General features: G+C 41.3%; 4 protein-coding genes and 3 long non-coding RNA genes across 9 annotated transcripts in view; 4 read left to right on the top strand and 3 right to left on the bottom strand.

The window, feature by feature from the left end:
• ttc14 (tetratricopeptide repeat domain 14) overlaps window positions 1-7,382 on the bottom strand; it is a 15,166-nt gene extending 7,784 nt beyond the window's left edge. The window contains exons 1-5 of one of the 2 annotated variants that reach the window (XM_047587322.1): window positions 6,774-7,382; window positions 5,865-5,992; window positions 3,596-3,795; window positions 3,353-3,437; window positions 2,584-2,713 (exon numbers count right to left, since the gene is read on the bottom strand). In XM_047587322.1, the coding sequence (XP_047443278.1) occupies window positions 2,584-2,713; window positions 3,353-3,437; window positions 3,596-3,795; window positions 5,865-5,992; window positions 6,774-6,907 (677 nt within the window). In that variant the 5' untranslated portion in view covers window positions 6,908-7,382. The remainder of the gene's footprint in view (window positions 1-2,583; window positions 2,714-3,352; window positions 3,438-3,595; window positions 3,796-5,864; window positions 5,993-6,773) is intronic. The other variant, XM_047587323.1, reaches the window with a different exon arrangement.
• Window positions 7,383-11,294: 3,912 nt separating this feature from the next.
• Window positions 11,295-12,188, top strand: LOC125009466. Its single transcript, XR_007112954.1, has 3 exons — window positions 11,295-11,528; window positions 11,916-12,001; window positions 12,097-12,188. It is a non-coding gene; the product is annotated as an uncharacterized LOC125009466 (long non-coding RNA).
• Window positions 12,189-25,139: 12,951 nt separating this feature from the next.
• On the top strand, window positions 25,140-26,989 carry LOC125008952. Its single transcript, XR_007112931.1, has 3 exons — window positions 25,140-25,592; window positions 25,737-25,822; window positions 25,963-26,989. It is a non-coding gene; the product is annotated as an uncharacterized LOC125008952 (long non-coding RNA).
• Window positions 26,990-34,249: 7,260 nt separating this feature from the next.
• On the top strand, window positions 34,250-35,945 carry LOC125009905 (integumentary mucin C.1-like). Its single transcript, XM_047588149.1, has 3 exons — window positions 34,250-34,478; window positions 34,926-35,011; window positions 35,151-35,945. The coding sequence occupies exons 1-3, from the start codon at window positions 34,265-34,267 to the stop codon at window positions 35,229-35,231; spliced, it is 381 nt and encodes a 126-aa protein (XP_047444105.1). The 5' UTR covers window positions 34,250-34,264; the 3' UTR covers window positions 35,232-35,945.
• A 117-nt stretch (window positions 35,946-36,062) lies between these two features.
• Window positions 36,063-44,523, bottom strand: LOC125009904. Its single transcript, XM_047588148.1, has 15 exons — window positions 44,056-44,523; window positions 43,011-43,145; window positions 42,800-42,886; window positions 41,908-42,026; window positions 40,742-40,916; window positions 40,043-40,168; window positions 39,807-39,850; window positions 39,605-39,704; window positions 39,306-39,520; window positions 38,957-39,137; window positions 38,403-38,486; window positions 37,991-38,136; window positions 37,608-37,849; window positions 37,405-37,514; window positions 36,063-36,838 (listed from the first exon to the last, which is right to left on the bottom strand). The coding sequence occupies exons 1-15, from the start codon at window positions 44,185-44,187 to the stop codon at window positions 36,647-36,649; spliced, it is 2,088 nt and encodes a 695-aa protein (XP_047444104.1). The 5' UTR covers window positions 44,188-44,523; the 3' UTR covers window positions 36,063-36,646.
• A 205-nt stretch (window positions 44,524-44,728) lies between these two features.
• On the bottom strand, window positions 44,729-58,297 carry hps3 (HPS3 biogenesis of lysosomal organelles complex 2 subunit 1). Of its 2 annotated transcripts, XM_047588146.1 has the most exons (25): window positions 57,993-58,297; window positions 57,419-57,561; window positions 57,267-57,338; window positions 56,597-56,690; window positions 56,216-56,289; window positions 55,654-55,866; window positions 55,356-55,425; window positions 55,163-55,251; window positions 54,916-55,033; window positions 54,601-54,754; window positions 54,428-54,510; window positions 54,002-54,176; window positions 53,653-53,734; window positions 53,220-53,377; window positions 52,950-53,051; window positions 51,213-51,321; window positions 50,882-51,102; window positions 50,143-50,320; window positions 48,489-48,722; window positions 47,907-48,137; window positions 47,553-47,744; window positions 47,248-47,352; window positions 46,631-46,837; window positions 46,463-46,550; window positions 44,729-45,479 (listed from the first exon to the last, which is right to left on the bottom strand). In XM_047588146.1, exons 2-25 carry the CDS (start codon window positions 57,503-57,505, stop codon window positions 45,352-45,354), a joined length of 3,264 nt encoding a protein of 1,087 aa, XP_047444102.1. In that variant the 5' UTR covers window positions 57,506-57,561; window positions 57,993-58,297; the 3' UTR covers window positions 44,729-45,351. The 2 variants fall into 2 exon arrangements, with proteins under 2 accessions (XP_047444102.1, XP_047444103.1); XM_047588147.1 differs by lacking the exon at window positions 52,950-53,051.
• A 1,539-nt stretch (window positions 58,298-59,836) lies between these two features.
• Window positions 59,837-71,887, top strand: LOC125009441. Its single transcript, XR_007112952.1, has 3 exons — window positions 59,837-59,967; window positions 67,544-67,711; window positions 71,779-71,887. It is a non-coding gene; the product is annotated as an uncharacterized LOC125009441 (long non-coding RNA).
• The last annotated feature ends 202 nt before the right edge of the window (window positions 71,888-72,089 follow it).

Raw genomic sequence — 72,089 nt, 5'->3', positions numbered from 1 at the left:
ATTTATGTAAAAAAATAAACAACAATGTTCGTTAGCAGTCAGGTTGTAGTTACGAGTAGGGAAAGGCTGGTCCAAGGCTTTTCAATTCAGCTCCATGAGAAATTATTAATTTCACGTCTTTGATAGACAAACTTGAGGAAAATTAAATACACAATGAGAGGTTGCACTGATAAGTTCCTTTCCAAGTGGCAATTCTTTATTTCATACTTTAACGAGTTGCAGGTCCTGATAGATTAGATGCTGGTTTGTTACATATTCATGCTTCTGATTTCTGCCTTGATTTGATTAATTTCATTCTTGTGGATGCTGTTTTTAATATTTCCATTATCTTTAGTTGTCTGTTCTTTAAAAAAAAGTATTTGTTAAGTCTTTACTGTAGTTTCATTGTTATTCTTATTTTTGCCAATAAAATATTTCGCAAATTATTAATTTTCTTGAATAAATAAATACACAGTACAAGAGTAGGGACGGGTACTGCAACTGAAACAATTTGATTTCAACTAAGATAAAATTCAATTCAATATCAATTCATTTTGTATTGCAGTTTCTAAACAATGTAGCGACGGCCTATCTCTGTGTTTGCTCCCTGGCCGTGTGGCTTCCCTGTGTAGAAGTGGGGACAGGTCATCAGGCTCATTTGCCTCATCTGTGGGTGTTGGGGAATAAACACTGAAGGGCTGTTTAATCTGCATTCGCTCTCTGACTGCTTCCAGACTGAGACTTGGTTTCAGGCTTCCAGCTGCCACGTGCAACTAAGTATTATTTCCTCCTGCATTCAATACCTCACACATACCGCATACATTACTGATCTTAACGTTACATTTCATACATATTTTTGCTTTATCTCCGTATATTTTCTATTAGTTAATTGTGACTTAATTTCTAGTTACGTTCATGTTAAAATGATTTAATAATAAACTAGTTTTGATTTGTTATTTCATGTTTTGCCACTAACTGACCCGGTTTGTGACAAAATGGGGGCTCGTCCAGGATCATTTAAGGTTATTTTGTAGACAAGTCAAAGTCTATTTAGTTTTTAATGGGTCATTTTGATAAAAATTTACCCTGGTTTATTTTTGTTTGTTTGATGCTGGCATTACAGTTTGTGTAAGGTAGTTATATTGTAGTTTCCTTTCGTGAGTCGTTTAGATTCAAAAGATTGACTTATTGTTAGTATCTGTTGAAGCCAATAAGGTTCACAGGTGATTTGTGTTTTCTTGATTTCGGTTTTGAGGGAGTATTTGGTTGGTGGAGTTTGGAAGTAGTAGAGCTTATGTCCTTAGGTTTTATTTAAAATGTTTGTAATGTTTTGGTTTTCATACGTAACGGGTGGAACTTTGAGTTTGGTTTGGTTGGAACAGTCCTAACATTGTGGTTTCCAAACAAACTCAACACGAGGCTGTTTATCTCCTCTTCTCCAACCGTGGAAACGCTGCCGGTACGCCTCGGGTACCAATTCATACGCTTCAAGCACTGCAGACTTAACACACTCGTACACTTTACAATCCCCAGTGCTCAAAGTGGAGTAGGCTTTCTGGGCTCTCCCAGTCAGGACGTGTTGTAACATTAACGCCTGATCACCCTCTGGCCATTTCCTGGCCTCTGCTATTCGCCCGAATAATGAAAAGAAAGAATCAGGGTCTTTTCCATTAAATTTCGGAAGCAGGCGCAAATTACTGAATATATCAAAAGATGCCACTGCTACAATAACAATTTACCCTCTTGAATTAAGTTTAGTTTTTTTATTCTGCATTTTATTTTGCTTCAGCTGTTCCATACCCAATTCTTTTTGCTTCATTTTTATCGAGTTGTACTTGTAGCTGTAATTCATGATTTCGCTTTAGGAGCACAAGTTCTTTATGCTGCTCAAAACTCAAAACCGCAGACATCAAAGTCGGAGTCCCAATAGGTAGAACAATTCCCTGTTTTAATCAACCTGCTTTTTAAACAGCCCTTAAATGCTTATTCCCCAAACACCCACAAATGAGGCAAATTGGCCTGACGACCTGTCTCAACTTCTACATAGGGTTGTGAGCTTTGGAGTGCAAAACCAGTCTTGCGAGATCCCCAGCAACATTTCTAAGGACGCACTCACACTAGGCAATCACTCTGTACCCAAAACCCAGATTCTATGGCTAGTGTGAGTGCAACCGTACTGTGCTTGAGTGCGACACACGAAAAATAACCAAATGATAACCATGATGTATAAAGCAAGCAACCATCTCTCCATCACATATCAACAATGGCAGCGGCAGAAGTTTCACATTGGTCAGAGGAAGAGGGCTATTTAGAAGATAGCACAGTACGGAACAACTGGCCCTAGTGTGAGGGCACCCTAAGGACAGGATGCAGGAAACCGCGTGTTTAATAGTCCAAATCGATCCCAGAATTTTAGGAATCAGCATCAAATTTAAATGGGAAAATCTATTTTTTAAAAACCTGCCCTAGTTCAGGGGTCACCTTCATAAAGCTCAAAAAGAAAATGTTTACATCAGAATTTGTATCCCACATAGGTCAGTGCTGAGAAAGTCATCTTGATCTGGTTGTCTGTGTTCAGCAAAGTAATCCCTGTGGTGTTGCTACCTGTAGTGTGTGGGCAGCTCCTCCCTGGTGATGACACCCAGTTTGATGTGCTCCAAGCTGGGAGGAAGACAGGCCGGTTGGAGGGACACTGTGATTTTCTCTTGGTATCGGTCAATGTCTTTCACTCCAGCTACGGAGCAAAAAAATTAAAATTAAAAACACAGTTGAATGACATGAGGCCTGACCAAAAAACACAGGAAAAGAAAATGACTGAATTAATTTACTGTACGTGTTTATTGATAAAAGTGATCAAATGGAATTTATTTTATAAGTGTTGGCATTTGTGTTATGAAACTATTTTGCACAGTCGTTCACATATTGGAATCTACACTTAAACTTGTTCAACCCACAAACACTTTGCAGATAAACATAAACAAAGGTGCTGCGTTGCCAGGTGAAGGCTGACCATGCAGCATTTCAAACCGTGTCAGACGCACAGCCTGTTTTAACTAAAGTATGAGGAAGGAACAGGCAGAAACTATTCGTTCCATATCTTGATCTCTCACGAAACCTGCTAACTCAAGTGGAATTTATGATAAGACGAAAACAGTAGCGAGTATAACCCTCAGCCTTATACTGAATTCAGCCAATAACTGAATCTGCATCACGTTTCAAGGCATTCTAAGCATGAGTAAGTGTATATAGTGTGCGCAGTGTTTTTAGAGGATGGTTTCACACCCTTTATCTTCACAGTGGCCCCAGATAAAATCTTTGTCACGGAGGAAATTTGTCTTCACGTGTCCAGCTGCCGGTTGTTTCAGACACTAACCTCTGATGATGTCCCCAGTCTGGTAGTAGGACAGGGGATCGTCGTGGCTTCCAGTGGAGGGAATTTCCCTGACGTGGCAGAGAGCCTGAAGGCAGAGAGGAAAGAACAATCAGTTAACTGAGGTAGAAGATTTACAGAGGAAAAGTGTAGATTACAGCTCTGCATAGTTAACAAAACAGCTGACAATCCACGTATTTTTGTATCTAAGGTGTAGACTCGTGTACATTCAACCTTTTCACCTACCGACAACTCGAGGTCCTCTATGTCTCTCTTCAGACCTCCAGATGTGCAAAGCAGAGTGAGAAAGAAGCCGTACTCTCTGATGTTGTTGATCCTGCCCACCACGATGTCTCCCTTTTCCAAGTCCCTGTACATCATGGCTCTTCTCTCCTCAAACGACACCTCCATGAATAACTCCAGCGGCGGCATGATGGCGTAAGGCTCTGGAGGAACACAGGCACAAAGCTGAATCAGACTCATGCAAATCAGACGAGCCCAAAATGTACATAAGATTTTATACTTGCACATATGAACAGATAATGCACAGCACACAGGAAATATAAGGATTATACAGTATAAAAGAGATACAGATGACTGTGTGATTGAATAAAAAGTAGTAAAGTTGATGACAGAAGAAAAACAAACTGGTTTCATCTCAACGTCATGGTGATCAGAGATCTCTATCAGCTGCACGATGAGTTCAAAAGGTTCAAAGATACGAGGCATGAGATATAATTCTCTGTTTCCTGGTTTACAACAAGTTCAAGTCCTGCAGAGTGGGAAGGGTGGTGACGCCAGTGATTTACTTCTGTTTTTCTTTCGTTTTTTTTGTTGTCAGTTCTAATCCTGATATGCAAATGATGGATGACACTGATAAACAGTCCTGCTCACCATTATTGTTACCCCTTAATTTTTTGCATAACCTCTACATTATCTTCAGAAATAGATGGAAAGGTACCAAATTCATATCATCGGGATCTTTTAATTGGAGGTCCAAAGTAATTTAACAACTTATTTCAAAGAAGAAACAGACAAAAACAGCACATGTAGCAATAATGGCACCTCTCTTTAATATTTGGTCGCACACCCTTTGGCAGTGATGACAGCCTCCAAACGTTTCTTGTAGCCATTGATAAGCTTCTTGCACTTCTCAGCTTTTTTTCTCCCACTCTTTTTCAAGCTCTTGAACATTTGCAGGTTTTTTTTCCCAATAGCAGATTTCAGCTCATACAAAGATTTTCAATCAGACTGAGATCAGGACTCATTGCTGGCCATTTTTAAACAGTCCATGTTTTCCTCTTCAACCAGTCCTGTGTGCTTTTGGTTGTGTGCTTTGGGTCTTTGTCTTGCTGGAGGACCGATAATCTTCGACTCAAACCAAGTTTTCTTACAATGGGTAGGACGATTCGCTCTAAAATCTCTTGATTATTCTCTGATTTCATTGGTCCTGTGATTCGCTCAAGGCCTCCAGTAACAGATGCAGCATTATGGATCCTCCACCATGCTTAACTGTTGGTAGGGTGTTCTTTTCCTCGTAGGCTTCATTGTGCCATCTGTAAACAAACTGAGCTTTTTTGCGTTGTCAAAAATCTCTATTTTTGTTTCATCTGTCCACAGAACATTTTCCCAGAAGGACTGTGGTTTTTCCAGGTTCTCTTTGGCAAAGATTAGTCGTTCCTTTTTATGTCTCTTCCTCAGCAATGGTGTCTTCCTCGGCCTTCGCCCATGAAGTCCTGTTTGGTTTAGTGTGTGGCGTGGTTGGCCTTCAGGTCTGTGGATGTTTGACGTGGTGTTTTTTCCACCATTCGCACCAACCTTTGAAGACTTCCCTCATCAATTTTTCTCTTCCGCTCACATCCAGGGAGGTTCTTGACAGTTCCATGCTTGGTAAACTTCTTACTAACATTACGCACTGTTGAAACAGGGATACCAAGGTCTTTGGAGATGGCCTTATACCCGTTGGAGGTCTTGTGTTTTCTAATTATCGCACTTCTAATGTCCTCAGACAGCTCCTTTGTCTTTACCATTGTGACAAAAGAACAGGGGATAACAGATGGCTTTTTAAAACACGGAAGTCATCATTCATTGGCTAATTCATGTCACATGGGCACAGACAATTAATCAGAGGTTAGTCACAATGTGTTTCCATACTGATTTAAATGTTTCACATGATACATTGTTTTCAGAAGATATTCCACATTATGTACTTAAACATGGGTGCCAATAATGGTGAGCAGGACTGTAAATGTCTTATTGACCATATTTCTTTATTTACAGCAGAAAGGATTGGATCTGTTGGGCCTTATTCGGGATGGAGTTCATCTCAGACTTCTACTCCACATCTTGGGACTAAAGCTGCCCCCATTTTAACATGTCAGAACATGGTTCTGACATGTTAAAAACATTTGGTTCAACAGCACAAAAAAGATCAGCGTTTTTTCTATTGCAACTCAATTTGATGGATGGAGGAAAGAGGATGGAGTCAGAAATACGTGGTATAACCAGCACAAACCTGCAGCGTCCTCCTCCTCGTGCTCCTCTTCTTGAAGAGTGGCAGTCTTCCATGATGGACAGAAAAGGATGTCGGCCTTTCTTGCAATGAACTGCTCCACGAGCGGGTTGCTCTGCTTCTCGCCTCTGCTACAAACAGCACACAGAAATATTCAGCTACCCATGTGCGAAGGACTGTGCAGAACAGTTTCATTACACGACCAAATGCCAACACTTAATAAATACATTCCTATCAATTAATTTATCACTCATCAATAAATTTGTGTGGAGATTGTATTCCTGTGGTATGCATGTTTTCCTGTTTTATATGTTTTTATTGTTTCTCTGACAGTAACTTTGTGTTTTGGAATGCAAACCTGCCTGTGAAAGAGATTTTTAATCTCAATGGGACTTTTCCTGGGTAAATAAAGTCTAAATAAAATAAAGCTGTACAGTAAATTCACTCAAACATTTTCTTTACTTTAAGCAACATGACAGCATGGTGCACAAATGTAAAGACAAAAATGAAATCATCTAACATAAATAGTTGTGTTACGATTTAATGGAGACTCAACATTTTGGCCACAGCCCTTTATCAGCTTTCAAATAAACAAAGAATTATTATTATTATAGCAGCAGGTGCAAAGAGAGGCAAACATATCAGGCAACTGAAAAAACTAATGAGAAGATGTTCAGCTTTATATATTACCTTTAAATCGTTATATCACTGAACACCTTGAAAAGTGAAATCCTGGATTAAATGACACCAACTACTCCATAATGAAAAAACCTCATAGTTTTTACTTTCAAGATGGAAGTTAGGGATCAAATTAGTGCTTTCTAGACACTAATAACACAAGACAGCCTTCTAGTTGCTAATTAAGTGACGGTCTCTTCTCGGTGACACGTGAGTCCTGACCTGCTGACATACCTTTCATACGTGGCCTTGCACAGGTCAGACACCACAGCCTGGAAGTCTGGGTTTTCCGTTTGTTCAAATTTCAGTTTGCTGAACAGTGGCTCTCCGTGATAAGTTAGACACTGTCTCAACAAGTCTCTGTCCATTCTGTTTACAGGACCGCAGTCACATTATTATATAGCCAAAAGGAAATAAGAAAAAATAATAATAATAATAAAAAAAAAAAAGAAACTCCAGCCGCTGGCTACTAGTTCCTTAAATTAGAGAAACCTATCTTCCCACTGTGACACATTAGCTTGCATCATAACCACTTAAAGTGTTTAATTATCTGGAGAACACGTTAAAATAAAAATAGCCTGACGTGTGAAAGTTACGATAACAAAACGGCCTTACATTGAACTAGCTAGCAAAAGAAAAATGCTAAAGCTTCGCCACATGTGAATTTTGCAGTTTCTTGCCTTTGTAAAGACTCACAAAATTCCGTCTCTTTACATATTGGACGACGCAACTGTCTTATAGCTAAAAACACAAGTAGTGTCTGAATTGCACAAAGTTTAGCTGCATAAGTTTAACTCAACAAGTCTGAGTTTCCGTGCACGTTAGCCGACAGCCACGGAGAGACCGAATGCGCATGCGCATAGTTATGTGTTGCAGCGGTAAAAGTCCGAAGAGGCAAGTTCCACCTAGGAACCATTCTGATACTTCCCCGCAGTGCCACGGCACAACTTAAGTTTCTCTTTTTAATAATTTGAACCCGTTTTTATGACTTTAATCGTTCACTGTTGCCTGATTATTTAATAGTTTAATACACGACTGGTTGATATAAAAAATAAACAATTGTCCCCTTCAATTTATCCTCTTTATCAACAGGCTATTTACCTCTGTGGCCTGTAAAGATATTGCCCTTTTATTCTTTTTCAGATGTCCCGCATCAAACCCAATTTATTTATAATTTCTTTTTATTTGAACTCAAATTTTATATTTTTCTTCTGTGTGATAATCTCTAGTATTTTTTTTATGACAGAATGTCATAAAATGACATTCTTATAGTTTGTTGTGCTCAACACAAGTCATTACGTTATCTAATTGTTCAGTTTGGAAAAAAAAAATGCAAGTATAAAAGACCCTTAAAAAATAATGAAAAACAGTGATGTGTTATAATTTAAGCTGTACATTATTTGCACTGAAATCATTATTTTTAAGACAAGAAGTCACCAAAGGTTGTAAACAAATCTGGTTCCAAACACACTTAAAACGTCAGATTTTTTATTGTTTTTTGTTTGTTTGTTTGTTTTTTTGTTTTTTTGGAAACATTGTTTCATTCTTAAACATTGACTGGAGTTGTTGCCATGGAGGTGAAGGTTTAATATAATGTTTGACAGAAAAACAAATTTAGTTTGGATATAACTTAACCTTCCAAATGTAACAAATGGTCCCTTTTTCATAAGACTGTTAATGAAGAGACATGGAAGAGCATTGTACTAAGTGAAAATGAAGCAAGTCGGTCTTGATTTTGGAGTTTCTTTAATCTGAAAGTTGATTTATTTTCATATGTTTGTTCTGTTTTAATATTATTATTTTTTTGTGTTAATCGAACAAAATAAAAGTTTAAGATTCAAAACCCCTCATCCTACAGAGAATAATAAGTTGCCTAATAAGCACTAAATAAGTTAACAGTGTTGGTTCTATAAACAGCCTTTGCCAGCCAACTACTCTTTCCACGAGGATAAGGACAATGGGCGTCCTTAAAGCTGTGACCTTCAAGCCTTTTGAGTACCAATAAGTAGAAAGAAAATTTACTTTGTCAGCTAATTTAGAAATACAGTGACACGCACACAGAACAGCACTCCTATCGACATCAATTAAATCCCTCAAAAATAAACTTATCTGAGCAACATTTGAATTAAGGTTTAAATATATAAACACAGAGGAACCATTTTGGGGTTTGTCATATTTAAAAACATAGGTATAATTCACAGTTCTGTGCGAACAGACCAAGCACTGAGAAAGCGGAGGATGAGACATTTGCCACTTGAGTTTAAACCTGTCTGACAACTTTGAATCGAGGTTTCCTGGAACGCTTTGTGTGACTGAGTGCAATGGAATGAATTTTAACTTGGCAAAGTTGACATTGTGGATGGCACTGCCTTCGCCCATGGCATAAGTGTGCTTGTGAAGTTGGACTATTAGCTTTACATACTTGCATCTCATCAACACCTACAACACCCAAAGAACAGTTAAGAAACCACTTTAGTAAACAAAGATAGTAAATGCAACGCACACATCTGCGTGTCTTCTTCATCTTATGCAGTGTTCTTTATTTTAAACCCAGGTATAATCCATTGGAAACTTTCTTTTATTTTATAAAATAAAATGTTTCCCAATGTGGTTTTTGAATGTATCAACCAGGCAGTAAGAAAAGAGATAAAGAGAAAAGGCAAATGTCATTCAGGATGTTCGCATAGGTTAAATATTTCAGATCAAGTACCTTCACAGAGGAGTTAAAGTTACATTTGTGTTATAAACTGTTGCTATAGTCCTCACAGCAGTTGTGCAGGTTTTATTCCAGTCTGAGCTCTTTATTGCATGTGAATTTTTCTCTCTTTATGTCTCTCTCCTCTATGTTGATATAGTTTCACTTTATGTGTTGTTAAACTTTTATCTGAGTTGCAATCAAACACCATCAGTCCTAAAGGCTCACTAATGAACTCTAAATTATTGTCTGTTGCAGTGGTTGGCACTGTCACCCTAAAGGAAGAGGGTTGCTCGGTGGTCTACGTGGTCCATACAGCATTTAAACTCCCTCTTATGGGACTTGACTTTCAACGTAACGCTGCATAGTGGAAGGTCAGAGCAGATTACCTATAGCTGGTTTTTCAGGTTATCTGAAAGTAGGCTTCTGTCAATAGGCTGAATTTCTGAAGGAGGAGCAAATCACAAACCTAGTGAGGATTTAATCCCAAACAAGAAACCAGTGTGTACTGAGAGTGGTGAGAAGAAACAGCACGTTTCATCATGGACGGAAAAACCCTTTGTTGGATATTTTTGCTCGGATATTTTCATGCATGCTATGGGCAAGGTAATAATATATCTTTATGGATTTCAGTATATGTACTACTATGTATTCTATTTCAATAATAGTAGACAAGATAGAGTGTTTGTTGTTTCATGTTCACATTTAGTATTTATTTTTCAGTATGATTACTTGTTTTCTTAAAATTAGTTATTTAAGACTTGTAGTTAGTTGCAGTTATTAAAAGAGTGTAGCTTGAATTAACTTACAATTGAGCATTTAACACTTGAACATTTCTCTATGAATTACATTTAGGAATCATAAATAAGAGATTATTGAAAGCTATGATCTGAAAATATTAATGTCTTATATAAAGTGTCATGAGACAATTTGGATGATATTAATAACATTTGATTCTTTGATTCTATGAAATATATTAAGGAGCTCCTATTTAAATATTTTGTTATGTTAAATTTGTCTGGCTATAAGTAAGACAAAAATCCACAAAACCTTAATTTAAATAGAAGTTGCATAAAATATAAATAAATAAAAAAACACTTATCGGAACAAAAAACATGACACATCTGTCCAAAAATAATTTTAAAGAAAAATAATGAACACAGAATTAAAATTATCCAAGGAGCAAATGAAAAATATTAATATTTTGGATATATTATTAGAACATGCATTACACTCAAAAACAGCAAAAACATGTAGCAGCATATTGCAGCTTAAACATAGTCAAGGGTGGAAGGATGTGAGTTAGACTTTTGGTTTACAGTACGCACTGAGCTTTGAAGATAAAAGAATTCTACAAGGGGCAGTAAAATAATGTCCTTAATCTGCAAATTATCTGTTGACAGTTACAACAACTGCACCAACAACTGCAGCACCAACAACTGCAGCACCAATAACTGCAGCACCAATAACTGCAGCACCAACAACCTCAACAACTACTACAACTACGGCACCACCAACCACGAGTACAGTACCAGCATTCTCAACTACAACTACAGCACCACCAACAACAACTACACCAACAACAACCACAACTACAGAACCACCAACAACTACATCAACAACCACAACTACAGCACCACCAACAACAACTACATCAACAACCACAACTACAGAACCACCAACAACTACATCAACAACCACAACTACAGAACCACCAACAACTACATCAACAACCACAACTACAGAACCACCAACAACCACAACGACAACACCAACAACAACCACAACTACAGAACCACCAACAACCACAACGACAACACCAACAACAACCACAACAACAACTACATCACCAACAACCACAACACCTCCAACAACAACTACACCACCAACAACAACACCACCAACAACAACTACACCACCAACAACCACAACCACAACACCTCCAACAACAACTACACCACCAACAACAACACCACCAACAACAACTACACCACCAACAACCACAACCACAACACCTCCAACAACAACTACACCACCAACAACAACACCACCAACAACAACTACACCACCAACAACAACAGCTCCAACAACAACCACAACAACAACACCACCAACAACCACAACACCAACAACAACTACACCACCAACAACCACAACACCAACAACAACAACAACCACAACTACACCATCAAACATGACTGGACCAATGTCAAACGTGACTGGACCAATTTCAAACACGACTGCACCAACAACAACCACGACTCCGACAACAACAAGCACGACTGTAGCACCAGGTATGTGATCCCAAAAGGCCTCAGATACAATAAACAACTACATAAAGGAATGCACTGCATTAGCCATGCTGTATCGTGAAAACTTTAACCACAATTTTCACGAACAATGTCACAAGTAAAGTTAGAATAGTCACGATTTGTCAGATGCTTTCTTTTTACCCACTTGTGCACATTGTCGGGCAGCTGGATTTTCATCCTGTAATAAGTCCTGAAGAGCACAAGAACCACTCACTGCGTCAAAACATAAAATAAAATAATGTTAAATAATATTCACATTTAAGTTTGAGGATCTTAGATACATGAAACATCACAATATGCCTTTTCTATATTTCTATATTCCATAAAAATATATCTATATTATATCTAATTGTTTTTAACCCCCTACAGTCTTCAACTCACTAGTACATCTCCAGGCGAAGGTAACTTCAACGACACAGCTCACCAATTCAAACGTCATTCTGTTTATTAATCAGGTATGTAAAACTTTATGTCCAGTGATCATTTTCCTGTATAATGAGAATGAGAAAAAACTTCTGATGTCTAATCTCAATGTTTTCTTTCAATTTAGCTGTTGAACGTGTACTTTCCCAGTGGAGCACCATTTGTATACACTGTGAGAGGAATTCAACAAATCAGTCCAAACCCATAGAAGCAAATGTACAAAAACAGCAATTCAGTCATGTGCCCATGGTAGCTTTTTCTATGCATTGTGAAGCGGCAGTTTACCTGTATTGTTTGATTGTATATGGAAAGATGTTTTCCAACTGGTGCAAAAACTAAACAATGCAATCCAGTTTTGTATATATATATATATATATATATATATATATATATTTTTTTTTTTTTTTTCCAAATTGTACCACACTGTTGGGTTAGGAGTGTCTCAAATTGTTACATTGCACAGTCCCATAAAATGAATGGGATTCTTTTTTTTATGGTTTATTTTTGTACTGAAATATGTATTTATTGTTCTGATGGAGACACACAGGAGCACTATAAGAAACATATTTGCAATCTTTTCCAGTACTAACTAGTAACGGCCATAACTTTTACAAATCTCTATCTACTTGTTGACATTGTCAGGGAGGGGATCATGCTACTTGGTCTTATTTTGAAGTCGTAGTGGGACATGGTTTTGTGCTCCATGTCCAACCGGACCAACTGACCTAACCATTGCCATATTCATAGGAGGGATTTTGGTTTAATCGCTATTTTCACGTGGTACCATTTTGGAGATCGAATAAAGAAATGTATCTCTCTGACTTTTTTTTTTTTTTTTCTAATAAATCTTCATTAAACTTATTATTTACTTAATATTGATATAGATCGGCTGAACCTTTATCCACACCTCCTTGGGGTCACTGATTAGAATTAGAGCAATTAAACCCATGGACCAACCAAAGATACTTGGGAGGAACTGGTTTGAATAACTACTAATAGATTAAACTGAAACAAGCTGCTGTACCTCTTGGTCCCGTTCTGTGTAAAAACAAAAACAAAATAAAAAGGCAGACAGAAAATTCAAATCTTTGTGTTTGTATCATTCCCTCTTACTCTTTTAAAAGACATTCCCAGAGAAATTAAAGAAGATACGGCAAGCATTTTGTCCTCCGTTGCGATGATTATTTGTGAATTTAATGAAAGTGGTGTATCGAACTGAAGCAGGAGGAGAAGTAATCAGGCAGGGAAAGACACTGAGGGAAAAAACATTGTTATTCTAGTAGCTGCATTTTTTTGTGATGTTTTTACAGGGCCTGTTTTTCATTCTCACCTGCTAATGCAACATTCCCACTTCAAGAGCTACTGTCTGGTAAGTGAGTCTTGGACACTTGAGGAGCGGAGTGATGACAAGAAATCCGTTGTTTAAAGGATACAAGTCAAGCGGGAAAAAAAAAATGTCCTGAGAAAGAAAAACAAGGAAGAGAAAGTCACGGTGGACATTTGAAGAGATGCAAAAATCAATTTTTTGGGGAGAGGCAGGAGGAGTTCGTATGTCGGACTGGTTGGAGAAGAGAACAAGCATTTTACTGCACCAATCTAGACATGCTAAAACTGAGAAAATACCAAAGGATTATTTTTTTCTGTAGAGGAAATGTTTCTTGTCCTCCAGGATGAAACAAATCTATGGTTTTGCTTCAGTTTAAAATGAGCCTCCGGGCGTCGTCATGTCTATCTGTCAGCAATTACTGACAACGGTTAGTTGTTTTGTGAAACCCAGACAACTGCCACTCCTACAGGGCCCTGAAGACAGAAGATGGTTATGCGGATGTAAAGCAATTGAAGTGATATACTGATCAGCCACAACATTAAAACCACTAACAGGAAAAGTGAATAACATCAACCATCTTGTGACAATCCAGTGTTCTGCTGGGAAACCTCTTGACCTTGCATTCATGTAGATATTATACAACTGTTTTGCAGCCTGACACGGTTGGCACTGTGCGAGAGGCAGGACTGCAGTAAAACCAGTCCATCACATAGCTAACGCAGAGAGTGAAACACTGCAGTTAAACTCACATATACACCTAGAGTCATTTAAGGATCACTAATTAACCAGCCATCCAGTGAGCTGGCTGTTACAAAATGTACCAGCATGCTGCACATATGTGTGAGGAAAGTTAATTATTTAGTTATTTTATGTTTATATTAAGTTAAGTTAAGCTGCACTGAAACACACAATAGGTGAAATAAAGATCGCACGACAGAACTGAACACTGACTCTGCATCATTTTCAAAAAAGGTTTTGTTGTTTAACAGCTTAAAAGTGGCCAACACAAAGATCTGTTCATCAGTTTTTCTATTGTTTAAGTGTTTCACTGTGGATATAAGTCTCTAACAACACAGGCCTGCAGCTCCCTCTTGCGTCTACAGTCCCCAGTACAGTGAATAATCACAGCAGGTAATCAGGGAGATGGTATTTTACACTGACACATCTAGAAACCATCATTTATGTTACATCACTGCCTCCTTCTGGCTTTCACCGTCCACTACACTGAGAACAGATTCACACCCATTACACACGATGCCCCAAAACTCTCAGACCTCAAGAACACAGGTTCTTAACCTTTTCGACTTCTGGGCCCATTTTCTTTTCTTTTGAAAAAGCTGAATGTTTGGCTTCTACATGCCGCCGTAGTTTTGAAGGCTTCAGTGCCTTACTTAATAAAATCAAGGTTGTACTTGCACACAAATGTGTTGGCAGAACTTTCATCGTCATTTTTTTTCGTTTTAAAAATGCCTCCATAACGTTTGCAGCTGGCTTCTTCTGCTGCTGCTTATTGGAGCGTGTTAAACACTGGTTGCCGCCAAGTGGTGGGAAGCTGCATTGCGGCGCCCACGGCCCACAAGCGCAGAACTGAAAGTTGTTTGCGGTCCATTAGTTGGCGCTCGCGGCCCATTCTTGGAGACACTGGCGACCTTGTCTATATGAATACCTGATTCAGCACTGCATTAATAAAACTGACTTGAACTGATCAGAATGCTTTGTAAAAATAAATAAATAAAATAAAGATAGAAAGAAAGAAAAAAAGGAGGAGATTTGTGTAGAGAATTATGACCACTTTTTATGCTATACTTTTTAGATAGTAAGCAAAGCACACAATTGAAAGTGAATAGAATGACAGTAACACTGAATAAGCTTGCATTGAATTTGATTTGCCATTGAAAATATCAGGTCATTGTTTTCTATTGTGATACAGGTGCAGGCAGGTCTGGGGCTTTAGAGAACAGTGTGCTATTGTAGGCTTAACATGTAAAGTTATAATTACACTATTTTAATATAATAATTGGTTGTGATCTAAAGTAGGCCGGTCTGAGGCATAAAACTGCAGGGCTGAAAATGAGTCCCACTCTGGCCCTGCTCCTCAGGATCTGAAATTGTTATTAATTTCCTCATGTAATCTTATGAGACGTTTTGTCACAGTTAACACATGGATGCTTGAGTTAAAGCCAAACTGTATTTTTCTGGTGTCACTGTGATGTTGACCCTTGAATTTCAATTTACCATATGCTGATCAGTCATTCTTCGGATTGAGTCTTTGTTGTACATGTGTGCAACCCAAACACATAACTCCTCCTACCACCGCTGTCACCTGTAAGGAAGTAAAATACAATGATGGACGAGGTTTTCCAGTAAATGCTTTGGCAGATCAAGTGAGATAACACATTAATTTGAGGGTTTACCCTCCTGCAGTCATTTGATGTTGGTTTTGTTTAAGGAATGTCCTTTAATGACAATAGTGATTTTGAGTATTATTTAGGATTATTCACAACAAACTGATCCATGTTAAACGTCCTCTTAAAGAACTTGACATCTAAAAATTCCTTGATTTAGTTCGTATCATCTCATGTGTTGAAGAAATATGCATCTTTGACCTGGTCTTTCAGGTTATATGAAAGTGTCAACTTGTGGGTGACACTCTGTCACTCCCTCTGAATAGCTGAGGGAGGAGCAATTCAAATCTCAAAGCTAAGTATATGACCTAGATGACGGAAAAATCTTGAAAGACATAAACCGAGCAACGTTTAATCACAGTTAAGAAAAGAAGAGGCCATCTATACTGAAGAAACACTGTGTTTCATCATGGATAGGAAGATTGTTTTATGGATATATTTGCTTGGGTATTTTCATGCATCCTCTGGACAAGGTAGGAGTTCAGTATTTGTACTTTATAATATTTGGATCAGAGTAAATGATTATAGAGTATTCCCAAGGCAGCTGGTGCAATATGATACTAATAATTCAGTTTCAGCTTTATATATTTGAAATCCTATGTATGCTTGATGTTTTTCTTGATTTAGGTGTTTTGACCTAAACTATTAATTATCTTAAGTTTCCACAAGATTTGCACAGTTTTTCTACATTACTAGAAGCAAGTTTGTGAAACAATAATTAATAAAAAAAAAAAAATATCACATTGGCTATTTATGATCAAACAATTCTGACTCTGCAATCATAAACCTGATTAGTTACATTATGAATTAGCTGAGCACTTGGGAGTGAACGCAGCCAAATCATTTGCTTTGGTTTACCTTCAAAAGAACATTTAACGCTTGAATGGCTTTTGAAGTACATTTGTGAATCATAAACAAGAGCATTAATACAGAGAGAATTTAATGTTGCCTACATTTAAAGCCAAGTTAAATAATGCTTTATAAGAATAAATTATAATTAATGATATAAACAATTCTCAAAATATAAAAATTGTTCTTCATGTGTGTTGTACAAAAAGAAACTTTTGCACAAAGCAGCTTAAAGATGATGAAGTACAAAAGGATCCTCTTTCCTTTTGCTTACAGTAAATACTGGGCAGTGTAGATGAACAAATATCATAAGGGAGAGGAAAGTTTTACCCATTTTGTCGGTGCTTGAATAAGGATTAGAAGATTGTGTTAAACACTAACATCTGAAGCACAAATAGTGTTGAAGCTATCTGCCACTCCTCTGTTGACAGCACAAACATACCACGTAACAACACCAACCACACTACACACCTACAACATTACAACACAACATACCACAACTACATGCAATGACTACCACAACTAGCACTGCCAACAACAGTACAACACAATACTAAGCTCAACCTCCAGACTGAGCACCACCAACTACAACTGCAGCAGCATCAACAACTACTGCAATACCAATACACACACAACATCGACGACCACAACTGCAACAACACAACAACTCAGACAAACTACCACAACTGCACTGACAACCACAACAACTACAGAACAAACCACCACAACTACAGCACCCACCACCACAACTACTACAATACCAACCACAACAAGTACACCGTCAACCACCACAACTACAGGACAAACTACCACAACTGCACTGCCAACTACAGCACAAACCACCACAAGTGCAGAACCAACCACCACAACGACACCACCCACCACCACAACTACTACAATACCAACCACAACAACTACACACATCAACCACAACAACAGGACAAACTACCACAACTGCACCGCCAACCACAACAGCTACAGCACAAACCACCACAAGTGCAACACCAACCACCACAACGACACCACCCACCACCACAACTACTACAATACCAACTACAACAAGTACACCGTTAACCACCACAACGTCAGGACAAACTACCACAACTGCACGCCAAACAACAAAACACAACTACCAGGCACACCAACCACCACAACGACACCACCACCACCACAACTACTACAATCCAACCACAACAAGTACACCTCAACCACCACAACTACAGGACAAACTACCACAATGCACGCAACCACACAACTACACACACACCAACACTACAGACACAAACACCACACACACCACCACAACTATCACAATACAACCACACAATACACCAACCACCACAACTACAGGACAAACTACCACAACTGCACCACCAACCACACAACTACACCACAAACCACAGACAATACAGACACAACCACCACAACAACACCACCTACCACCACAACTTCTACAATACCAACCACAACAACTATACATCAACAACCACAACTACAGGACAAACTACCACAACTGCACTGCCAACCACAACAACTACAGACAAACCACCACAATCAGCACCAACACACACGACCACCCACCACCACAACTACTACAATACCAACCACAACAAGTACACCGTCAACCACCACAACTTCAGGACAAACTACCACAACTGCACCGCCAACCACAACAACAACACCACAAACTACCACAAGTGCAACACCAACCACCACAACGACACCACCCACCACCACAACTACTACAATACCAACCACAACAAGTACACCGTCAACCACCACAACTTCAGGACAAACTACCACAACTGCACCGCCAACCACACAACGACACCACAAACCACCACAAGTGCAACACCAACCACCACAACGAACCACCACACCACAACTACTACAATGCCAACCAAACAAGTACACCGTAACCACCACAACTAAGAACAAACTACACAACTGCACGCCAACCACAACAACTACAGCACCAACCACCACAACAACACACCACAACCACAACTTCTACACACACCAATACATACCAGCTACACACCCCCCACAAGTACTACCACAGTACTACACTCAAACCTCACACGACACCAACTAAACTGCACAGCACACAATACTCTACCAACCACAAAACATGCCACCACACAGACAACCACACAATGTCACCACCACAAAACTCAGAACAAATACACAAGCACGACAACCACACACTACAGAACAACACCACAACGACACCACCACCACACAACTACTACCAATACCAACCACAACACTATATCATCAACACAAACAACCAGCACAACTGCCACAACTCGCACGCCAACCACAACAGCTACAGCACAAACCACCACAAGTGCAGCACCAACCACCACAACGACACCACCCACCACCACAACTACTACAATACCAACCACAACAAGTACACCGTCAACCACCACAACTTCAGGACAAACTACCACAACTGCACCGCCAACCACAACAACAACACCACAAACTACCACAAGTGCAACACCAACACCAACGCACACCACCACCACCACAACTACCAATGCCAACCACAACAGTACACCGTCAACCACCACAACTACAGGACAAACTACCACAATAGCACTGCCAACCACAACAACTACACACAAACCACCACAGCGACAGCACCAACCACCACAACTACTACAATACCAACCACACACAAGTACACCGTCAACCACAACAACTACAGGACAAACTACCACAACTGCAACACCAACCACAACAACTACACACAAACCACAACAACTACAGCACCAACCACCACAGCGACAGCACCCACCACCACAACTACTACAATACCAACCACAACAACTACAGGACAAACTACCACAACTGCACCGCCAACCACAACAACTACACCACAAACCACGACAAGTACAGCACCAACCACCACAACAACACCACCCACAGCCACAACTTCTACAACACCAACCACAACTACAGTGCCAATGACTACCACAACTACGGCACTGCCATCAACAAGTACAACCACAGTAACTACAGCTCAAACCTCCACGACTGTAGCACCAACTACAACTGCAGCAGCATCAACAACTACTGCAATACCAACTACGACAACATCAACATCGACAACCACAACTGCAGGACAAACCACAACAACTGCATCACCAACCACAACAACTACAGAACAAACTACCACAACTGCACCGACAACAACAACAACTACAGATCAAACCACCACAACGACACCACCCACCACCACAACTACTACAATACCAACCACAACAAGTACACCGTCAACCACCACAACAACAGGACAAACTACCACAACTGCACCGCCAACCACAACAACAACACCACAAACCACCATAAGTGCAACGCCAACCACCACAACGACACCACCCACCACCACAACTACTACAATGCCAACCACAACAAGTACACCGTCAACCACCACAACTACAGAACAAACTACCACAACTGCACCGCCAACCACAACAACTACAGCACCAACCACCACAGCGACAGCACCCACCACCACAACTACTACAATACCAACCACAACAACTACAGGACAAACTACCACAACTGCACCGCCAACCACAACAACTACACCACAAACCACGACAGTAAGCACCAACTCACTCAACAACAACACACCACGCACACCAACTTCTACAACACAAACCACAACACAATGCAAACAACCACAACTACGCACTGCCATCAACAATACAACCAGTAACTACAGCTCAAACCTCCACGACTGTAGCACCAACTACAACTCAACAGCATCAACAACTACTGCAATACCAATACTACGACAACATCAACACGACAACCACAACTGCAGGACAAACCACAACAACTGCATCACAACCACAACAACTACCAACAAACTACGACAACGCACCACAACAACAACAACTACAGAGCAAACCACACAACGACACCACCAACACACCAAACTACTACAATACCAACCACAACAAGTACACACGTCAACCACCACAACACAGACATAAACTACCACAACAGCTACCGCCAACCACAACAACAACACCACAAACCACATAATGCAACGCCAACCACACAACGACACACCCACCACCACAACTACTACAATGCCAACCACAACAAGTAACCGTCAACCACCACAACTACAAACAAACACCACAACTGCACCGCAACCACAACAACTACAGCACCAACCACCACAAGCGACAGCAACCACCACCACAAACACACTAATCAACACAACAACTACAGGACAAACTACCACAACTGCACCGCCAACCCAACAACATACAACACAAACCACGACAAGTCACACCAACACCACCAACAACAACACCACCCACAACCACAACTTCTACAACACCAACCACAACTACAGTGCCAATGACTACCACAACTACGGCACTGCCATCAACAAGTACAACCACAGTAACTACAGCTCAAACCTCCACGACTGTAGCACCAACTACAACTGCAGCAGCATCAACAACTACTGCAATACCAACTACGACAACATCAACATCGACAACCACAACTGCAGGACAAACCACAACAACTGCATCACCAACCACAACAACTACAGAACAAACTACCACAACTGCACCGACAACAACAACAACTACAGATCAAACCACCACAACGACACCACCCACCACCACAACTACTACAATACCAACCACAACAAGTACACCGTCAACCACCACAACAACAGGACAAACTACCACAACTGCACCGCCAACCACAACAACAACACACAAAACCACATAAGTGCAAACGCAACCACCACAACGATACCACCCACCACCACAACACTAACAATGCCAACCACAACAATACACCGTCAACCACCACAACTACAGAACAAACTACCACAACTGCACCGCCAACCACAACAACTACAGCACCAACCACCACAGCGACAGCACCCACCACCACAACTACTACAATACCAACCACAACTACAGTGCCAATGACTACCACAACTACGGCACTGCCATCAACAAGTACAACCACAGTAACTACAGCTCAAACCTCCACGACTGTAGCACCAACTACAACTGCAGCAGCATCAACAACTACTGCAATACCAACCACGACAACATCGACGACCACAACTGCAGGACAAACCACAACAACTGCATCACCAACCACAACAACTACAGAACAAACTACCACAACTGCACCGACAACCACAACAACTACAGAACAAACCACCACAACGACACCACCCACCACCACAACTACTACAATACCAACCACAACAAGTACACCGTCAACCACCACAACTACAGGACAAACTACCACAACTGCACCGCCAACCACAACAACTACAGCACAAACCACCACAAGTGCAGCACCAACCACCACAACGACACCACCCACCACCACAACTACTACAATACCAACCACAACAAGTACACACTCAACCACCAACTCAGGACAAACACAACCACACAGTCACAGCCAACCACAACAACACACACCACAAACCACAATTGCAACACCCAAACCACAACGACACCACTACCACCACACACTACTCAATACAACCACAACAACTACAGACAACACTCAACTGCACCGCCAACCACGACAACTACGCCACAAACCACGACAAGTACAGCACCAACCACCAACAACACACAACCCACAACCACAACTTCTACAACACAACAAACTACATTACAATACTACCACAACTGGCACTGCCATCAACAAGTACAACCACAGTAACACACTCAAACCTCCACGACTGTACACCACTACAACTGCAGAACAACCACAACAAACTGCAATACAACCACGACAACTACAGAACAAACACCACAACCACCGACAACACAACCAAACTCAGATCAAACCACCACAACGACACCACCCACCACCACAACTACTACAATACCAACCACAACAAGTACACCGTCAACCACCACAACAACAGGACAAACTACCACAACTGCACCGCCAACCACAACAACAACACCACAAACCACCATAAGTGCAACCCAACCACCACAACGATACCACCACCACCACAACTACTACAATGCCAACCACACAACAAAGTACACCGCAACCACACACAACTACAGAACAAACTACCAACGACCGCCAACCACCACAACACAGCACCAACCACACTCACACACCACCCACCAACAACTAACTACACATATACAACCACAACTACAGTGCCAATCACACCACAACTACGGCACTGCATCAACAAGTACAACCACAGTAACTACAAACTCAAACCTCCACACTGTACACAACTACAAACTGCAGCAGCATCAACAACTACTGCAATACCAACTACGACAACATCAACATCGACAACCACAACTGCAGGACAAACCACAACAACAGCACAAACTACCACAACTGCACCGCCAACCACAACAGCTACAGCACAAACCACCACAAGTGCAGAACCAACCACCACAACGACACCACCCACCACCACAACTACTACAATACCAACCACAACAAGTACACCATCAACCACCACAACTTCAGGACAAACTACCACAACTGCACCGCCAACCACAACAACAACACCACAAACCACCACAAGTGCAACACCAACCACCACAACGACACCACCCACCACCACAACTACTACAATGCCAACCACAACAAGTACACCGTCAACCACCACAACTACAGGACAAACTACCACAACTGCACTGCCAACCACAACAACTACAGCACCAACCACCACAACGACAGCACCCACCACCACAACTACTACAATACCAACCACAACAAGTACACCGTCAACCACCACAACTACAGGACAAACTACCACAACTGCACCACCAACCACACCACAAATCACAACAACTACAGAACAAACCACCACAACGACACCACCCACCACCACAACTACTACAATACCAACCACAACAACTACAGGACAAACTACCACAACTGCAACGCCAACCACGACAACTACAGAACAAACCACCACAACGACACCACCCACCACCACAACTACTACAATACCAACCACAACAACTATATCATCAACAACCACAACAACAGGACAAACTACCACAACTGCACCGCCAACCACAACAGCTACAGCACAAACCACCACAAGTGCAGAACCAACCACCACAACGACACCACCCACCACCACAACTACTACAATACCAACCACAACAACTATATCATCAACAACCACAACAACAGGACAAACTACCACAACTGCACCGCCAACCACAACAACAACACCACAAACCACCACAAGTGCAACACCAACCACCACAACGACACCACCCACCACCACAACTACTACAATGCCAACCACAACAAGTACACCATCAACCACCACAACGTCAGGACAAACTACCACAACTGCACCGCCAACCACCACAACTACAGCACCAACCACCACAACGACAGCACCCACCACCACAACTACTACAATACCAACCACAACAAGTACACCGTCAACCACCACAACTACAGGACAAACTACCACAACTGCACCACCAACCACAACAACTACACCACAAACCACAACAACTACAGAACAAACCACCACAACGACACCACCCACCACCACAACTACTACAATACCAACCACAACAACTACAGGACAAACTACCACAACTGCACCGCCAACCACGACAACTACACCACAAACCACGACAAGTACAGCACCAACCACCACAACAACACCACCCACCACCACAACTTCTACAACACCAACCACAACAACTATACCATCAACAACCACAACTACAGGACAAACTACCACAACTGCACTGCCAACCACAACAACTACAGAACAAACCACCACAACGACACCACCCACCACCACAACTACTACAATACCAACCACAACAAGTACACCGTCAACCACCACAACTACAGGACAAACTACCACAACTGCACCGCCAACCACCACAACTACACCACAAACCACGACAAGTACAGCACCAACCACCACAACAACACCACCCACCACCACAACTACTACAACACCAACCACAACAACTATACCATCAACTACCACACCTGCACCGCCAACCACCACAACGACACCATCAACCACCACAACGACACCACCCACCACCACAACTACTACGATGCCAACCACAACACCTACACCACAAACCACAACAAGCACAGCACCAACCACCACAACTACTACAATACCAATCATAACAACGACATCATCAACCCCCACAACTACAGTACAAACCACAACAACTACAGCACAAACTACCACAAGCACAGCACCAGTCACCACAACAACAGCACAAACTAGCACAACAACACCACCAACCACCACAACTATACCATCAACCACCACAACTTCAGGACAAACAACCACAACTGCACCGCCAACCACAACAACTACAGCACAAACCACCACAAGTGAAGCACCAACCACCACAACGACACCAACCACCACCACAACTACTACAATACCAACCACAACAAGTACACCGTCAACCACAACAACTACGGCACAAACCACCACAAGCACAGCACCAACCACCACAACGACACCACCCATCACCACAACTACTACAATACCAACCACAACAACAACACCATCAACCACCACAACTTCAGTTCAAACCACCACAACTACACCACCAACCACAACACCTACACCACAAACCACAACAAGCACAGCACAAACCACCACAACGACACTACCAACCACCACAACTACTACAATACCAATCATAACAACGACACCATCAACCACCACAACTACAGTACAAACCACAACAACTACAGCACAAACTACCACAAGCACAGCACCAGTCACCACAACAACAGCACAAACTACCACAACAAAACCACCAACTACCACAACTATACCATCAACCACCACAAGTGAAGCACCAACCACCACAAATACAGCTCCAACCACCACGACTGCACCACCAGCTACCACCTCTACTGCATCAACACAAATTTCTACACCTGGGCCATTCACGACAACCACAGCATCGACCACGGTATCTACAGCACCCAACCACAGTAATATCACTACAACAGCAGCACCAGGTATGTGATTCCAAAGAATACGATTAAAGTGCAACAGTGTGCTCAATTATCCATGTATCTAACTGAAAAATTGAAATCAAATTCACGGTTAATGGTAGAATAGTTACGATTTTTCAAACTCATCATACTTTTAACCCTCTTCAGCCTTCACATCACTAGCACATCTACGGCTGAAGATAACTTCACTTGGAGAGGTCAGCAATGGAACCATCACTGAGCTCATTAAAGAGGTATGTAAAACAGAATGTCACAAATAACTTACTCTTTTGTGTGAATTCTCTCTGCTAACATGTTTAATGATAAGCCATATTCATATATCAGGAATGAGACAGATATTGTCATGTATAATCTTTGCGTTTTCTCCATTTAGTTGTTTAGAAACGAGTTCCTGAATGGAACAGCACACGCAGTCACTGTGACAAACATTCGAAGAGTTAGAGTTGGTCCATAGAAGTGAATGTACAGAGAAGGTAATCCAAAAATGTGCTTGAATGTGATTTTTTATTTTGTTTTTTTAAACAATCTAATATGATGTTATAGTTTAACTTTGTCATTTTCTGGAAAGATGGCCAAGTGTTTTCATCAGTTTTCAAGTTCAATGCATAGTTCTTTGATTAAAGACAGAATTTTAGGTCAAATGGCACAGTACTGAGTAATGAGGCTGTCACTAAGATCCATCAAAGTGTCTTGTCAGAGGTCCCTGTGATACCTAACTCCTGAACTATAGAGGAAGGACAAGCTGTGTTATCAGAAAACACATTTCTATAAATGAATGAGGAAACGTTTCACTTAAAATGAAAGCAGCTTAATGAGTTCCTCATACCAAGTGTGACATTTTGTAATCCAGATTCGTGGACTTCAGCTCTCATGAGTTACTGATAAAATACACTGTGAATCTATTTGTTTCCTTTGGCATTAAGAATGAACCAGTTTTGTGTACAGACCTATGATTCCAGTTAATAGATTCATTTGTTAGAGGTGCCTCTCATGGCATTTAATTGCACAAAATGTGACATGCTGAGATAAACAATTTGTGATTGCGGATTTATACGTGACATTTATTCTTTCTCTGTCTCTCTCTCTCTCTCTCTGCAAGTCTATGTAGAAAATGAATGTATATATTCTTTAAGTGTAGTCTTTAAGAGTAAGTCTTATATATGATATAGACACAGAGCACTTTATGATCATCACCGCTTGCTGTCACATCCAATACAAAACCATAATGTTTAACTTTAATAAATCTTATACATTTTTTTTCGGTTTTATTTTGCAGCTTGGTTTATTATTTAAGCCAAATATGTGTTGTACTCTTTGACATAGACACAACAAGAAATTATGAGTCTGTCGGATTATATTGTATGCTTTTTAAAGTTAAATAAAGAGATGTGTTCTTCTGTCTTTTTGTTATTTTGGTGATTCTTTTAAAGAAATAATATAATTCTACGTATTTTAAAGAAAATAGATTTTTATATAAATTAATTGTCGGGCTCTGCCTTTTCCCAGTGACACCAAGTAAACAACTTACTTATTAGTGTTGGAGGTGACATAATTTAAATTGAATTGCTGGTTTAAATCATGCACTCTTTTCAGTTTAGTCTTTCAATTTGCCAGGCAGATCTTAGATCAGGTCAGAACTCCGACCTCCACTTGTCATAGTATCTATTGAACTGTAACCACTGCCCTTATTTCTTTTTAATATGTCCTGCATGAACTCAGTCTGTGTTTTGTTGTTTCTCCTGTAAACTGATAACAATCGAGAGTTAGATGTATCCGTATGATTAAAAGTGGACTGCATTGATGTAACAAAGTCTACTTAGAATTACCTCAAATTCCCTAAAAATAAACATAATGGAAATAACTGATCTATTTGGCTGTAAGCCACACATAATAATGGTTATGGGAATAATATTTATCAATTAAGAAGTGATCACAAGGTTAATAAATAATGTAATTTAAATTACATTTAAAGGGTCTGTATTTTCAATGTTAATTCATCATTTAATTCTTCTGCACTTGGGTGATGGGTATAGTGAATTTCATTAAAATTACATGAAACACTGATTAATTCAGAAATATCAAAATATTTCTGAAAAAAAAAATTGTTTGTACCTAACAGTATTTTCTCTAAAAGAAAAATGATACACAGCAGTGCCTCATCCTATCATCATTCTCATTCTATCAACAAATTCAGAGACAAACTGACTACACACACCATTACCACTGTTCTGTATAAATACCAATGAATAGAGACAATTATGGCTCGGCCACAAGTTACTGAACTAAAAAACAGACAAACAAACAAACAAACAAACAAAAAAAAAAACCTAAATCACCTGTAGAAGGTGATTTAGGGTTAAAATATCCATCATGTATGAGTGTGTCAATTATGGTTTAGATAATGTCACAGTTTACAAACTACCTATCAACAAAAAAAATAAATAAATAAATAAAAATGAATTGAATATAAAAAAAAACATGACTATAAATGTTGTGATGCAACTGGATCTCATTGCCCCATTGATTTGTTTGATTGGTTTCTCCTTGTGTGCGTCGCCCTCATTAGTTTCACCTGCATCTCGTTAATCCCTCTCCCTGTGTGTGTGTGTGTAGTCCTGCCTTTCCCCTTGTTTTTGATCAATGTGGAGGAAGAGTGTGTTAAACATATTATTTTTAATTGTCTGTTGTATTAAAAAAGTAGGGAAATTTTCAGGCATGAGTTAAAGAGAAGCGGGATTATCTGCTTCATGATCCAAAATGTATTGAGGAATGAAGAAGTTAAATATGAAGCATTGTATACATTTTTAAGAGAAACTGGGGTTATGAAGAGAATCTACTATTTTTCCCCTCCCCTACTCTGACCCATTCTCCAGCAATGCACCTTCTTTGACTAGATGCCACCCGCCAATAAACAAGAAGACTGTTGCTGTTCAAGTTGTCTGGTTGAATATTTTGTCCTGCGCCGTCACCTATGTGGTTTCACTCCTGTGTATCCTTTTGTTCCGGTTCTGTCCCTGGGTTCTTGTCTTGCTTTTTGTTTTTGGATTACACATTTTTGGATCTGTGTTTTTGGATTTTTACCACACTGTTGTAGACATATTTTTGCCCTTGAATAAAATCCAGTTATTTCAATGATTCACCAGCATTGTCCACAACAAACTGATCTAAACCAGTGTTCGTCTGTAAGAGTTTATCTGTCTGTCTAATGTTTCATGGTGTAAGGTCACCAAAGATTTGTTTTGTCTTTGACCATACCTGGTTTTTCAGGTTGTATGAAAGGACCCTCTCTCAGTGATGCCTCGTCACTCCTTCTGAATAGGTGAGGAGGAGCAACGCGCCAATTAAACACATCAAGAAAAGAAACCTGTCTGAACTGAAAGTTAAGGGAACAAAGACCACGTTGAGTCATGGACAGAAAAATTCCTTGTTGGATATTTTTGGTTGGATCTATTCATGCGTGCTATGGGCAAGGTAAATGTTGAGCTTATGAACATCTCTGTGGATTTCATCTTCTTGTACTTTATAATATTGTGAAAGAATATTATATTATTGTTCAATCACCTAAATTTTTTTTTTTTTTTTGGTGAAATGTGTTTCACAGATAAATGTGTTTTGCCTGCTCTGTCTCATTGAACAAACAAAAAATATACTGAAATAAACTTCAGTATTTATCTATACTTGGCCCACACTACTGTAAGCAATATACACATGTAAAACTGTTAAACTGTCTAACACTAAAAGAGTCTAAAACATCTTAATGTTGTCTTTGTCTTAGACAAAGACAACATTAAGATGTTTTAGTGTTAAATGTTTTATTTAGACTTGATTATTATGATTAGGAAATAAGTGAATACTTTATGAAACTGAACTAAATTGCAGTTTATTAGCTTAGGTTTACCATTAAGAGGGTATTTAATGCTTGAATGGTTATATGAGAAGAATGTTTTTGGAGAAATCATTAAAAAATGATATAGATACTGACAGTCAAATAGAGTCAGATCTTATTAAACGAAATCTTTCTGAAATAAAAGAACCCACTACCTCATAATTAAAGTGACTTTTGACATTGCAGATATCTCATATTTGTGTGAAATATTATCATAGTTCTGGGGAAAGAGACAAACATGTTTAAAGAAGTGACAGTGACCTTCAATTTATGACTACTAAATGAGTTCAAGAAATTTCCCTAAGGCGTTCATGAGGTATCTTGTTCACAAAAATGGAGCATCCAAACACACTGCTTGCACAGTGCATCTGTAGAGACACATGGAGGAAGTGAACACCGACTAAATCTAGTGATGCCTGATGAACTCTTCAAGGTTCTGTCAACGTTTGAGTTTGTATAGACAGATAAGTAAGAATAACAAGATCAAAAAGAGAATTAATATAAATGAATATACATGATGACTGGAAAATAAATGATGCCATTCAAACTGTTATTAATAGGTATGTGAAGGCACAGCAGTCAAAAATATAAATGTATCCAAGCAGCCTGAAGGTGAGAAGAGTTGAATATAACTGAGAAGTCATTCATTCATTTGTTGGCAGCATCACAAACCACAACTATAACACCACCCACCACAACTGCACCACCAACCACTGGAATGACAGCTGCACAAACAAACACAATTGCAGCCAAAACTACGATGACTACAGCACCAACCACCACAACTGCTCCACCAACTGCAACCATGTCTACAGCAAAAATCACCATGACTACAACATCAACCACCGTGTCTGCAGCACCAACCACCACGACTGCTGCACGAACCATCACAACTGCTGCACCAACCACAGGACCAACCATCATGACTGCAGCACCAACCACCACAGCTGCTGCACCAACAGTGGTAACTACTGCACCAACCACGACTGCTGCACCACCCATCACAGCGTTTACAACACCAACCACCACAGCTGCTCCACCAACTGCCACCATGGTTGCAGCACCAACCACCACGTCTATAGCACCAACCATCATGACTGCAGCACTAAGCACGATGACTTCTGCACCAACGACCTTGACTACAGCACCAACCACCATGACTGCAATACTAACCACCATGTCTAGAGCACCAACCACCACATCTAGAGCACCAACCACCATGTCTACAGCACAAACAATGATCACTGCACCACCAACCACCGGCATGTCTCCAGCACCAACCACAATGACTGGAGAATCAACAACCACAACTGCTGCATTAGCTGCTGCCATGACTGCAGCACCAATCATCATGACTACAGCACCAACCGCGATGGCTGCAGCACTAACCACCACAAGTGATGCACCAAGCACCCTGACTACAGCACCAACCACCGCCATGTCTCCAGTACCGACCACAACGACTGGAGAACCAACCACAATGACTGCAAAACCAGCCACCACATCTACAGCAACAATCACCATCACCACAGCACCAACCACCACAACGGCTTCATCAACAACCACAACTGCTGCATCAACCGGTGCCATGACTGCAACACCAACCACAATGACGGCAGCACCAACCACCACAGCTGCTGCACCAACCACCATGACTGCTGCACCAATAACAATGACTTCTGCACCAGTTGCAACGACTGCAGCACCAACCACCATAAGCACTGCACCAATGGCTGCCATGACTGCACTAACAACTGCCATGACTGCTGCACCACCCACCACCAAGTCTACAGCACCAACCATCATGACTACAGGATCAACCACGATTACTTCTGTATCAACTACCACAACTGCTGCTCCACCTGCCACTATGGCTACAGCACCAACCACCACCATGACTGCAGCACCGCCCACCATGTCTACAGCACCAACAACCACAAGTGCTGCATCAGTTGCTGCCATGACAGCAGCACCAACCATCATGGCTACATCACCAACCGTGATGGCTGCAGCACCAACCACCATCACCACAGCAACAACCACCCCAACTGCTTCATCAACCACTGCCATATCTACAGCACCAACCATGACAACTACTGCATCAACCACAATGACTACAGCATCACCCACCATGTCTGCAGCACCAACCACCACAAGTGATGCACTAACCACCCTGACTACAGCACCAACCACCACAACTGCTGCATCAACCGGCGCCATGACTGCAGGACCAACCACCACAACTGCTGCACCAACCACCATGACTGCTGCACCAACAACAATGACTTCTGCACCAATCACAACGACTGCAGCACCAACCATCACTGCACCAACCACTGCCATGTCTCCAGCACCAACCACCATAACCACTGCACCAACTGGTGCCATGACTTCTGTACCAACCACCATGTCTACAGCACCAAAAACCACAACTGCTGCCATGACTGCAGGACCAACCATCACAACTGCCCCACCCACCACAATGACTGCAGTGCTAACCATAATCACTGCACCACCAACCACTGCTGTGACTACTCCACCTACCACCATGTCTACAGCACCAACAACCACAACTACTGCAACAATTGCTGCGATGACAGCAGCACCAACCATCATGACTACAGCACCAACCGCAATGACTGCAGCACCAACCACCATCACCACAGCACCAACCACAATGACTTCAGCACCAACAACCATCACCACAGCAACAACCACCACAACTGCTGCACCTATCGCCACAATGTCTGTAGCACAAACCACCCTGACTACAGCACAAACCACCACCATGACTGCAGCACTAAACACCACCATGAATGCAGCACCAAACACCTCCACCACAGCACCACCCACCACAACTGCTGCACCAATCATCACGACTGCTGCACCAACCACCACGATTGCTACACCAACCACCGCCGTGTCTCCAGCACCAACCACGACAACTGGAGAACCAACCGCAATGACTGCAGCACCAGCTACCATATCTACAGCAACAATCACCATCACCACAGCACCAACCACCACAACAGCTTCACCAACAACCACAAGTGCTGCACCAACCGGCGCAATGACTGCAGAACCAACCACAATGATTGCAGCACCCACCACCACAACTGCTGCATCAACCACCATGACTGCAGCACCACCCACCACAACTGCTAAACCAACCACCATAACCACTGCACCAACCACCGCCATGACTGAACTTAAAACCGCCATGACTGCTGCACCAACCACCGCCATGACTGCTGCACCAATCACCGCCATGTCTCCAGCACCACCCACGATGACTGTAGAACCAGTCACCATGATTACAGAACGAACCACCCCAACTGCTGCACCTATTGCCACAATGTCTGTAGCACAAACCAGCCTGACTACAGCACCAACCATCACCATAACTGCAGCACCAAACACCTTCACCACAGCACCAACCACCACAACTGCTGCTGCACCAACCACCGCGACTGCTGCACCAACCACCATCATGACTGGAGCACCAACAACCACAACTGCTGCATCAATTGCTGCCATGATAACAGCACAAACCAACCTGACAACAGCACCAACCACCACCATGTTTACAGCACCAAACACCTTCACCACTGCCATGTCTCCAGCACCAACCACGATAACTGTAGAACCAATGACCATGTCTTCAGCACCAGTCACCATCACCACAGCACCAACCACCAAAATGGCTTCACAAACAACCACAACTACTGCATCAACTGCTGCCATGGCAACAGCACCAACCACCACCATGGCTGCAGCACCAACCACCACAATGACTACAGCACTAACCACCGCAGCTGCTGCACAAACCACAGACATTTCTCCAGTACCAACAACAACGACTGGAGAGCCAACCGCCACGTCTACAGCACCAACCACCACAACTGCTGCACCAACCACCCCGACTGCTGCACCAACCACCACGACTTCAGCACCAACCACAATGACCGTAGTACATACCATGATCACTGCACCACCTACCACTGCTGTGACTACAGCCACGATGACTTCTGTACCCACCATACTGACTTCTGGACCAACTACCACAACTGCCGCTCCAACTGCCACTGCGGCTACAGTACCAACCACCACCATGACTGCAGCACCAAGCACCACAACTGCTGCATCAATTGCTGCCATGACGGCAGCACCAACCATCATGACTACAGGACCAAGCGCAATAACTGCAGCACCAAGCGCAATAACTGCAGCACCAACCACCATCACCAAAGCACCAGCCGCCATGACTGCAGCACCAACCACCACCATGACTGCAGCAACAACCATCACCATGCCTACGGCACTAGCAACCACAACTGCTGCATCAATTGCTGCCATGACTGCAGCACCAACCATCATGATTACAGTACCAACCGCAGTGAATGCAGCACCAACCACCATCACCACAGCAACAACCACCACAACTGCTGCACCTGTCGCCACAATGTCTGTAGCACAAACCACCCTGACTACAGCACCAACCACCGCCATGACTGCAGCACTAACCACAATGACTGCTGCACCAGTCACCATATCTACAGCAACAATCACCATCACCAAAGCACCAACCACCAAAATGGCTTCACAAACAACCACAACTGCTGCAACAACCATCTCCATGACTACAGCAACAACCTCCACCATGTCTACAGAACCAACCACCATATCTACAGCACCAACCACTGCCATGACTGCAGCACCAACCACCACAACTGTTGCACCAACCACAATGACTGCAGTACTAACCACCATGTCTAGAGCACAAACCACCATGTCTACAGGACAAATCATGATCATTGCACCACCAACCACCGCCGTAACTGTGACACCAACCACCACAATGACTACAGCATCAACTGCCATCATCACCGCCGCCTCGACATCCATAACTGAAGCACCAGCCACCACCACAACGGCAACTACACCCATTAGAACTACAACGCAAGCTATAACAACCACAACACCAACCACAACTACTGCACCAGGTATTTGTTTGCAAAAGTTATTTTTAAAATTCATAAATGCTTTATTATCCCAGTAGCATTTTAAAATATGTTATCATAATCTTAGTTATGCCAGAATTAAGTTTACAACACTTACGTATACCTAAGCAAATGAGTCTAATCTTGCATTTAACCATCTTTAAAACATTTCATACATTTTATTACACATTGTTTATAGAATAAAGAATACAAGGATAAAGGAGGTCAATACGGATTCAGAATTCATGGAGATGTTAACAAATTCTCGTTGTATCACGTCATGAAAGCCTTTTTTTTTTTTAAACTATCAATGTCCTGACGCTGCCTTCAAAGTTAACAGCACCACTAACATGTCAAAATTTAAAATGAGAACATTTTTACACAGATTACAAGCCAACCCTTTTTAATCATCTATTTGTATCCAAATATACTACTTTTAACCCCCAACAGAACTGCTATCACGAGGGCATCTACAGTTGAAGATGACTTCACTGGGAGAGGTCAGCAATGGAACCATCATTGCAGCCATTAATCAGGTATGAAAAACACAATGTGTCAAATTAGTTCATTTATGTACCGAGTTCTCTTCCGCTTGCCTAATTAGGTTATTTACCTATATACAGGGAATGTGTCATAACTTCTGAAGTGTCACCTCTGTGTTTTCTCTTTATTTAGATTTTTAGAGACCAGTTCCTGAATGGAATACCACACACAGTGACTGTAATAAACATTCAAAGGATCAGAGGTGGCCTGTAGAAACCGCATGTGAAGTAAATGCTGTTCGACAATGGTCTCTTTTTTTTTTTTTTAATATCACTTGGTAAACTCTATTCTGGATGTTGTATGAAAAGTGCCTGATATGGTGGATGATCGTTTTATGTTGCAAAATAGATGGTCCTGTTTTCCTTTTCTATTGAGGATTTGGTCCATTATGCACAGCTTAAGGAAGACCTGCTTCATTTGCACTGAACACATGCAGTGGGTTCATGTTCAAGAGAAAATATCACTTCTAGACACAACTTTTGTGTCAGTTGTCAAGCTACATTTGATCCCTTGAAAAAGAACAGTTTGGATGTGAATTTTCTTAAATTAAAACCAACAGTCTGCACTTTCATTATACAGCTGAACTGATTTGCAAGCAGCAAGAATATGTTGATCAGTGAGGTAGATTGTTCAAACACAACCCAAAGAACTTGTTCATTATCACTTGATCTTGACTACCACATTCTAACCAGCTCATCATCAAATGGCTTTTGCAAAAATTTCTGTGAAAATCTCATATTTTGGTCTAACACAGACACACATAGCTTTATCAATACAGTACATGCTACTATTTCGACTTTCCAGGTTTATACATTTTCAGCAAGGATGTCATATCACTTTTGTAAATTGTATTGTGCCATGGGGGTATGCTGAACTGCCATATATCCATACATAAGTGTTCCTAGTGGTCCACAGAAGGAGAAACTTGGATTTTACACAATATGAGACGAAATATCATCACCTCATCAAGATGTCGATCTCCTTGGGGAGTGACTTTCTTGTGTCCTTTTTATTTCTTCAAAAATAAAATAGTTCACAAAGAACTTATATTTAACATTTTATTTTAAAGCATTTCAGGTTTTATCTACATTATCAGTTTAGCTCTTTAAAACATTATTAGAACATAAAAAAAGATTACACTGAGGGAGACAATTCCTATAGAATGTGTAAATATTTTCCTAAATATATCATATCACTGATGTGAAATCTAAAATGAGTCACATTTGTATGCTAGAGGTGCATGATTTTGGAATGGGTATTGATAGTTTTGTTAATAATTATTAAAATATTAATACAAAATGTGGAAACCAAACTTAATTCATAAGTTTCTTTCTTTCTTGCATCAGTGTCAACATTCAAGAACCGTTTGTCAGTCGAATCCTCCAGGTTTGATCTACAAGAGTCAAAAAAATTCATAAATTTGTTTTGATTACAGCAAGAGATCATATGCAGAGCTGCAGACTCTGAATTCTAAAAGCTTTAAACAACACAACCATTGGCAAAATATCCCTCATCCAGTTATGTAGACTAAAGCAACAAACTGCAAACTGACAAAGTCTCTCAGATCCTCTAAGCTCCAGAGAGTCAAGTACAGGAGGAGCTAATCTTGGAGCGCACACATTTCATAATCACGTCATCACTTCTGTGCAGCCGTCCTCTCCATCTCTGTCCTTCTGGAAGTGTGTAAAGCCGAGGGCCTCTTGCACGGCTCTGTTCAGCAAGTCCAGCAGATCAGCAGCCCTCGCCACCCCCCTCGGCAGGAAGAGCTCCAGAGAGCAGGTGGAGGCATAGGGAAGACGCACTTCTGATGTGGTCACATCCTGGTAAACAAATTCAAATGGTGCATGACATCTTGCAACAGTGTTCACAGCCACGTGACTCACTCACAACACTCGGTCTATTGAGAACCGTCAGGAAAATACTAGAAATAGAAAGTTCAGTCAGGAAGGATCTTTTTGTCGTCACTCAGTCCCAACTCCATCTCTCTATTCCTACTCCTACTCTACTGAAGTTACTGCTTGAGTCATTCATAGTATTAGAGGGCACTGTCATCCAACTCCCTCAGTTTTTAGCCGCTAAAGAGCCTGATATTTAGACTCAAACCTAAATATATGCTGAATATTGGACAATGCACTCATTAGACACAAACAACTCTTCAAATGAATTTCAGCATTTTGTTCACAGTCTGTTATATCTGCAAATAGCTAAAATAAAGAAAATTAATTTAAGGCAGGTTCAAGAGTCAAATAAGCTGCAATCAAAGCTGAATTGAACCACGATCACCAAGGCCACGAACCGCATCTCTGTAGCCAGAACTAATGAGATTCAAGTCACAGTGGAAGTGGAAACATTCAGTGATTTTCATTCTGTTCTGATAAATACCAACCTGGGAGTAAAAATGCAGGGAGATCAATCTGGGGAACCCAAGAGGAGGAAGATGATCAGCTCCTGTGATGAAGACGAGGAGGTCTTCGAAGGAAAAATCTGTCTGACCATCTAATTGTGCACAAAGAAGTGATGTTTTAAAACATGATCTATCTTTCTCCCTCGCCATAAGGGTCTTTGCTTCATCCATCCCTCCGCCCTTACCGCCGACCAACGAGAGGACCGTTCCCCAGTGTTCGGCCGTGGCTTCTTCCGCTGGCCTCAGCTGAGAGTCTAGACGGCTGAAGCAGACGACAAAGAGCCGCTTGAACTTTTCCAGGGTCAGAAGCTGCTGCTGCGTACTCGTTATCACAGGCACAAACGTCTCCCAGTGGGACCGAATGATATCCCACAATCCACCACAGCTGTTCAATCCTTCCTTGAACTGGGAGATCATACTGGCCACCCTGCAGGTCAACGGACAGACTTGACAATAAGACTTACAGAGAGATTTCTTAAGGCTCAAAACCCTGGACGTGATTTAAACTGACTGAAACATGTATATGCATGCATATTACATACAGGGTATGTTTGTGTGCAAGTCCCACCTGTGGTAGATGCAGTGTTTGACCAGGCGGCTGTAGACGGCTGGTACATCATCGCAACGAACCAAAGAGATTCCAGAGATCCCATGGGACGACATCCAGTCACACAGACTGGGAGACAGCAGCTTCGCATCTGTACAACTGTGCAACTGTATGAAGAGCAGATGAGGGTTATTTGTGCGTTTACCCTTTTTTTCTTGGCTTTTATTTGCACATTGAGAACAGACATAGTTGGTCCTAGACCATTTACATTAGCACCTTCTGGACTGATTAAATGACAAATGACAAGACAGTAAAACCGAAATCAAGCAGAAAGCTAGGAGATAATTGTGTGTTAGATAACTTATAGTTAAAATAAAACAAAGTTACCATTGTGACATTCATAGTGCAGATTGTGTGTGTGCGCATGTGTTACCTCTTGCAGTCGGATCCGTGTTTCAGTATCAACAATGTCCATCCAGCTGAAGTCTTTCAAAGATGGACTCTGACCACACATCAGCTGTGATAAGAAAATAAAAAACAACAACAACGATCTGGTTTAACAGCTTTTCTGAGATGCACTCGGAGGTTTACTTTGTCACATAGCGAAGAGTTAGAAAGCATATTATTGTTTACGTAAACACTTAATATCCATCTTTAGACCAAACAAGTGTCAACCTCCTTTCAGCTCCATTTTGGTCTCCACCAACTATTGCAGGGCTAAAATTCGGCTATATGGCTGCCAAATGCTCCAAGATGTTTATCAGCCAGAAGGTTGAGTTCAAACATGCCTGCGAATTTGACTTGAAAATTATTTTAAAATATAAAGAATAAAAATAAATAATAAAATAACTAATTACTGATCAATATATGCCAATAAAAGAAACTTTAAGCTGTTTGACGATTACACAACCGGTGTGCTTTAGATGTTTGAAGATAAAAGAGGTGTCATAACATGCACTACACAACACATTTTGTTATGCAGCCAACCTGGTAGAGTGCAGGGTGTAGACAACGAGGTCCAGGCCCACCTTGAGCCAACGACCAGCCAATTAGAACCCCTGCTTCGTAATACTTCCTGTCTTCTAGAGCGTTGAGGTCGTAGGTCAATAAGAGACGCCCAGGTCGACCCCTAAACACACAACTGTGCTGCAGCTCCAGCAGAGCCAACCTGTATGAGAAGAAAGTTAAAGAAATCTTTAGGCATCTACCTACAAATTATAAACGATGCGGACAAGACAGTGACGGGAATTTTTGTATCTTACAAACTAAAGAATTGTTATAAATAACAAGTTTGTTACAGCTCTGCAATATACTAGACACAGTGAATAATCAGAACCTGAAGAACTCTCTCAGAGGTCCATCATGGCCAGTGGTCTCTTCGCCACTGAAGGAGATTATAGGTGTCGTCCTGAAGCAGAAGCCCGGCCTCCTCAGCACTTTAAGAGCATTGTCTAGCAGATCACTCCTCCTCACCTGGATGTAAATTTCTAAATCTCGATTTGTGTTCTCCTGTCTGAACGATTTCAGGATGGCGTTCAGGTCTCCTGCGGACTGAGGGGAAACAGGAAAAAGAAAGCAGGAAATTCTGATCAAATAATGTAATTTGGTCAAAAGCACTGAATGAATTAAACTCACCTCCTCTGGGGTCCTGCTGGCACGACGGTCAATTTGTTTTCTCGTCTCACTGTCTTCATCTTTGCAGCAGTCGGAGATGACCTCAGAACAGAACTCCTTCCTGAAGAAGGAGCAATGCACATGCTGAACACTGACTTAATGCAGCTATTTGACTCCCCATGTATCACTGTGAAAAGTTTCTCCACAGGAAATGTTCTCTGACCTGTTCACCATAGCTGTCCTGTTTACCAGCCTCACAGATTCTACCTGTTGAGAGAAGAGTATTTTAGCTTCATGCACTTTATGTGTATGAAAGCATAAAAATTGAACTCAAGGGACCAATAATACAATATGAAAATGGGTCTAAACCAGTTTAATGATTTGAATTTGCAATAATCGTATTTTCTTGTTGCTGATAGCTTCAACATGGACACGGCGACAAGGAGGTTTTAAATGCACCTGTGGGTAGTCGTGTTGGCTGAGGATATGCAAAGCACTGTATGCTGAGATCCTGAGAACTTGGTCTCCGGTCCAGCCCTCAGCAGGAGGATCAGGGACAAACAGTGCTCTGGAGCCCTGTACACTCTGGAACGAAGACAGATTCGCTGAGCATCACCAGTCTTTATTTTAAATCTGAGGACACACTTAAGGATTTTAACCACGATTCCCAGTTGGGCAAGGTCTGCACCGGTCTGCACTAGTTGGGGATAGCGGAGACAATAGTAGATGGCCTAAAAATCTGGGCCTCAATCACAGTCAAACAATTTTTTTAACCGAATCAGGACACAATTGGATAGTGTGAAGTGATTACAGACCAAACTGCAAACATGCATTGCCAACAGCCAATGAAAAAATGGAAATATTCAAACAATTATGGCGAACAGCGAGAGCCTGGACCACAGAAATGGAGTTTTATCCATTCAGTTGCCTTTAGTTGGTTTGACAATCATGTAGTCTGTGATCCCTCATCAGGCACAGTTGTTAAGTGTGTGATCACCAGTCTTACAGTCCTCATACAAACAGTTTGCTGAAGCCAGTCTCTTAGTGTGCACTCCTACTCTTTTCAAAAATCTGTAAAGGTTGTGAAAGTTGTAGTGCTATAGACTAGAACCATCAATGCACATAAGCTAACAATTCATGGAGGGATATATACCTCACCTGCAGATACGTAAAGGAAAACCTCTGTCCAGCCCATTTTACAAACCGCCCCCTGAAAAGCGCCGCCAGCCGACTCTCCATTTGATTGGCCGACCAGCTGGAGTCAATGGTGATACGGGCGGTAAGTCCCATGGCAGCCAGAGCTGCTCGTTCTTTGCTCAGAGGGACAAGTTGTCTGCAAGAACACGAGGCAGTAATTACTTCATTGACGTATTTTTATTGGATAGTAGGATATAAATCAGCAATTCGGGATTATATCACCCGAGACTGTGGTTACAAATCAATTGAGCAAATATGCTGCTGTAATCAATGCTTTAGAATGAACAGAGAAGAAGCTGAAGGGAGAATTAATTTGTGCAAAAACTGAACAAATGCTGTCAAGAGTTTTCCTGAGGCACCAAGATTTTGATGTTTTATTTTTATGACTGTATATTTGGTCAGAGTATTTTCACTCAAATGGACTAATTTCACTGAATTCACAAAGATTACAAGTCACCTTTGGTACCTTAGTGACATCTCTGAATATTATACTTCTTACTTTTGGAGGGATCTTTGTTGGTCGACCCTTCCTGTAGAGGGTAACAGTAAATCTCTTCCATTTGTTCACAATCTAACTCTTCAGAGATGATTTGTAACCTTTTGTAGCCTGAGGAGTAACAATATAGCCCTGGAGAAAGCTCTTTTGTCCCTGCTATCACTCAGTTTCACAGATGTGTACCTGAGGTATGCATCTACTCACACATCTCACAGATATGCAATATTGGATCATTTCCTAAATATATAAATACACAAGACTAATCCTTCGTATTCATTTGTTTGATTGGATTTTATTTGTCCACATTCAGGACTTATGTTAAAATCCACTGATGTTTTGAGTCACTTTTTTGAAGAAAAGTAGAAAATACTGAAAGTTTAAGGGACACTGTACATACAGTATATTTGAACTGACACCCAGAAACATAATGTCCCAGTTATGGATGTAGTTGTGTAAATCAAGAAGAGCTTCCGAGCTTGCAGTAGATAATGGATGACCACACCAAATGTCACAGCAATCAAAAACATTTTCTCTGGACAAAACGTCTCCTTCAACCAACAGTTAGTTTTCTCAGATGTGAAAGATTGTCGTGCACTACTACACAAACACTTCCTCCTCCAGACCCACTCACCTCTCCAGCTGTGTCAGGTAGTATCCTCTGGGCAGACACACCACGTCTTTAACCACCAGGCCCGTCCTCTGTGGGATCGCTTTCCTCCATTTGAGACGAGTAGCCGTGTTCGGGGATGGCTGTAACACAAACGGCAACGTCACGCCTGTATTACTGCAACACAATCAAACCATACAAAAAAACAAACAAAAAAAAAACAAAACAAAACCAAACCCTCATGAACAGATTACGATAAATTGTTTCAGATATTGTGGAAGAATCTTAAATTTAAGCTCAAAAACGGTTGTCAATGAACAGATTCTATGTTCTTCTGTTCTATTAATTAATTAATTAATTATTAGTCAGCAGATCAAAACTAATATCAACAAATAATCCTTAAACTCTTAATCCAGTTAAAATAATTGAAAAATATGCAGGTTACAGCTTCCTTGCAACGTGTTTTGGCAGCTTTTAAAGCCAGCATTTTGTTCTGACACTTTCCTTTGCACTCTTAAGAAGTAAGAGGAAAAAAAAAATCTGCCTCAAATAATTAGAAAACAAACACAAAAGTTTTCCCATTACACAAATCAAAGCAGACAGTGTGCATTTTAACCAAGCCCTTTAATTCACCCAATTCTACTCACTTACAAAAACAGTATTCAACTAAATTCCCTCAATAATTTAAAAGGACCACAGATCAGCACTGATTGATTGATATGCTCAGGATTTCTATATAACTCCAACACTGTCAGTCTTTTAACCTGGTATAATACGAAGTTGCGTGGAAGCTCAACGTCGACCAGCAACAAAACTGAAAATATATGCGTACGTATGATTTGCGGCTCTGTGTTTGCATGTGTTCCCCCATATTCTAAAGTCCAGATGGTGAAATTCACCCGTCAGAAAATCAAACCTGGGATGACACCAGAGCAATGGTGGAAGGATCACCAGACTTTCTCTCCACGTGCACACACTCTGATACTTTGTTTGGAGGAAACATCTGCGGGGAAGAAAAGGGGGAAATTTCTTCAGAAGGCCTCAATTTCTCATGATAACAACACACACTTCAGGAGGAGATCCTGATTTAGATTCTAATGTGGAGAGAGATTCTAATTTTCACTAACCTCCATCTCTATGAGTGTTTGCTCGGTTGAGATGGGGTAGAAATGCTCTGACTTGGTTTTGAGCTCTAGGTGGTTCTGGTCCTGTGGCTCTGGATCTTCCCCTCTGTCAGGGACCAGAGGATGCTCCAGATATCGCTGGAGCATCAAGACAAGGAAGAGGAAGTGGTTTATTGTGCATGAATACACAAATCATTCATCAGGGCTTTGATACATAAACACCACAACATTCCTGTGACAAGACCGTTTGTTTCTATCGCTGCAGACACAACTCTACATAACATGCTTCATGCACAGCTGCAATGAAGAGAAGCTTTATCGTCATCGTACGAGGATGTAATGAAATTTCATTTGCAGCAGCTACATGTGTCACATGCATAGAAAAAGTGAAGGTAATTTCAGTAATTAAGCATGCTGCTTGCGTCTAGCGCCATCTTGGCCTTTTTTTTCCTTTTGTCATCAGCTGTTTGTGTTTTCCAGTTACACCCAGTTCAAACAAAGAAGAACATTTCAAAGGTAAAATCAACAAGAATTGCGCAAACAAAAGGACAAAGATAAGAGAGAAGTTTTCCTTCTTCAGGTTTTCTTTCTGCCACCTTGTCTTATCAATCATCCTGTGATCCAGTTTGGGTGTCCACTGATTGTATTGCTTCAAGTTAGGCCCAGTCATTAAAACCTCCAACAGTGTTGTTTGATTATCCAGAACGTGCAGGAAGACATACGTCTCTCAGAAGAATGCAATTTAAATACTTTGAGCACCACTAACACATGAGCAAATATCTAAAATCCCTGTGCAAACATACATGTCTGCATGGCCGGAAGCCATTAGGAGAAAATGTTTTGGGTGAATTGATCCTTTGGTGTGACTACCTACACTGATGTGAGTTGGAATATGTCACATGAAACGATATCGCTCAACTTGTGTCCTGGTTTTATTCATATTTGTGAGTTTATCTGGAAAACAAACGTCTTTGAGCACGTAAACCAAAGTAGAGGCTTAATATTTTAGTTTAAATTAGCGATGTATGCAGTATTGAAGAAAACACACCTGGCGAAAGTTGTCTTCTTCCTTCTTCTCCTGCGTTATTATCACCACACAGCGCTCCTCTGAGGAGAACAGCTCCATCTCAATGTTTTCTGTGATGGCAAACAGCGCTGCCTTTTTGTCACCCAGCTTCATGTTTTCTGATTGGAAATTATCTCCTGTAGTTCCTTCTTTTTTCCTTTTCGCTGTCTCTTTGCCTTTTTTATTTTTTTTAGCTCCTTAATTAATCATCCGGTATCTGTTTAGTATTTTCAGGAACTCATATCCCCTCCAGTTTCACCCACAGCACTGTGGCCTAAATGTTTTCTTAAGGTGATAGAGACCCTCTGAACATCGACACACCTGAGACCTATCAGGGTCTAAAGCTCTGGTTGGCTCACTGTTGTGCTCTCAGGCCGTGATTGGTTGTGTGGACGACTGGGAGGCTGTCACTGGGAGAGGGGCTTGTTAGAAACCAAGCTGGGCTCAGTAACATCTTCAGAAGATGTGATGCCTTATTTCTACTGTCTTTTACAATCTTTTAGAGAAGATCAGTTACAAAACAAAGAGACAACTGATGGCGTTAATGGAGATCTCATCACACATCCTTTCATCATTAATCTCACGATTAAGACATTTACTTAAATAACTAAACATTAGTCATCATACAATAAAAACAAACAAGACTAAAAAATGCATTTTAGAGTTGTTCTTTTCAGCTTTACTGCCTTTGTGCTTTTGAATTAATTATTATTTGGTGCTGATTTACTATATATTTCCAAAGAACTTAATGATTAATAATGACTTTCTTTGCATGTCAAAATAAAAGGAACATAATAAAGTTTGAATAAAATATCTTTACATCCAATAAATACAGGCAAGCACTTAAAAAAACAGAAATACAAACTTTTATCTCATCTCTGATGTATGAGACAGAGGGAGAGGCTGTTTATCTAATCAGCTGAAACTCACCACAGACTTTTAGATTATCTAAAATGTCAGTGGAGGACAAAGTGCAAGAAACACACCTCAGAGTAACTGGAAGAGCTATAAATAAAATATTAAATATTAAAACAGCTAGACTCTGAAGAAGCCTAGTTTAAAATATTACAGCAATGTATGTAATACTGTTACACGTTTCATTTTTTCTGGATAAAACCTTAAAAACATGATTGTCCGAGGCCAACCGAAGACATGCGACTGAATCATCCTGAATGTCTTTGACCGAGGCATAAACCTCCAGTTGCTACGACGCCGCAGTTCAATAACCGCCTATATGTGTCCACGCGTCCATCCGTCTATTCGTCCGTCACGAGTGTCTCAGGCCATCAGGTGTCTTTGGCTGCATGTGAGCAGGTGGGGCAGGAAGTAGGACGCCGTGCCGTCGTCAGGTATGAGTTCCAAGAACTCAGCTGGGGTTGTCTCCATGGCAACCACAACCAGCGTCTCTGTTGGTGTAAAAAACAGTCGCATCGGGCAGGATATTAGAAAAATACTGAAGTCAAACATACCACATGCTTTATTTATATTTTATATAATCTCTATTGGGGCTAATCAAGGATTATGTTTATATATATATATATATATATATATATATATATATATATATATATATACATACATATACATATATATATATATATACATATATACATACATACATATACATATATATATATACATATATACATACATACATATACATATATATATATATATATATATATATATATATATACATATATACATACATACATATATATATATATATATACATATATATATGAACATAATCCTCCAGTTTTGGTTGTTTGGGTGGTGGGACTTGCTCCATTAGCGTCACCGTGTTGCGCTGCTTTTGTGAATATGTCTTTAAATTTAATGTTGTGACTTTGTAACTAGATATGACTGTGTCCCCAGCACAGAGTGTACAGCGAAACTTAATATTGTTGTCTTCGGCTGACACAAACTCAAAATAGTGGCGGTATTTCCCACTCGAAAACGTGCATCTCTCTCCTCCCTCCATTGTTGGTTTCGTTTGTGTTGTATTATATGTGAGTTAATACTAATGCTGAAAACACAACTTGTTGCGTAGCAACATCACTCCCCAAGAAGTAATAAGAAAGCAAAATCTATGTTTTAACTCAAGAAAATGGGAAAAACTAATACAGCACAGTGACTTGGATAAGTAACCTCTATGTGATTGCTGAAAGAAACTGTTCAGATAAGAGCAACACGTGACCAGTGATGTGATGTGAAGCATTTTAATTTAATTGCTTTCTAAATGTCAACATTGTCGTCAAACCTGCTTGATGACTTTGTCAGCACATACACAGGGCCGCATTGTCTGTTCAGCTAGTGTCAGGGCAACACACACGCCACACTACATATAAACTGCAGTAAAATTATTATTAAAAAGCTAAGCCTCCACCTTTGAGAGCAGCCAGAAGGATGCTGTTGTCTGAAGCAGCTCTCGTCCGGTTACAAAGCTCTGGGAGCAGCTTCTGCCACCATAGAGCCTGCAAGGATCAGACAGTGAGTCAGACCCAGTTAAATAAACCAACAGTACAAAAAAGGGTGCAGCACGTGTGGTATGCACCATGTTCTTGTCTTGTAACTGGTGATTAGCGTAGGCGATGATCGCCTGAGGACATCTGTCCAGCAACTTCTCTATGCTTCTGTCGTACAGCCCCCTTCTGGTGGAGCCGAGGAGGTGCAGGCTGAAGCCCCACAACGTGTCCTCTGATATACGGTCCAGGAGTGGAGCTACAGAGCAAACCGAGAGGGACGGACCACACAGCAGAGACTGCAGAGAGAGACACAAGAACAAAAGGAAAGTGGACAGTCTGTTCATTTGTTTTCTATAATTGCTTGTCCTCTAGAGGGTCGCGGAGGGGGAATGGAGCCTATAACAGCTCTCACTGGATAAGAAGCCAGGTGCACCCTGAACAGGACAGTAGACCAACCTACAGCCAATTTAGAAGCCAATTTAGACAGTTAAGATAAGTAGCTTCAGTGGCTAAGATTCATGTTGCTAATCTAACTCGTGGTTCATGATTCAGAGCAAAATTCACTCGAAAAATGCTTTAGTCATTTAAAACCTGTTCCCTCAGTATCGGATTTCATCTGAAGAACTGGCTGTGGAGACAAATGCAGAGGTATGTCGGGTACTTAAAGTAGGCCACTTGTGATTGGATTGCCCTTTAAAGAACATACCTGCAGTTTGTGCAGCGCCTCCTGGTGTCGGGAGCTGGTGGTGTGAGCTGGATTGAGAACAGTGAGCCACGGGTACAAGGCACCGTAATGAGAGGACGAGTTGATCTGAAACATGCACAAACAAGTGAGGAGATTAGAGGATAAGGGATATCTACACAAACTGGTTTTTGACCATTAGGACGTGAAAAATTCATTTGAAATTTTAGAATATTTTAACATAAAGTCAGTCTGAGAAAAGCTGCCACATTTACAAACATTAGGAACGATAGGAAAATTAGTTTGGCGTTTCTCTCAAGCGGCTGTACCAGATCGTCTGCGCTCTTCAGCGATTTGCGCTTTGGGTGGGAAAGCTGAGAGTTTGTTTCCGAGATCGTCAGTCGGTCGATGTAGATGGACGCCAAACGAAACAGAAGCTCCTGGATGACGGCGTCCTGTGAAGAAGCCATGAGCATCCCCTCCCAGAAATCCACCTGCAAGGTGTCCTCACAGCCCAGCTCCTACACACACACACACACACACACACACACACACACACACACACACACACAATTAAGACCTCTTGTTCAAATCACCTTTTAAGATGTTAATTTACTGCTGAGACAGATAAACCAAATTAATTTGATTCATTTTGTCTGACCTTCCAAAATGCCGATACACACCTTGAATATGTGATCCGCCTGCTCCAGCTGAACTTTGTTGTTCTCATGTAAAGCCACCATGGCAGCCACCAGCAGCCCAGGTTGGGAGTTAGCCAGCTGGCGAGTCAACGCTGTTGGTTGGACATGTGCTTTCTGTCGTCCCCCTCCTCCATCACCACCACCACCACCACCACTGCCGCCATGCAGCAGCAGCAGCCTTGACTCCTCGATGAACCCGTACACAAGCAGCATCTACACAAACACAAGGAGAAATCATTAAGACACGATTTCCTGCTCACAATATGTTCCTGCTTTGTCTGCTCACAGATCTATAACTGTGCACGTTATAACTTCCTGTTTGTCTGCACAGCTCAGTCCCCGACAGATTAGAAGAGACAACCCAATATCTGGATGTCTGAATCTGGACAACAGGTGCAGTCAGATGGAATAAAAGTTACGCTTAATTAATCATTACAGCATGTGAAGCATGCATGAAGTCAAAAGGTAAATATTTAAAGTCCATATTTTGTGCTTGTGCAAACAAAAACAATCACACTGATAATTTATGATCAACGTCAAATGCACACTCAAACGCATCCCTGCCTCAGCGTGTCTCTCCATCAGCTGTGTGTACTTGGGCTGGTCGCCCATACGCAGCATCATGGTCGCCATGGTGACGGTCAGCGGGACGGTCACGCCGGACGTGTCTTCCAGATGCTGCAAGATCCGCAGCGTCCGGGCCGGGCTGACGTTCATCATGGACGGGCTGGCGCACACGCTGACCAGCAGCGACGGCTCCGATTGGCTGAAAATGTCAATGACCTCATCGGCTGCTTCCTGCGGGGACAGAATGTGTGAATTAGTGTCCGACCAATATGGATTTTTTGGCCCGATAACGATATTAGAGGAGGTGCAATCACCGATAGCCGATATGCAACCGATATAGTGAGTTTCTGAGCTGGAATGAAAAGAAGCCGATTGTGCATAGATATTGCACAGATATGATTATGTAATAGTACAGTCACAGTGACAGAAGTACAGACAGATGCTTTCTTAAACCAATGTCTTTAGACACTTAACATTGAACGGGTTTTTTTTAAATGACAATTAACATTTGGACTTAGAGACTGATTGGCAAAACAAACAAAAATTAAATAATGTAGCAGAACATTCAATAAATAAATAAACATAAATAAACCAATCTAAATAAAGAACATGCTGTCAGTCAGTCAGTGTCTAATACTTGAAGTCAGGAAACATAGCTTCTCTGCATTGGCACCCAACAGGCTGCATCTCTTGTCCTCATAATTGTTGCCTACTGTACTGACAACCCTCTCACTGGGGACAGATGTGGAAGGAGGAGTAAGGAAGCGCCGGGCCGATGGAGACGAAGCGAAGTGACGGACTTTAAATAGATGTGGGTGGCGAGTTGATGCGGTGGTTGTACACACCCGTTCTGTTTACGTGACTTAAGGGGACTTTTTCGGCGCCGGAGGGAGTGGAGCGTGGATGCGAGCCAATCTCCTTCAACCATGCATTGAAAAGGTTGAATGAGAGGACAGGTTTTTCTAATTTACTGAGAAACCATGCCCAGGTCAGCAATGCATGCCCAAAAAACACGTCCCAAAAACCTCCGCTCCATAAACCACACACAATCAAAGCAAGGCAAAATGACGACGATAAAATATAAGTGATCCTGCGTCGTGTCGGGGAAGATTAAAGCTTTCTTGGTTAAATCCTTTTAGCATATATTAAACTGTAACCCTTTGGTACTCATTTGCAAACTGTTAACGTCACTCATGTAATGCTACTACTGAGACAAAATCTGCGATGATGTAGCAAAGTTGCCTCGCGTTTATTTTACACCAGAGATTTAGGCCAGGGACACTTTTGAAATGGGCAATAAAATGTGGCCTATAATTGTTGTTCCAATGATGTTTTCATGTTTCCATTTACTTATTTCATGAACTAACTTACCGTGACTTGTCACACTTTGTTTTTTCTATCGGCGCAACATTTCACCGATACGATAGAACCCCCGACAGAACTGGAGCCTTCCTATCGGCCCCCGATATATCGGTGACCGATAATCGGTCGGTCACTAGTGTGAATTATTAGTACAGCCATTTAAAAAAAAAAAAAAAAAAGATTTACAGTTCATAGGATGCATCACAAGCTTGAAAGACTAACGAAAGACCTTTTAAAACCATTAAAATAGAAGTGTAAGAGCATTATTCAAGCAGCAAATGAGGCGCACCTGACTGAGGCTCTCCTCCGTTTCTTCCAACAGATAGTGTTTCAGGTAAAACAAGAAGCCAGGGCCGTAGGCGTGAAGGTTGCCTGGGGACGGGGAATTCCTGGACATGACCTCCGTGACCGACAGGCCAGACATCCTGTAATACGGTAAAGCCAGGTGACAGTCCTTCTGCGTGGCCCTTAAAGAGCAGAAGAGGATGTAAATGGGGCTGAAAGAACAACAAGTTTACTTCTAAATGGAGCAGAAAAAAGAAAAAGTTTAACAAGGAAAAACTCCTCTACGGACGGGCTATTTCTGTATCTCCACTTCCTTCATCACTCTCCCACGCTGTAAAAAAAAATCTGTCATATTCAATGTCCAGAGATCTGTTTGTCTAATTAGTATAAAGTGTCCCTCTTTTAACTCACTGCAATTCCATACCTCACCCCCCCCCTCCCTGGTTTCCCATCAGCCTTGATTTGGGACTCACAAGCTCTTCTTACAACAACAAATATTGCTCTTTCTAAATGTTAATCTACTTCAGCCCCTACGTAGACCCCTAAATGTCATCAATACGCTCAGTATAAGCTGTCTCAAGATGCTTCAGATCCACAGAGCAAGCAACAGGGTGACATGTTCAAGGAAAACGTCCATTTAATGAGGGAAACTTTAAGCAGAACCTAGTTCATACGTGGGACATTTTAATTTTTCTGCTGGTGCTTTAAGGGATATTATCACTACAGGTGTGTTTATGTGCTACCTGCTGAAGGAGTCTCCCAGTTGGGCACAGTTCTGCCTGAACGCCTCCTCCAGTTCTTGGCTGTGAAGAGACGCTGCAGGGTCGTCCTCATCGGTTTGCTGCTGCTGCTGTCTGGATGTTTGGAGTAAGGAGGCTCGGAGCAGGAGGTGAGCTTCACTGAGGAGGTGTCGAAGGCTTTGGGCCTGCGGGTTGCTCTCTGCGTAGCGCTGACTGTATTCAACCTGAGACACGAAGAGACGCACGGGCACTTCAGCGTGGACTTAAACGTTCTTTTATCCAGTCATTCAAGTAGAAATGTAAGAGAAACACAACAGATGGATTGATGCGTTACCATCTCCTCGTAGAGAGTGAGGGGGGAGACAGTGTCCACGACATACAGGTTCCATCCGTGTCCTGCAGTACTGGTTTCTTTGGGAGAGGAGATCGTCCACCTCCTGCTCCTGAGGTCACACGTTACCCAGAGAAGAGGAGGCGGAAGAAAAATGAAGTAGAAGAAAGAAGAAGAAAAAATAAGTAAAAGAAAAGTTAAAGGGAGAAAACAAGGAAGAAGAAGAGAAAGGGAAGAAGAAGCATCCAATAGAGAAATATGTGGTCATGGATTCATGTCATTAGCTCCCACAACTCAACTCCTTCTGTTCCTTATGCTGATACAGTTTTAAGTTACAATCTTCTTATCTTTTGCTTCAAAGATCAGAAGGAAAAAAAAACACAAATAGCACACAAAATTGCACAACAACAACTTAAATGACGCTGCACATGCATCAGAAACCACTGAACCAAGAGAGAAGGCTGGATACAGTGTCTCCATCGCCATAACTCACCTGGGAAAGAACAACCTTTTGGATTTCATGCCATGTAAAACAATCAGCGTGATACTAAAACGTAGTTCTACATTTTAGATGACCAAACAAACCGTTAGTGAACTGTTAGTGAACAGGTTAACGTAGTAAATACTTAACCAGGGCTCATCTTAGGCTCCTTATACAAACATTGTTCATGCATTTGCATGTGTGGCTGTTGATAGTTTATATATATCCTGTACCATGTGACGAGGTGCTGAATGTCGAAATACCCGCATGGTGCTGTCCCGACTCATTATTACCACAATGTTTGGATATGCAATTCTGAGAAGAAGCTATGTCACGTGTTTCTTAAGATGCACGCAACATTGCATCATTCATTATCCACCGTAATGTTTGAGAATGTTTGAGTCGGATTATTACGTTAGCCGAGCAAAATCCACAACAGTTCTTTTTGTTTGGGTCCAACCGTGATTAGTTTGTGAGCAGAACGACACGCACACTCAGAGCAGTTAGGCTGGTTATGATTGGCTAGGTTTAGGAACTAAAACGGGAGGTGTTGTCTCTTTTAGAACAAGCTGCAAAGTCGCAAAGATATATTAACCCCTAGGACTCACCAGGTACTAGGAGCAGCATGCATACAGACAGTCTCCAAATGGGCAACTTGGAGACGTAGCCTACACATGCCTCCATTAAAACCTCATCTAAAAAACTCTCTGGTTGTTTTAGTAGAATCTGTCATGGCGCAGATTATGCCACGGTGTTCCCTCTTTACTGCTGATGGTTCTGCTCTAACAGCCTTTTCTGGCAAAAGACACTTGAGGAAAAACCTTATTTAATGTTTTTTTTTTTTTTTTTAAATGGGGGGTAGGTAATAGATTTTAAATGAATAACGTTGATATTCTGTAGTGCCTAAAAATGTATTAATTTGGCAGGGTGTTCAAAGGGCAGATATTAATACCTTCACTGTTTTGTGTAAGAAAAACTTAAACTAAAGAAGAAAGCAGGAATATATCACCACGTTTTGAACTGACTCTATTGACAATGACAATGCAGCTGATTTAGTGGAAGCAAAGAAATCTCCTTTTGTTAAGTGACATTAAAGTCCAAACTGACAAAATGCCCCTTTAAAATAATGGTAGATGTGAGTGTTTCTTTAATAATCATTTACTAGGTGATTATTTTGAGGGTCTTGGCGTCGCAGCTTGAACTCAAAGTGACAACAAAGACTAAGGGGGTCGGAGAGGGCTTGTCTGGGTTTGTCTTACAGGAAGGGGCGAGATAGAAGGCTCTCCAGAGCTGGATTGGTTGCGGGATCGATTCCCACCGCCAGGAAAATACCAGTCAGCATGGTGTGTTCTTTCAACTCGCTAAAATAACACATACACACAGTGAACAGGTTTATACAAGCTTGCACGTCAGCGCACGCTCACGCACACATCACCACTGCTGGTTTCTTCATGGAGGCATCTCACGGCAAATCTGATGAAGGCTTTATAAATGTTTTTGTGCGAGCGTGTGCGTTGGACGGGACTTACAGGCCCCTGCGCTGTGTGTTGCGGTCAGTCTCCTCTGGAGCCTCTGTGTCGGCGGTGGACAGCAGGATAACGTGGCGCCCGTGGACGCACACCGAGCGCAGGCCGATGAATAACTGCATCCTGAGCGCGCACACCTCCAGGCTGCAGGGTGGACAGGCCTTAAACCACACGTGAAACATAATCACGAACATGTACAATAGAGAAGACAATAGACAAAAGACAACAGAGATGACAGAAAAGAACCGAAGTCATAGCTGTGCACACTCATGACCACTAGAGGTCAGAAGATCAAAAAAAATGGGAGCGATGGGAGAACTGAGATTGAACCACACAGTAATTATGCTCTAAAAATGCCAAAAAAAAAAAATATGAAAAACAATCCCAATTCAGAGTAAAGTTGATAGGACTTCCTAGTAAAGGACCAGGCTCATACCTTCATGGTGGTGTCAATGTAGGGGTCTTCAATCCTGGCTGCCAGCGCTGCACAACGTACTGTGAAACACTGCAACGCACACCTGCAAGACACACACAGAGAAAGCAACATGCACACTTAGTTCAGAAATCATCACATACTGGTACCAAAAAAACAAATGTCCTTTAACATAATAAAAAAAAAGAGAAACAAGGTCCCACACTCATAGCTCATTTTCATGTTTAACTGTAATAACCTGTAATAAGTCTTAATTTGCTGGAACAGGCCAGTGAACAGTTTGCAGTATGTATAGTAGCATAATATACCATGCTTCAAATTTCAGAGGTCAGTGTTTCGTGACGATTTTTACTTTGTTATGACGTGTAGCAGGTGGTCCGTGAGCACTGCCTCCAGGACCTTCTCCGGATACTGATAGGCTGAGAGCAGCTCGACTCCACCCTTCAGGGTGTACAAGTAGCCGGTGTTGGGGAGGGAGAAGAAGCAGAACACACATGCTGGCTCATCCACAGACGGTGACTGGTTACCTGAAAATAGAGAGAGAGGCCGAGAAACAAAATGCGTTCAGTTGTGTACGCAAATTCAAAACTGAATGTGTTGAACTGCAGATACGCTGCAAACTAATGAGTCCAGTCAGATCTGCTAGGTTGGTTATGATTATTCTGATTATTAGCAGACTGAACTGATCCCATGTAGTTTTCATCTGTTCACGGGGTGAATATTACCTCTTAATAACCATGTAAAAATTTGATCTGATCAAACATAATGTCGTACTCACTTGTAAATAGAGGGTAGAGCTGTAGAGAGTGGAGCTGCGTCTCCTCCACGCTGCAGCCCTGGAAGAACTCTGGAGAAAAACGCCTGGATGGGGGGGGGGGACGCCATTTAAATTTCAAACCACAACTGGGAGAATTATTTAAAGCTATGAAAATGTTAAGGTCAAACATGCACCTGAAAAGAATATAGGACAGGGTGTATTGTCCTCTCTCCTCCAGCCCGGTCTTTTCAATGCTGACTGGGATGTCGCAGTCTTTAGCTCGGTCACCGAGCAGCTCCTGGTGTCTTGGAATGAGAAGGAAGTCGGCCTGGTCCTCTAGATAATCAGCTGCAAACACAAATAAACCCAGAGAGCCTGAATACAGGTAAACGAGAGAGAGGCTGTTTTTTATTTATTGGAAAAATCATCAGGGTCGACACTAAAAACATCCTTTATGAGACACGTGTGCTCGTCTTCATGTAGAGATGGCACCAGTCATGTGTTGTTACCGCTTTTATTTGCGTCAGACGTTTCCTCCAGGGTTTTAGGTTCAGAGGTCGCGTCCAGTTTTAGCACCAGAACTTCCAGCTCCGCCTGCACGGCCACATATCCCGCACACAGCGCCACCTAGAGGGGAGGAGGAGAGGTAAAACTTTCAGTAGTTTCACTTTGGGATACACAGTTGGGTGTAGTAGCATGAATATGAAGTACAGCAGATTTAAACTAAAGAGTAAAAACAGAATAGGCTGAAATGACCTGTCTAGGTTTGAGTTTTGGAAGATGCAGGATGACAGAGCGTTCAAAATCCAAGACGGAAAGATTCGAGTTTGCGCTTGAACTCTGACCTGTGATTAGAAAAAAACAACAACAACAGAGATCGGTTTAATCCATCCACTCCATCCACTGATAAGAGACAAACACTTCATAACATCATCCACAGGTGTGTTACCTTGACTCTGACTGCAGCTCTGCTGAGTGTTCGGCCAGGGGCTCTGCAGGTTCTGCTGACTCTGGTTCTGCTGAATATTTAAGAAGAAAACAAACACTGTGTCAGTGCAACATATGGTTCATCAGCTGCTGTGTTTGCATGAGGTCTGGTATTATACTAACAATCAAAATGCCTAAAAATGTTTAATTAAAAAACATATTAGACCAGTAAACATGTCATTTATTTGTACCTTTTAAACGATTGCATGATCTCCATGTAGGAGGTTAAACTTTGATCATCAGTTTCTTCAGATTCTTACCAGGTTCTGCTGGTTCTGCCTCCTCAGGGTGAACAGAACCAGAGTGTTCTCGCAGCCGACCAGAAGGTCCCCCGTCACCGAGCAACACGCCACGGCAATGGGACGCTCGGACATAGGGATCTCAATGATCTCCATCTGCACCCCACCCCACACAGACGCCCCGCGCAACAAATGGCCCAACAAGCGCACCCCGACGCGGGCCTTCTCCTCCGCCTGAACACAAGGAAAACACAAACTATTGATGCAAGACACGGTAGAATGACTGACTATAAAACAATAAAGAAAAATATACCAACAGAACCAAAAAGCATCAGGAAGACTTCACTGAGATTAATTCAGTCCTTTCTTGGTCTAAACTTAGGACAGTCTGGCTTTGGTCAGAAGTTGTGCAGGAATGGATGGATATGTACAGTTTTATCAGCTGATTATGTTTATTCTTTCTTCATGTATGTTTAAACTTGTATGTTATCTTCCATTGGGACTATTTCAATAAGAAAGTAGGAGAACGGAACTTCCTTTGAATCAGCAGGTGAGTATATTTGTCTTTGGGGTCAGTGTGTACCTGATACCGCCAGTTGGTGTAGGCTCTCAGGTAGGTGGCGCTGTTCTTTTCCTCAATGGTCACCAGGTAGTCTCCTGCAGGGGAAGGATGAAAGGCATTAAAATGTTCCTTCGCTCTCTTTTCTCTCCCCAACACAACTGTTCCTCGCACATGAAAGAAGAAGATTTTCATACAGTGTAAATCTGTACCTACAGTACGTCTGGTGAACAATTCAGTTTTATTTATGGCAAATGGTTTCAAGATGCTTTACAAAAACCTCCAGAGAAAGGATAAAGATGACGGTTGCGAAGAAAAACTACTGAAAACCTTTAACAGAACCCAGTTCACATGGAGGGACACATCTGCCTAAGGCCGGCCGGGTAGAGACAGAAATGTCCTTACCTATTTTGCTGTGACGGATGCTCCTCACGGTGCCCATGGTGGAAAAGCGACAGATGAGAGGGCAGCCCTGCTGCTCCAGGTTGTACACCTCCACCTTGGTTCAGTTTGACAAAACATTGTCAGTTTCCCAGAGAAAGTATTAAAATGACAAATGTTACAGTTTCCACATTTTTCTAATGATCACATGTCTGTGTGGATTGTCTCCCGGTACTCTCCGGGTGAATGTGAATGGCTGTCTGTCTTTCTCTGTTAACCCACGACCCTCCAGAGGACAAGTGGTTTTAGAAAATGAATGAAATGTTGAAATGTTTCTTAAAGTCCAGCTGATTTCAAAAACTTTTTCAAATGACTGACGAAGCTCAAATTTCAAGACAGTGTCAGGCTACAGAGCTACTAAATTTAATGTTTTATTTCATTGAATATGTATTTTTATTCTAGAGAAAGAGTATAAAACATCCACTTTATAGTTTAGAAAGGACATCATGCCACAATCGGCTGAAAATGCAGCTACGACAATGTCATTAACACACTGTTGACAACATTTATACTGAAGTGTAAAAGATGCAAGAAGCACCATTATGGGAATAATATGAGCATAGATAGTAGGAATAAAGGTGGAGAAAGAATAAACAGGGAACAAATTGGTGTAAAAATATGTTTGAGGTATAACCTTGCATCCTCCGGTTGCAACCACAAACAGGGCTCCACCTCCACAGCAGACCAGCCCGGGCTCCTGCTCCACCTGAGACACACAGTAGATGGATGGTGATTGTCGTTTCACATAATTAAACAATAAACTGGATCAATGTCGGCTCCGCTTACCTGTACGATCTGCTGGGAGGCGAAAGGATGGCAGTTGTAGACATGCACCATGTTTGGACCTCCTTTTGGGGTTTCTTTTATTTTCATTCAACTGTTTATTTATTTTTATTCAGTCCTTCTGTCCTTCAGGATACATAAAAACACTGCAAAGAAAATTTGACAAAAGTTATTGTTATAACTGTCATTGTTATAAATAGATGTGGAATGTATTTTAACGTAAAAGTTTCCATCTAAAACAAACTTTTAGATTTGAAATCATGAAATGTCTTTGTCAGACATAATAAAACAGAGGTAAATAAAACTGTTTTTGTGATACTCAACACATTGACAAAAACAGTAATAACTATTTCTTTGCTGGAAAGTAATTCTGATATAATTTGGATTTATTTATTTATTTATTTATTTATTTTTTGCAGAGTTGCTGCATCATTCATTTCTAGTCTTCATTTCAGCTGGAAACCATGACTCAAAACTCTCTGTTGACACTTTCAAATCAAAGTGAAAGTAACACACAAAGATCTTTGGGACTGTAAAGAGCTTTAAATGTTAAATTTAATATAAAAACAGCACTAACCTCTAACGCCGTGCCTCTACCAGTCCATCGGGATCAGGGCCGTGTCTGTCTCGTGTTGTTTCTCTAATCGATATCACATGCCGCAGTCTTGTGAGCAGCTCGGCTCCTTTCACTTCACAACTCTGTTCAACCGATCGCCTTTCTGGTTATAATCCGGTTTCTGTGTTTGTCTCGTCACATAGATTGAGCTGGAGAATCTTTTTTAAAGTGCCACAGATGGAATGAAATGTTCAGCTTCTCATTTCTTCCTACTTTACTCTTCTGCGCTGCAGTTTATTGATTTCACGCCCCAAAGCAGGAAGTGAACCGTCAACCACAACAACGAAGAGCCCGCCCCCTCTTCATTTTGATTGGCTTACGGTCCTAGGTTCGACGTCCTGATTGGCTGTTGAGCTGCCTCCAATTAGGGCAGTTTTATGTTTTTCTAGGTTTTTATTTTACTGTATTTGCCTTATTTTTTCTGTAAACGCTATAATTTTGTGTAGGTTTTATTTTTGTTTGAAACATCAATTCATCGGATTTTTAGTTCTAAAGCTGTAAATATAAATATAATTTAATATAAATTTCAATAGTCGCACATACTGCAGTCTCAAAAATAAAAAGGCAATTGAATCAGTTACTCTCTCAGTTCAACAAATGTTGAAAGCCATAGCCTTCATGAGACTAACCTTTACCATTAGTGTTTATGTAGAGTTTCAGGCGTTTTTGTGCCTTGAATATATAATGATATACTGAACAAAATTAAATGTTATAATTCAGTAAACTTTTCACATATATTTCTCAGAATGATCAACTGAATTCAATTAATTGCTTTGTCTGGTGAATTCAACCCCACTTCTGAATAAATATCACTAACACACCATTATACAAACAAAGCTTTGGTGTTTCCTCCATCAAATACATGTATACGTCAGATAAAGACTTGAAAAGGAGAAGTTAAAGCTTTTGCATAATTTGCACTCTGCTTCCACCCAACTGATGCATGCAGTTCAAAACACCACAAGGTGGCAGGAGATGTCGCAAAGGAAAAAGAAAAAGAAAAAAGGGAGATGAACAAAAAGAAGAGCAAACAGCAATATTTGAACCTGATTTGAACACACCAAGGAGAATCTGGAAAACGTGTGCATGGGTATATGTGGTGAACTGTTTTACCTTTTTTGTTTTCTTTATGGAGTTTATTCCTTTTTCTTGAGTCAGTTTGGTAATGTTTAATCTTAATCATCACATTTTGTTGCTGTTGTTAAAAACTGTGTAAAAAAAAAAATGCTCAAAATGCAAGATGTTAAATAAATTTCTGAAAGGTCACATTTTTCCCTGACAACACCAAGGGTTAATTTCTTTTATTTTATAAAATGGTGTAATTTAAATCTATCTAGCTTTGAGTGACTAATATACTGTATTTCATTTCTATATTAATATTTTATAATTAAAAGGACAGAGAAAGAGAAAAGCTTAAAGTCATCAGTGACAGAGAAAGAGGAAAGCCTAAAGTCGTCAGTGCAGGATAAATGTGCTAACACAGCACATGTGACGCTGGTATTTTGGGTGAAGCAGAACAAACGCACCTCTGAGGGTTAATCCCCACCCTCCATAAAATAAAAAAAAATGCAGCTGCAGGTTTTTGCAGCTAATGAAGGTCACCTACATTATTCTCTGCGAGTACATCACAAAGTTTACGTTTATTTATTTATATATCTGTGTGAGCATCGGTAAAGTTTTATCTCCGTGCGTGCAGCGAAGGCACCACCCCCCTCTCTGTTTCTCTCTCTCTCTCTCTCTCTCTCTCTCTCTCTCTCTCTCCCTGTGCCCCGGTGCTGCTGCTGACAGGTACTCCCGGGTTGTAGCTTTCTGCAGACTTAAGCTGAGGTGTCGACAGTAACTCAAGTTAATGTCATCCTCCGATTGCAACTTTGCCGTGGATCGTGCCAAAACGAGGCTGCAATGAGTGGATCTGTCGCCCTGCAACTCTTCCAAGGTAGGACTTACATTTTTCTTAAGGTGATGACAGATGTTTTGGACAAAAAGAAGCAGTGCAGCAACGCTTTACATGATTAAAAACCTCCCAATCGTTGCTGCAATTACCTGGTAGGTTGCACGTTTTGATTAATGATACTTTGCAATGATTTACTATGAACTTAAACATAATACAGTATACGCCCTGTACAAATCAGGCAATAACAGGGTATGTGATAAAAATGTGTCATTCATTTGACATCATTTAGTCCTACTTGTCATTTATGATTGATTGCATGAAACTATTGAACTGTACAGGGAGATTTCTAAAATGGATCAGATGTTTTGGCACAGTAACCTGTTGGGGTTTACATTAAAAAAGTTACAAATGAGGCAAAAAATGTCCTTCTCAGAAAAATACAGATGTTCTAAGCTGTTTGTAGGTGTTATTCTTTGTATAAAACATGCATCTCCCTGTTGGAATTACTTTTGAGCTGAGCCATGCAAATTCTCCTTATGTTCTTTTTCCTCCAGCTCTTGTGTTTGAGCTGCTGTTATCTGCGGGCAACAATCGTTTAATGTCAAATACAAGTTATAGGGCATAGATGACATTTCCGTTTAGCGGGAATATGTGAAATTGCCAAATTTCACTGACATTTCTACGCAAAGAGACGTGCTATATGAACTGCAGAGCGAAGGAGTTGAAAGATTTAATCATTCTTTTACATCCCACTCGTAAGAATTTCCCAGTTATTATCAAAATTATATAGAATCCGAGTCGTCTGTGATGTTTTATTGGGCAGAAAATTGCAATGCAGAAACATGTTGGCTCAAAGCTTCTGCAGATATTTTGAAGATTCAAGCAGGAAGGAATAAGGAATAAATCTTAGTGAAACTGATTTACAAGAACATTGCACTAATTCTTGTCAGTCAGTTTATATAAGTAATATAAGATTATATTGTGTAGGAAGGGGATGAACTTTGACTTGAAAATGTACTTTTATGGGGTGAAATTACACTGCCAAAGCAATTTATTCCTCTGCCCCTCAGGGCTTGTAAAAGAAATACAAACATGCTTGTATTTAAATGCCCCGTAAAGCAGAGAAAATTAACATTCGAGGGAACGTTGGAAAGTATTTGGGAGCAGAGAAGAAAAGCTTTAAATGAAATGCAACCTCCCGGAGGCAAAAAATCCAAACCAAATGAAAACTGCTGATATTGTGGTGCGGTGTGATAATGGCCCCTCTGCTTGGAGCGGAGCCCCAGTGAAAGTCATCTAGCATTTCACACAAATAAGGTGTTTGCTGCTGCGTCGCGGCTACTCATCTGCAAGCCCAGCCATGCTCGATATCCACCTGTGTGCGTGCGTGTGGGTAGGTTAGAGAGAGATTAACCCGATGAAGCTGTGCGTCTCACAAACCCCCGTGGCAGTGCTTCAGTCCCAACACACCTCGCCTCCATCAGATTCACGAAGCTGTGAAGAGGCTTTAACTCTTTATTCAGATCTCTTGGAGAATCAAGTGCGGGATAAGTGGATGGGATGACAAGGGCAATGACAAAATGATATAAAAATGCGCAGAAACCAAAAGGAGATGGACAAAAAATGTAGAAGACGAAGTGATGTTGCTCGTAGTAGTATTATGGTGGAAGAGAAAAGTTAAATCTCCCACCTAATCAAAAAAGAGGATAGAGGAAAGCTGTAAAGGATGGAATGAAGACAAACAAAAGTTGGATAATTGCCTCATCCTCGCAACCAAATACTAGTTATTCAGTGTCTAACCTCATCGCCGCTGACATATGTTCCTCTGTCAAATTTCATCTCCTTCTATAGTTACAGTAACCTACAGGTAAACACATTCTGGAGACAGCTTCAGACACGTTCTCAAGTCGAGCACCCAACCACAGGGAGAAAATGATATTCCTACTGAGTCACATTCATAATCACACCTCAGAAATAGTTCAGCAGAGGTCAAGAGGCCCGTTTTTGTGCATGTATGCGTACCTGTTTATTTGGTGTAATAAAAATGAGATGGCGCCTTTAGAGAATTGATGGGTTTTTCTTGACCCAGCGTGTTAGTGGCTTGACATTATGCTTCATTATTAATCTGTGGCTGAAAAGTCCTGTGGAGTCATTGTAGAGTCGAATGAACCTGAGGGATGCAGGGAAAAGAAATGAAGACCTGTTGTCTTTTTTGTGGGGGTTAAAACAACTCAAACTATCTCCAATTTGCACATCAGCGAATGGGAAGTGTATAATTTGTAATAAGAGTCAGGAGTTGAGGATCCAAATGTTGCTCTTCTAATAGCCACACCTTAAATCAGGGTTTTAGCAAAATATAAAAGGCGTTATTGTCTCTCTGTAGAATTAATTGGCATATTTTTTGTTATTCAGAGTTGGTTGTGGCTTACGTCATGGCTGATATAAAAGTCGGTATTGGGGCTGCCTTCAAATGTTGTCATGTTCCCAACTTTGCCAACATTTTCAGAAATTGAGGTGGCTGATAGTAAGTCATTGTAATTTAGTCATAAAGAGTTTTCTTCATGATTTTATAGTATGTCAGAGGAGAATGTTCATATTCCCAGCGGCCTAATTGTTACATTATGCATTTAAATGTCCCACATGAATCTACCCAGTGATTAACTTGCAAAGCTTTTATCTTCGGTGGCCTTTAGATGCTAATACTTGCTTAGCAGCGTTATTACTGCAACATATACAGCTGATTATTATTCTTCACTTAGAGTGGAAACATCTGCTCCTATGCACATGTTGTGTTACGACCAAACTGGGATTCAAACCTGTATAAGTTTAGGTATTTGTACAGTTTTCTTTAAATATACAGTATGCGAAAGGTTCTAGCTTGATGTTTGTGTAACTGTGGACAAACTTAACTGAACCTTTGTCTAAATGATTTTTCCGTAGATTAGACATAGGACATCCAGCAACATGTTGCGCTTCACTGGATATAAAAGGGGATTACAGGTATTGAATATGTTTCATAAGCTGAGGTTTGGTGTGATCCTCTGACTCAGGTTGTAGCAAACCGCAGCTGCCTGCTACTGTATCCGAGTAAAAGTGTCTCATCTTCCGCGCAGCGTCCTTCGTTTGGAATAATCGCACATCGCGCTGCACTGCTGAGTAACGGGAGCTGGAATTGGCCTTGTGGTGATGCTGATGTTATTTTTGCTGCTTAATTCAATTGGTTGGATTGTGTCAGTCTAATGTGATTGGCAAAAGCGGATGCCCTTGGGCTATAAAAGGCAGCCAATACAGACATTAGAGAGTGGCTGAGTTAAAGGGAAATTGTCCTCCAATGCGGTCTCGCCTGCTCTGGCCACCTCGGGTTTGTTGTTTGCCACAGCTGCATTGGTATTTGGTGAGTGTCTGTCAAGTAGCCAGGCCTGTTTAGATCATACAGTAAGTGAGTCTATTTATACAGGATAATAAAAATGGATGCTGCGATGTTGCTCTAGAGGAAAGTGGTCATGGGAAACAGCTGAGGTCAAACCAACAGGAAGAGGAGAAGAGAGGAAGAAGAACTCTCAGGGGACAATGTGCTGGTTCAACTTTCTTTACTGGTTCCGCTGGGAATACTTTTCCTCAGTACTGTCTTGTCTTTGCGCATGAGTGCTGACCTTTTCCGTCCTTTCCTGTCAGCACCAATGGGAATGTGTATCAAGCATGTTCTTTGTAAATAAAGAGAAAAACACCAGTGATCCCCAGGAGTCGCATGTGTTAAAAACCTTTCTTTGGCCAGTTGTTGACATCCCCACCTTGTTCCCGACTCGTGTTTGTTTCCAACCAGAAAAGGACATCCGAGCTCCCTAAAGGACACGTTTCCTTTTTTCCTTTTCCAAGTAAAGTGTAACTCCCTTGCACTGCTTTCCTCCCACCGAGTCTTCAAATCCAAGCGTCCAGCTGTTTGTCTGGAAAGGCTCCGTTATCATTCAAGGGCCAGTCACGTGGAGCCCTTTTAAACTTTTTACGAGATAAACCACTCGCAATATCAGGGGCAAAGCCTCAACACTTTAAAAAGATATGCAGCTGTTCTGCAGTTTGTTCACTCGTTACATGGATCATCTGGCAGAAAGATGCGCTGAAAGGCCTCGATATCCGACGGGGCGTGGCCTCTTCTGGTTTCACTGGCATCCTCTAAGTGCACCAACTTCTCACGAAGCTATAAAGGCTGTAAGACCTTGGATAATTATTTGTCGGGCACTGTTAGTTAAACCTTTCCCTTTTCGCTTTCCTTTTTTAAAGAGTCACAGTGAGAAATATCTGAAAAACGCAAATAATTATTTACTGTTTCGTTCCTTATTTTGAGGTATTCCTCATTTGCAATGATGTTGAGGTGCAAAAACACAGAAATACAAAATCAACCAAAGATTAAAACAAACTAAAAAATTAGTAGACAGCACTCAGAGCTCTGTGAAGCAGGTGAACAATGAGATTAGGTGGTTTGAGAGCGATGCCTTAAAGTATACAGTAGTAATGAGAGTGTCAACCATGAGTATATTTTGGAGATGGTTCAATGCTGTTGGTGCAAAAAACTTAAAAGCAGATTTTCCTAGTTCAGACTGAACCCGTGGGACTGGGTAAAATCCTGCAGTCTAGTCCAGCATGGATGATATATATGGTGGTAAATGACCAGTGAGGGCTTTATAAATAAAAAGATAAAAGCGTTTATCCAGCCTTTGTGCGAGAGACGTCCAACCGACTTTGTCCAGAAAGCAGTGGTGAGCATTATAGGGATCTCCAGTAATGAACCTGATTCATTACTGAGTCAAGTGGTTTGAGAGTGGTAGCAGAAGCACGCCCATAGACTGATACTGAAATACTGTACATATCAAAACTTCCCACGGTGAGTTCAGTTAGAGATTTAAATGAGAATTTAAGAGCAATGAAGGGTTTTAAGCCTCTGGATTGGCAGCACGGCCCTGTCACGTATGACCAAACTTCTTTAATAGGCGTGAGGAGGAACATGTGGTGTTTTTAGTGTGAGCAAAACCATGGTCCAACAAGTAGTCATTATTTATTACTCATTATTTGTTATCACTTGTTAGGTTTGGCTTCTTTGTTGAACCCTCACAATTGGCAGTTTTAGTCACCTTGTAGCATTAATGGACCTGCACGTCAGTGTGAGTGATCAGCAAAACAAGAAGTTGGACAAATTACAGCGCTTCCAACAGGTACCATAGTGATGATGTAGAGTACAGCTGAAATGTATCTCCTTCCATCCTGTTTTGTCTGCAACTGTAACCACTTAATTGTGTCACTGTATGTTTAGTAAGTAGTGTGTTAAATTAAAATCTCTAATCTGTGCTCCATAAAATCCCTCATGTGTAAGAAGACATGATAACCTCATGGAAGAACTAGATATGTTGGTGTATTTGCACAGTGTGTGTGTGTACTGTACCATAATGAAATAGTCAATAACGCCACTGTTTCTCCATGCATGCATCTGCGTGTGTTTGTGAAGCTTGTCACATTTATCATGCTTTTACAATAAGGACGATGCTGCTACACAAGAGACGGCAGCAGAGCACGTACACAGAAGGACAGTGTTTGAATACCTAAAGGTTGCAGATTGATGTAGCGACGTTGCACTTTCGCTTAAGTTTTTCCACAAATATGAATTCATTTGTATCAGCTTTGCATCACTAACAAGCCAAAATGCCTCAAGATAATTCGCAGAACCCGCTAAGGCTACAGTTGCGAGCAAAAAGGCTCCTTTAGAGCTGGAAGAAACCCTGAGAGACAGAAAATGGAGTAAGGATGGAAGAGGGAAAAATCAGAAGCAAGCAGATTAATTCGTGACTGCTAGAGTGATACTAGGTGAGGTTACATGTGAGATTCCATGAAATTAATGGATAGAGCCACAAATTAAAGTTTAGTACGTGTGTTGTGAGCCCTGACATGCTTGAAAATCTGATATTTTATCTGTGTGTAGTTTAAAAATATCTAAGTTTTATTAGTATTTGACCTGTATGTCGTTTGCAGTAATGGTGAAATCTGTGAGGATTACTGAGAGAGGACACATCATGGTATCGTACTATAAACTATACACTGATCCTGTGTATAAGCCCGTTGTGAATTGGACACAGAGGTCAATCATTCTCCTGAACGACCTCCATACCTCCATTAAGTTTGAACTGGAAATGGTGCTGGAGGCTGACAGGAGTCCATATACTGCATGAATGACTCCCCTCCTCTAATCTACATGATGACACCCACACATACTGTAGATTAGATTGATATGGTTGATGGATCCAGGTGAGGGGTCGGCTGCGGTGGGGTCCGACCACCTTTAGTGACATTACTGACATCGTGTACTGTACATCACTTAATGTGATTGGTTGGGGGGTGTGCGGCTCACTGCACATGCTCAGTCACCTTCCCTTTCCCTCACTTTTATTTTTATGTCTTTGCCAATGACATGTCACACACACAGACACGGACACATAGCAGCGAGACATAACAGGTGCAATGACACTGACAACACAGGAACAATGATGCCACCTGACGAAAAACACGTAATCAGATGCAGCAGAGAGAGACATTATTGTTTTCATCAATTGAAATTAGCTTCCTATTGATCCGGCTCATGATCATTTCCATATTTCCATATGTATCAGATCCATTACAAGGATTAAATAATATGAGACCATCTAAATTGCAGATTTTAATTTTGTGGAGTAGCTGCGCTATATGTAATATTGTTATAAAATATATTTTTCTTTATTCTAAGCAAAGGTATGTTTTTACTACTTTGTTATTAAATAAAAAATACTATGAAAATGTTCCATTATTGTCCAACAATAATTTTACAATATTGAAAAAGTTGCTATAGTATGCTTTGTAGATTGATGTTAATGGGCATATAAAGAAATTTAAATTTGTTGGGGGAAATTGGTTAAAAAATATAGAAAAATGTCTAATCAGCCAAAGACTTTGCAGCCCCACTGCAGTACCTCAGACTCCCTGTTGAAGACCTTTGACCTAGGGTTTGCTTGTGTGATTTGTGATAAGTGAAATGCTTGTGTTTCTTGGTAAAATGATTGTGGTAGGAATTAAGAGTGGTGCTATTCCCAGTACACACCTCCATTATTGGCTGAATATACCTCAGTGGATTGTGAATCTGTGTTAACTGGCGTCATAAACATCGTTAGGGTTTGTTTCTCATTATCAGCCTGCTGGGGCTAAATTAGGACTTGACTGCAGAGCTATGTTGGAGCTAAACAGACATGTCTGCTAGACCTGTGAACACAAAACCAAGATCAAAATGATCCTATTTTTCATGTTCAATGTAAATTCTTTTAAAATAATGTCGATAAGCACATTTAATTATCTTTTTTTCAAAACCGATGAGGAATTAGACAGCCTCTGATCTATTGACCTTATCTCACATCAGCTCCAGAGTGACACTGTGATAATGGACACAAAGGAACTACTGGGTCTGTCGGACATTCGATTTAATTTCCCTCGTTAGTGTATATTTAATTTCCTCTAGACATTTTAAGGCTGCTCTAAATGCTGTTGCTTATTTTGTTCCTCCGTTCATCTAAGGTCGACTAATCCTGTTTTCCTCATTTTGTCTTAGATTCCCGCTAAAAGAACAAAGGACGTGTGCGTGTGGCAAAACGTTTGTTCATCTTGTTACATCTGCGTGCGGTTACATATGAAGCACCAGTCTATTTCCCGGTGGCTGAGCCAGCTGGGACTGCCACAGTACTGCACAGCGCTGGAGCAAGAATATGACGGTGTAGAGGTAAGACGCATCGATGCACAAACCAGATGTTTTTGTTTTTAGTATGAAGCAGCTGAAGACTAAACACACCTCCACGATTACAGGGGGAGAAAAATCCCAGAGCTTCTTGAGAAAATGTGAAGGAGAGAGTTTAAAGTAAAGTAATTTTCCCTCTTAAACACATTTTCCAGACTAAACAACACAATTCGGAAAGTTGTCCCATAGCAACATCCATTAATAAGTTTTTTTTTAACGCTATTAGTTGTCCCCATAACATGTACGAAGACAGAATATGCTAAACATGTTGTAATTTAGACAAACTTCCCCTTTAAAACGTCTGATTAAGAGGGAATTTCAATAAAAGTTTCTAGTCTGGCAAATCCAACAGGAAAGTAGAGTGTGGTCGTCGTTAAGAGCGTTTCCCACAGCTGTCTAATAAGCCAGACCAAATAAAACTTCATCACGGCTCTGTTGCACTGAATGGACGCTGATGTAGAGGCCGTTTTAACATTCAGCCATTAACCGGCTTCATTCTGAACGTTACACGGCCACTGGCTCAGAGGTGAGATTGATGAGCCAATAAGACGTGAATTTATTACGTTAACGCCGGCTAATGTTTTCCCAGAATGCACTGGTGCAATTAGTGAATGCATAATGGGGAGCGGTTCTGAAAAGATGTTTTATAGTGTGAGAAACTAAGACAAGATAAGGTTGTTCTGGTCCTGTTTAACCAATTTGCTGCATATAACATATAATGTGTGCACATTGAGAGAAAGGCTGTGGAAGTTGTGTGGAATATATTCACGGAGCTGCACTTACAGGGTTCAACTTCTCGGCCGTCCTCAGTCCGTAATGAACTCGGTGCACCGTTGCTAACCCTCCTCTGGTTATTATAACAACAGTATGCGGCTCAGTGACTCTGAGTCATCCATGCCGCTGATGGACACATCACTCTTTGTTCCAAAAGCCAACCCGGCCAACATCATAAACACTGCTAACAGCTACTGTACATGCACCAAAGAGCATCTCTTTATACTCCTACTTCAAATACCTCTGATATATAAATGTTTTGAAAGCATGGAAGATTAAACCACTAGTTTTATGCTTCATACTGAATACAGTGAGTAACTTCTGTACTTAATTTGACAAACAACAATAAGAAGCTGTATATCTCATTTTACAGCCAAATACCAATTCAGGATTTTAAAAACTTCCATATCACAGCTACAAGGTGCGACGTTTAACGTCTGGATCCATCCCTCTGCTGTTTCTGTTCTCTTACACATCCATTGCTGCAATAACTTTCACACCAGCAAAACCAACACCCACGACCGCTATACCAACTCTTCACGGGACTGGTATGAGAGTTCACGTTGTTGTTCAGCTCTGCATGATTTGGGAAAGAAAGAACAAAGAAAACATGTCAACTTGTTGTTCATTGCAGAGGCAGATGAGAAAGATAGAGGGAGGTCGAGATCCTGAGATGGATTAGGCACGGATATATCAGCCATGTCTTACCCTTGAAACACATCCACAGTCAGGAGGTGTGTGTTAACGCATGTTAACATCAGCTCAGTGAGTGTTACTTTAACCTGCTGACATGTTATTACTGTCCTGTTGGAGCACGCTGACCGCAATGACCAGTTCAGTGTGTGTGTGTGTGTGTTTAATTATATGAGCACATCTGCAGCGTTTGTTTCCTCAGCACAATTTTTATTCATTTGTGTCTGTGTGTGTGTCACTTTTCTCTACTTCTGCTTTTCTGTTTGTGCTCACAGCTGTACATGTGAGTGGGTTCAAGTGTGTTTGTTTGCACGTGTGCAGTTGTTCTACTTTGAGATGCAGGTATGTGTGTGTGGTTGTGGGTTTGTGTGTAACATCTAATTAGCTGTGTGTTGACTGTGCGTGGGTTTCTGCGCGATTTTACAGTGTGTGTGTGTGTGTGTTTTTAATATTCATGGCTTTGCCCACTGTATGCGTGCGTAGTCTAAACAGAGCAGCGTTTGTGATGAAGTAAGAGAATAGCCACATTGTTGAGAAGCCAAAACAAAAAAGGCCTTGGTTTAGAGCTGGGAGCGCCCTGTGATGACACACTGTGTGCCTTCTACACGTGTGTTTTTGTGTAGCTCAATCACCGTACGAGGTTAGGTTCTGGTTCAAAGATTTCAGGGGTCGTTTATGTTAATAGCACGGTGAAGATCGGCCGGGTGTGTTTGTTCGTGTGTCTTGACAGTGCTGTAATGACAGGAGCGGGACGAGGGGAGGAAACGGCACACTTTTGGAAGATAGGAGGTCGCCAGTGGTCTTTTGCACCGCTGGAGCCAAAGAACTGTCTAGACAAATTGTGTGCTTCTCTACTTGCAGCAAGGACAGCGGTATCATCTTGTGGGAGCCTGGTTGTAGCGAGACTCATTTGTTTTCAGAATTTGAGTCTGGTAATGCACCATTTAGATTTCATTGTGGAGTGTATCTCAACCGATACAAGGGAAAAAAGCCTCTGCACGCAATTGGTCATGCCTACAGCAAATCAGAGCAATGTAACAGACAAATGACATAATCGTTATTAACTGTCCTTTGAAGTGATTTTGCTATCAGCATCTTTTACATGCACACGATAATGGAAAATCAAAAGATGACATCTTGCTTAATGTAAAAATCAAGCTAACAACGCTCAGATGACATGTGCGACTGTGTTGTTGTTACCGTAAAGCCTGCCAAAATTATTAGATTGGCTTGGCAGATCTTTTCCAGGCATAATAAATGCTAAAACTTTGTTGGTGGGAGAACTTTGAGTTCGATTCAAGTCTTGTCCTGTGCAGCAATCAATCTTAATATTAATGACCTAGATCTTCTGAATGTTCACAGTCTCTGGGAAGAACACAACAGTTTTTACCGTTTCAAATTAGCGGGGTCTGGTTAAGCTCCAACACCGCTCCTCTGTACAGCGTGTTGTTCTGCCATGTTGGTGGTCAAGTGTTGTTAATTTTTCCAAAACAGCTGGACTTAATGGTGTCGGGAGAGACTCATTATTATTTAAACACTTGAACTCAACATTGCAAAACCGTCTGAATCTGGTTCTTGGAGCTAGATTTGTTGTGATTGGCAACTATTCTTTAAATTGTATTTGGATAAACGTCACATGTAGTTCTAGCGGTTTTAAAATGGACCGTTTTTTTTCTGTCAAAAGATCTCTGGTGCCATAAAGAATTTGGAAGTCATACACATCGTACTAAAATTAGCTCACCCTACTCCTGCTACTGTTTTTCAGTTGGAGATTATCTGTAAATAAAGGAAGTGAAAACAGGACAAGCAGCACAAATGGAAGTAAGAAAGATGAGACAGTCTTGGTCTCTGCCTGGTTGTCTGGGTTCTGCACCACTTTCAGATCAAAGTAACGACCACAGAAATATTCATCTCCTTTTTTATGAGCCTCAGTCTCAGTGTGATGACCACCTGACACTGGCCAAAGTCAGAACTGAGACTCTCTCTCTCTCAGTGTCAAAGGCCTCTGTGGCCTGGGTCACAGGGTCAGATCTCCTTGTCTCATTTTTCTGGCGTGGCTACAACATGAAAGTCAAACTAAATAAAGAGTGATTCTTCAATCATGACCCACCGCAGCTGTTAAAGAAGGGACACTAAATAAAACCCCTTTTTTTAAAAAAAGAAAAACAGACAACTATGAAGACTTTTCTGTATTCAGCAATAAAGTCAATAAATCTAACTGCAGTTAAATGCTGGTTTCGATGGCAAGTTCCAACACATTTCAGTGTAGGTTGTGTTCACCAACTCCTTACAAAATGCTTCACTATTTGTTTAATATTTGAACTGCTCTGTATGTGGATAAGAAGTGCTTCTGTGCACCTGTGAGTTTGCTGCAGCTGGAGACAGATTTATATATAACATCATATTTGGGGGTTTACTTTGCTAAACCAGTAAGCCAAAACCTGTTGAGCTCCACCTCAGGTGACGATTGCCAACTCTTAAACATGTCAGTGAGTTAGTATTTATACTGAAGTTGAAGTTTTCAACACCTTATCTTGAACATCATCACCTCAGATTAACTCTGTTTGCTTTTTAATATTTTCCAGGACCTGCTCCACCTCTCAGAGTACGACCTCTTGGAGCTCGGAGTCCACAATCACCTCCACCGCCTGCACCTCCTTACTTCTTTACGCCTCCTCCAGGAGCGAGAGAGGAGGAGAGGTACTTAAATGCTCCCACATACAGCCACAGGGATGATCAAACACCGTCTGGCCTGATATGTCTGTGAGATTGTTGTCCCTTGCTTGCATCTCTCTGTTTCTTCTCAAAGAGTAGACGTAAAGACAGAGACTGATAGCATTAGTGTCATGTAAAGACATGCTTATGCCTGGGGGTCTGCTGGTAGGGAGGGGGATTG

The sequence above is a fragment of the Mugil cephalus genome, chromosome 6 (genome assembly GCF_022458985.1).
Source record: "Mugil cephalus isolate CIBA_MC_2020 chromosome 6, CIBA_Mcephalus_1.1, whole genome shotgun sequence".
In the NCBI taxonomy this organism is placed as follows: Eukaryota; Metazoa; Chordata; class Actinopteri; order Mugiliformes; family Mugilidae; genus Mugil; species Mugil cephalus.
The sequence above is the reverse complement of the archived record's forward strand: the minus strand, read 5'-3'. Positions and strand labels throughout refer to the sequence as shown.

What these genes read in the sequence shown, in the direction of transcription:
- LOC125009904 (XM_047588148.1), bottom strand. Translation starts at nt 44,187, where the DNA reads ATGAAGCTGGGTGACAAAAAGGCAGCGCTGTTTGCCATCACAGAAAAC. An exon ending in TTGCTCTGGTGTCATCCCAG is followed by an intron (nt 42,027 to 42,799) that starts GTTTGATTTTCT and finishes TTTGTGTTACAG; the next exon opens with CCATCCCCGAACACGGCTAC. An exon ending in CCAGCAGGACCCCAGAGGAG is followed by an intron (nt 39,521 to 39,604) that starts GTGAGTTTAATT and finishes GTTTCCCCTCAG; the next exon opens with TCCGCAGGAGACCTGAACGC.
- hps3 (XM_047588146.1), bottom strand. Translation starts at nt 57,505, where the DNA reads ATGAAAATAAAAGAAACCCCAAAAGGAGGTCCAAACATGGTGCATGTC. An exon ending in TGATGGAGAGACACGCTGAG is followed by an intron (nt 48,138 to 48,488) that starts GCAGGGATGCGT and finishes GTGTTTGTGTAG; the next exon opens with ATGCTGCTTGTGTACGGGTT. An exon ending in AGGCGCTGCACAAACTGCAG is followed by an intron (nt 46,838 to 47,247) that starts GTATGTTCTTTA and finishes CTCTCTCTGCAG; the next exon opens with TCTCTGCTGTGTGGTCCGTC.
- LOC125009905 (XM_047588149.1), top strand. Translation starts at nt 34,265, where the DNA reads ATGTCTACAGGACAAATCATGATCATTGCACCACCAACCACCGCCGTA. An exon ending in AACCACAACTACTGCACCAG is followed by an intron (nt 34,479 to 34,925) that starts GTATTTGTTTGC and finishes AACCCCCAACAG; the next exon opens with AACTGCTATCACGAGGGCAT. An exon ending in TCATTGCAGCCATTAATCAG is followed by an intron (nt 35,012 to 35,150) that starts GTATGAAAAACA and finishes CTCTTTATTTAG; the next exon opens with ATTTTTAGAGACCAGTTCCT.